Below are 72,089 nucleotides of genomic sequence, written 5' to 3'. Positions count from 1 at the left end.
AGATAGATGTACATATATTTATATGTAGCTATATCAAAGGGGAAATTAAAAAAGATCCCCAAAGAAGCAAAGAAGTATATATAAATATATATTATATATATATAATATATATACATGTATTTGTACATACTTATATACATGCTTATATATGTATATAAACACATTTAAATATATATTTATATGTACACATTTAAATATATATTTATATATACATATGTATACTTATATATTTATATTTATTTATACTTATATAGAGATTTTATATAAATATGCATATATTTACTTATATTTTGATATATACATATATATGTCTGTCTAAGTGTGTGTGTATGATTTATTTATTTATAGCCTTTTCTCACTTAAATCCAATTCACTTGCATATCATGGCATCAACTCCCTGAAGTCAGGGTCTTCTTTGAGAACAAAGGACAAACAACAACATATACATATACATATATGTTTATATATACATACAGACACAAACACAGACACACACCCCTTTGGGGATCTGCTTTAATTCCCTTCTTTTTTTTTCATTATTTGATCTCCTCTTTTACATTTTCTTTCACATATTTTGCTTTTATATGGCTTGTCCATATATTTGTAATTACTATGAAGGGAGAGAAGGATTTTCTCTGAGAAGGTTTGAGGATTGGGAAGACATAGACCAAAGTAAACTTTTGGCTGAGCAAATCCAAAAAGTATCTCAACACTGAGAAGTCGAATCAGTGGCAATCTGGATGCCTTGTCTTGAGACACTTCAGATTTATATGAACTGATGCAAAGTGAAGGGAAGACAGCCAGAGAAGTAATGTATACAAGGACAATAATAATATAAATGGAAAAATTACCACTAGAAACCCAGCAAAACTGAATGTCAATAATAATAATAATTTTTAAAACAACTCAACAACAATACTTGGACCCAAAGAAAAGATAGAAAAAGATGTCTCCACCCTTTACTTTGTGAAATTTAATGGAATAGATGGGAGTACTTGGCCTAGAGTCAGAAAAACCTGACCTCAAATTGCTAGCTGTGTGAGCCTGGACAAGTCACTTAATCCCTGCTTGCCCAGTTTCTTCAACTGTCAAAAGGGAACCTCACAGTTTGTTGTAAGGAACAAATGAGATAATGGAAAGTGCCTGGCATATAATAAGTGCTATATAAATATTAGTCATCCATCCTAAATGTTCATAGGGACTATTTATGTGCAACTTGTGACAGAGCACTCTGAGCTCATATTGGTCTGATCAGCCACAATCAGACACACTGTAACTTGAATCTTACACAATGATATCATTTTGGTCCTCTTCAACAACCAAGGCTGACAACTTACCAACTTACCATTAGTATTATTTTTATTTGGAGTCTATGACTATGCAACACTGTATACCATGAAAGACTTTCCCAAAGTGTTGATCAGTGTTACAGATTTTTTTCCTCTTCTTACCTTCAAAAATATCTTTGACTATAAACAATAACTTTCTATAAAATGGAGAAGAGGCGTAAGAGGAGATCTAAATAACAAAAATAATAGATATCAATAAAAAATCTATAAAGAAAATAAGGACAGAGTAAAACATTAAGGATAGATCAGAACAAATGATTCCATATCTTTGAAAGGTGAAAGAAATGTGGGGAAGAAAAAGCATTTAGGGTTCCTTCTCTCTTGACATTGGAAGACTTGAAACATTAACCTTCCTTGATATGTGTTTGTGGGGAAGAAATAAAATTAAAATCAAGATTCCTTTAACCCTGCTAAAAACTTAAAGATGCTCAACAATTTCTTTTTCGATAGAAGTATGGTAAGAGAAAGTAAAAATATCAGGTATTCTTCCCTTCTGATCAACTCTGAAACTCTCAGTTTAATACCATATGTCCCGGGGGCTCTTCCCTTCCCCTAGTAAGAGAGTGAGACAGGAACAATTTGGAGTTTCTCCCAGATTTTCTAGAATTAAAGGAAGGCAAACAGAGTATCACCTCCTCGTTTCCTAGCTGCTTTTCTGAACTTCATGATTTTCAGAAATTCATTGGTCCACAAACTGAAAGCAACTCTGAAACTCACTTTCAAGATCATTTCCCATCTTGGCTGTAAGACATCATTTTTGCCTCTCTCCCAGTTACTCTCTCCTCACTCCCCACCTTTCTGCTGCTTTTGTGTTGTGTTCCCCAATTAGACTGTAAGCTCCTTGAAGAAAGAGATTGTTTTGTCTCTCTTTGTATCCACAGTGCTTAACACAGAATCTGACACATAGAAAACATTTTTAAAATGTTTCTTGACTGATGCTCTGACTCCTAACGGTACTCAACTATACTTTACTTCATAAAACTCAGAAGTGGAATTTTATTATGAGATAGCTAAGAGGAGCTTCATTTGAATCCTGAAAGGAGGTAGACAATTCACAGAGAAAGGACCAAACCTAAATCTTCAAAATTACACTTACTTTGTCTCATTATGTATCTTCAGGGCCAGTATTTTCTGTGGGAACAAGATGATTAGTGACCTTCTCTAAATGAGCTTCAGTATCTTGGGAGAAGGCTTTTCTATTGACTGTATTCCCCAGCATGCAAAGCTAACCTGCTGTTTAATGAAAGTTTCAGAAATCAGACAAGAGTTGGGGGAAAAATAATGACTCCACAAAATTAAGAGTTTCCTTACCTTTCTATGAATCAGCTGGTATATAATTCTCTCTTATCTTTAGCCAGCTGGATAAAACAAGTTTGTAAATCTGAGAATCCAAACACTTCTTTAAAAATTTTAACTAAAATAATGACTATTTTAGCTAAAATAGTACCCTTTCTTCTTTCACCAACTTTCCCATCTGTAGGCTTTTGGGAAAATCATTTTCACATTACGTTTTCCTTTGTATTTAAAGAAAGAATGTTTCCCAGAACAAGTTTTAACAAACATAGAACATTGAGAGCAAGTTCTTAGATAGGAGAAAATTGTATGGTTACATTTCTTTTGAGAATTGAATCAATGTCCCTGTTTATCTATTCATGTTCGCAGTACCTAACACCATAGTTTCTGGGTAACAGAAGTGAATTAAGTAACACAAAGAACAGAAACCAAAGCTTCAGTTTGAAGAGAAAGCTAATGGTTGGCCATTGGGGCCATATTAGAATGAATCTCAATCTGAAGAGAAAACTTTGCAAAAGCTGGAGGATTCTTAGACCTTGGAAAAAAGCTGATTTTCTATATCCAGACCTACCCTCTGGGGGTTTGTTCACTGTCATTCTTTCATGCCCATAGTTTCTTAGGCATGCTATTGCTGGTTGAGTCATTGGTTTCAATATATCCCTGAATTGCCAACCCCCCCAGCACATTTCAAGTATCTAAATATAGGTCACCCTAGACAATTAGGAGAGAGCTCCTGTTTTCAAAAGATATTCAGCATGTGGAAAGCCCAGTTTACAAATGAGTTATCAGGTGATACGGCGTTTGGCCTCGGATGGCATGATTGACAGGGACCACTGTGTTCACAGATACATTATTTAAATGTGTTGAGATATGAGATGTTCTGGACTAATTACTTCGAAGGTTATATTAATCACAAGACACTTTAATACCCAATCAATACATGCATTTGTCAATGACCTTGTGAATCACCTCCACTTTAAGTCAACCATGTGGCAAAAGATGTGTCTAGATGTCTGAGAATAGGATAGTGATGTGCCAAATGGACCATTCCCTGTTCCCGAGTAGTGTCTCCTTTGATAAAACCTTAATCCAGCTTTTTAGACTTCAAATAAGAAACATAAAGTCAAAAGCAGGGATGGAACTAAGTCACAATCACTATTCAATCATATACAAATGCTCTACCTTTTACTCTGGGCTTTCTGGTAAAAATTAGGGAATACCATGCTGGCAAATGGATCACCTTAGAAATGGGAGTTCTGGCTTCCAGATCCTGATCCGAGGTTACTTAAGGAAAAAAGCCAAACATCAGTATCCTCAAACTTATCTCATTGCCTCTATAACCAGCCTGTTCCCAGCTCTCCATTAATCCCTGCTTTAATCATCATGCAGAACCAAGGACTGGATCCCTAAAATCCCCCATTCTCTATCATTTTCTCAAGGACTGACAATCAAATCAACATAATCTTTTCTACTGTGAAGGTAAGAGAATATATTGGCCTATGATTGCACTCAGAATCCCCATAGTCCTGATTTTTGTAGGCTTTCTGCTCCCTCATACTCATCCAAGTCATCCTCACCCTTCCAGGGTCCCCATCACTCTCTGCTACCTTTCTCATGTACCTTTGGAAATCCCTGTTCTGTTGTTAAGAAACTGCCCCTTCTATCAGATTTGTATCCTCCTTCAATAAAATAATTTATATTTCTTTTGAATTTACATAACTATGCCCTCGTTGTCTTTCCTCAGTGGAACCTAAACTAATACAAAGACTGTTGTATTTTGTCTTTGTATTTATTCCAAGTACCTAGCACAGACTTGGCTCAGGGTAAATAATCTCTTAAATGCTTACTGAACTGAATTGAATTGCACAAAACCACAGCTTGTCTCTTTCTTCAGTTTGAGATCAATTAGTGCAGAAGGATCAAACACTCCTGACTATCTATATACATTCCTGAGGAGGTCCAGGACCGGATTCAAATATATTTAGGAAATATTTAGCAAAATAAATAAAAACACAATAGAACACAAATGATGTTATTATATGGTTTTCTAAGATAATATGCAGCCAGCCAGACTCTTTAAATGGCCCCTATTTCAGTTTGAGTCTAATTCCACTGAATTAGTGTTCAGTTGGACAAGAGAGCCCTGTTGTACTGCAAGAATGCTGGATACAGAAACAGAGATACTGGTTTCAAATCTCCACTGTACTATTCACTATCTGTGTGCCCTCTGGCAAACTATTGAGCTGCTCTAGACCTCAGTTTCCTCATTTATAAAAGGGAGTTGGATTAAATTTCCTCTAGATCTAGGATCCTATGAAACGATTGCCTCAAACAAATTTTCCTGTTCCCAAGTAGGTAATGATTCCTAGACAATGAAATAAAAGACTTATCACAATGAATGGATAACAAATCAAAGCTTTATTTTGAAAAAATGCATAAGGTCAGGGAAAAAAAACAATAGCTATAAGAATACTTTTAAAAGCTTTGGGGAGCTTTGAGTGAATGACCTGGTGAGGTTTCCAGTTATTAGTTACTAGTTATTAAAATGGACAATTTTCAACAATTATGACCATGGATATTGACTTTAAGCACTAGAATCTCCACCCTAGCTTTCCACATTCAATAGACATTCTAAAAGGTTAAGCTCTCAGGATGCACCATACCCATTTCTAGTTTAACCAAGAAATGGAAGATAATAAAATTTGGAGATGAAATGATTTCTTCTAGTTAGTTAAGTGTTGGTAATGCAAACCTGATAATGGTTAGTTACAAAACCTTCCTTTATCTTTATTTTTCGAATCTAGATAATGGATTTTTCTATTTCCTTTTGGTTGTTACTGATGACACCTCCAGAGTCCATGCGTCTTACAAGGACCAATCCTAGTGAGATCAGAGATCTGTGGAGAACGAGAATGAGCTAACATAATTTGGCACATGAGCACTTAATAAATGTTTGTTTGTTTTTTTATTCATTCAGTTGAACCCAGTTTTCTGTCATTTTCCTTGCAGCGGGCTTGTGGCAAAGCCTTCGGCTCTCCTCCAACACATCAGTTCTAACTGGCGAAAACTCCCTCTCTCCTGCCATCGCTGGACAATTGCATCTCTCTCCAAGACAGGGGCTCTAGCGACCTCTCCCCCAACATGGTTCCTGTCTTCTAGCCCTTGCTCTCCTATCTGCAGCTCCTCAGCAGCCGAGAGGTGAGCCTGGGCGATTTCCCTTTGGTCTCTGGCCATTTTTCCTCGACTGCTTTTTTTTTTAATTTTATTTTATTTGTGGTCCCTGTCATTCTGCCGGGGCAAAGGGGTAAAGAGATCTGACACTAAGTGCGGGAAAATGCTGTATCTGGAATCTATCTTCCAGACGGCAAAAGAATAAAAATTCATGGCAGGACAGCGGCTGCTGACACACTCCCAAAGACATATTGCAGGTAGCATTATTTATTGTGGCAAGGAGTTCATAGAAGTGCTACCTCAAAGCACCCTGAGAGATCCTAAAAAGCCCATCTCCCATCAGGTGAGGCAGATTTATGATGGCTGCTGGTGGAGGGGGTCAGGCAGCTCAGCTCAGGAAGCAAACTCTTTGCCGAAAGCCTGGCTTCTCTCTAACATATTCAGTGTGGTTTGATTGGTTCAAAGGAGGACTTGAGCCTGTAATGTTGACCATAAAAATTGCAGTGACACGCTGCCTTAGATAAGAGGGCTAGGAGGGTGGGGGTGGGCCAGGAGAGCTAGGAGAGCAGCAGCTCTGGGGGCTGGAGCATGCGCTCATGTTTTAGGTGAATGTGAGGGGAAAGGAGTGGGGGATGGGGCCAGGAGAGATTCATGTTCTCACAGGGGACGGCTCCACCCAACAGACTGGACACAACAGAGATATACACCTACCCCGAGCAGTCACCCGTGATGATATAAAGTATAGAAACCCACCCACCCATATGAACAGAGAAAGCCACGTAAAAGTCCAAGACCTTTTCGACATGACCATTGTCTAAAATAGTTTCTTAACCTAGGGTCCATGATCTCTTTTTAATTTTTCTTAATATTTTGATCCAACATAATTGATTCCTTTCATAATATTCTGCATTTTATTTTGCGTATTTAAAAACAGGATCCGTAGGCTTTGCCAAGTTGATAAAGGGGGCCATGACACACACAAAGGTTAAGAATCCAAGATCTTGAGTGGGGGGCGAAGGGAAGGAGAGAGAGAAGGAGGTGCTTTCTCCATGACCCCTGCTGACTTGAGCAGGTGTCTAACAAGCACTTCATCAGCCCGATTTAAATGGTGTTATTCCCAGGGCTGCGGGGCTAACCAGCCTTATAAATGGGAATCCCAGCTCCAGACAGATCTCCTCCTTCTCAGCACACAAGCCAGGTTCCTTGTTTTGCTTCTCAAGTGGAGATTCCACTGAGGGCTATCCGTGGGTCCCGGGTCGACTTTAGCTAAGTCTAAATCATCAGGGACATAGGGATGAAAGGCTGAGTCAAGGATGCCCCAGAAACCATAAAAAAAAGCTGGTAACTAGAGAAGGTGACTAGAATTCTTTTTTCTGTGATCTATGGTATTGGTGAAGGCCTGTATTGGAGGATTTGAGCATTGACATTATGGCAGAAACGACTTGAGTTGCTTTTCTTTTTGAACCTAGATTTCTAAACCCAAATCAAGTTGTTCATGATATAACAATTATTATCTTGTACTGGTTGGTGGGTAGTGTCTGAAAAATGAATATGGTCATCTAGTTTCAATTTCTACTGATCAGCTCTCCACAGCATCCTATTTTTTTTTTTTTTGCTGCCAAAGGAAATCAGTGGATTTTTGAGACAAAGCTGAGAAGTATAACTTGCCCTCTCAGCTTTCTACATGTGAAATCAGTGAGATGGAGCACAGGAGACTCCCCACAGCCAGAGGGGAAGACAGAGGTAATTATCAGAATCATTTAGTCAAATAAATCATATCCTTGCCTAAATTACCCAGATCGGACCCAAATTATCTTATAAACTCATAGAAAGGGAAGATTTGGATTTGGCATATAGATAATTGCTTTAGATCTCCATGTTACTTTGTCCATAGAGACCAGACCCAGAGGTACAGCAAATATTTCAGCAATTTTTTTTGCCATTTTTGTGAAGCTAAAACAAGGAATCTTAACGTGGGGTCTATAGCTTCCAAAAGTATCCATGAAATTGGTGAATTTTTCTAAAATGATATTTATATTTCAATAGAATTGATTTCCTTTCTAATGGTGTATATTTTATTTTATTCATTTCCAAACATTATTGTGAGACAGGATCTCTGCCACCAAGAGGTCCCAGAGAATGATGCTTTTTTAGGCCTTTCATCCTCCCCTGTTTTAAACATCCGGCTTCAAATCCTCCATGATAGAATTCAAATGTTCAGAATATCTCTTTGTGTTTAAAATGCTGACCTCTAAGTAATGTAATGAGCATAGTATTGTATAATGGATGAAAGTTCTAACATCTTTCAGCACCCCTGGAGACATTTTCCCCAAAATGAGCCGCTTTGTTCATTGAAGTTTGCCAAATGTTTCCCACTCTTTACTGGCCCCACCCCTACCCCATGGAGGGATTCCATGTTTTGGTAGGATACTCTGCCCACCTCTTCCAGCCTAACGCTCATTAAAATACAAGCTGGCTAAAGTCTGATATTGATAATCACCTACTGGCCAAAGCTGTCGGGTCTCTTCCCTTCCCAGTTCCAGACCTACAAGCCTTTGCAGGATCCCTTCCAGAGGCCCAGGGCCCTTCACTATGCAGAATCCAGAAGGCTGTTTCCAACCTTCAGGCTGCCACTGCTCAAATGGTCATACTGCCCGCTGCCCTAAACAGTCACTCCTTAGCGCACCACTGTTGACCCCCTGAGGTTGAATGCTTGACCTCATTAATACAAAAGGGGAGGAAGCTAAGTGAATGTTTTCACAGTCTCCTTTTTCTCCGGGCCAACTGGAGGTTATCAAGGCCAGAGGCTGCTCTCTGGCTTCATAAACCTGTTAGGGTATTCGGAGTCATGATTCCCTTATTCAACTGTCTGTGCTTTTTCTTGGGACGACTAATCCCTCAGCGTGACTGGTAGAAGCCGCGGTATTGATTTCTGTGTCTCTCTAAACCTCAGTTGTGTTCAACGCTTGTTAGACATCTGAAGGAATATCCAGTGGGCTCTGGGGGCAATTTGAGAGTGGAACTCAATAGGCTGCACTTGAGAGAAGTTTCTGTGAGGTTACTGGGCAAGCTAACAGAAAGGATTAAAAGAGAGGGGGAGAGAGAAAGACAGACAAGACAGACAGATGGAGACACAGAGAAAGAGATAGACAGAGAAGGAAATAGGGAGGGAAAGAAGAGAAAGGAAGAAAGAAAGAAAGAGAAAGAAAGGGAGAGAGGGAAGGAGGGAGAGAGAGAGAAAGGGAGGGAGGAAAGGAGGGAGGAGATGAGAGGGAGAAAAAAAGAAACAAAAAAGAGAGGAAAAAAGAAAGAAAGAAGGAAGGAAGGAAGAAAGAAACAAAGAAATAGGAAAAAAGAAAGAAGGAAGGAGAGAAAGGAAGGAAAGAAGGAAGGAAGGAAGGAAAGAAGGAAAGAAGAAAAGAAGGAAGGAAAGGAGAGAAGAAGGAAGAAAGAAAAAAAGAAAGAAAGAACAAAAGAAAGAGAGCAAAGGAGGGAGGGAAGAGGAAAGAAGAAAGAAAGGAAAGAAGGAAGGAAGGAAGGAAGGAAGGAAGGAAGGAAGGAAGGAAGGAAGGAAGGAAGGAAGGAAGGAAGGAAGGAAGAAAATCAAAGAATCTTTTGTCTTAGAGAAACTCTTAAAGTGCTAGCATGGCACTTTCATCTCATTCTCCTATAGTTAATGAAAGAGCACCTTTCTTTATCTGCCTCCAGGGAATCGAAGGTCCCCTTACAGACTGCCAACGCGAACTGGGATGAGAAGGATGTGTCGGGAAGTGTATAGACATGTGCACGTGTAGGGGACATGTGGGAGATGGCATGAGTATATAGGCAGCAGCAATAAGTGTACCTAGAACAGTAACATTGCAAAGAGGCCATCCTCCATGGCCTGGTCTGATATCTACTCCTGTATAAATTGATATCAGGGATAGTCTCACTTGCAGGAGATTTGAAAGCACGTGGATGGAAATTATATCCTATCCTTCAGAGGCAAACATTTTTTAAAGATCATAATAAAAATATCTATTTCAATATATACCTCTCTCTCCTCTCTCTCTCTCTCTCTCTCTCTGTCTTGGTCTCTATCTCTGTCTCTCTGTCTCTCTCTCTCTCTCTGTTTCTCTGTGTGTTTTTCTCTCTGTGTGTGTGTGTGTGTGTGTGTTTGTGTGTGTGTGTGTTTGTGTGTGTGTGTTTCTCTGTCTCTCTCCCTCCTCTCTCTCTCTCTCTCTCTCTCTCTTTCTGTGTGTGTGTGTGTGTGTATGTGTGTGTGTGTGTGTTTCTCTCTGTCTCCCTCCTCTCTCTCTCTCTCTCTCTCTCTCTCTCTCTCTCTCTCTCTCTCTCTCTCTCTCTCTGTGTGTGTGTGTGTGTGTGTGTGTGTGTGTGTGTGTGTGTGTCTGAAAATGCAAAGTTTCTCTTCTATGGATTCAAATCACCAAATTCAGAAATGCATTCAGGGAAAGAGATCATAGTTTTAGGGCTTACAAGGATTTTAGGGGCCATCCTAAAGAAGTTAAGGGAATTGCTCAGGGTCAGACCTCAGTATCTAAGGCAGGATTTGAACCCATTCTTCCTGACTCCAAGTCTCAGAGATGCACCAATGGCTGCCATAGATCTGCAAGTGCCCATGCCTTTCTGCTTAGCTGGCTCTGTTCCAGTGGTGCTCCCATCTCCCCACTCTTACTCGCTCTTTTTTTTTTCCTGTTGGCTTCTTCAAGTAAGATGAGCAAAATGAGTGCTATCTATCACTTCTGTTGACATAATAAATCTCATCTTCACACAGATCCGTGATAAATATTTCTGGAATGAATAAATTTCAGGTCCTTTCCACTCTTCTGGTATGTTTGCATTTCTCAAGCCCCAGAATCCGAGAAATTGATCCAGTCCCCCAAAGTTCCATTGTGCGATGGCATTATAGCAAGTAATGATGAAAGAGAATCACAGGACACAGTAGATAGAAAGCTCATCTTGGAGTTAGGCAAAGGTTTCAAGAGCTGCCTCTGATCAACAAGACTGTGCAACCAGGGACAAGTCACTTACTGCCTCAGTGTCCCCAAGCAATTCATTAAGATTGTAGATTATAGACAGTCACAGATCTCCAATCTGGGCAGAGAATTTCCAATGAAATCATAGATCGGTTAGCAGCCAGCATCTATGAAGCTCTTTGGGGTATGGAGGGTAGAAAAAATTGATGGGAGGAGGGTAAGACATGGAAATAATTCTGAACAAATAAGATAAGTGTAGGATAAACTGGAAGCAGATTCAGAAATAAGGCACTGGAATTAAGGAGGATGGCGGAAGTCTTCTTGAAGAAGCTGGGATTTTAACTGAGACTTGAAGGTGGCCAAGAAAGCAGAGATCATGAGAAAGAGAGGGGATTCCAATAGGACATGGACTATCATATGTGAGGAACAGCAAGGGAGGCAGTGATCAGTCCCATTTCTATGGTGCAATGGGGTTGGGAGAGGGAAATGGGGGCAGGGAATTATAGGAGCAGACTTTCAAAGAAAAAAAATAAATAAAAGTTGGTACTAGATTCAAATCCTGCTTTAGACACTAGCTTAGCTATGCTACCCAAAATATGTCACAAAGCCTTTCAGAACCTCAGTTCCCTCATTTGTAAAATGGGATTACCAATGTTTCTTTTAATGTAATCTAGCTTAGAAGTTGCTGTAAGATAAGTATTTTGTAAACCTTAAAGTGTTTTAAGAATTTGAGCCTTAATCCACAGCAATGCAATCCAGGATTTTTGGTTTACTTTCTGCAAAGATTCATTGCTCCAAAAGTCCCAGGCCACAGCCCTGCCCCACTCCAGGGTGAGTTGGTGGGGCACGCTGGGAATGAGGCAGGCTGTTGATCGATGGAGCTCCAAGACAGTCCGTTTGATGTGAGAACAAGCCCATCCTGGAGCCACAGGACACCTGGAAATGCTGGCCATACCACTGCTGTCTCTTGGGCCCCGAGTCCATCAGACCCTGTTCAAAGGACCAGGCCTTGTTGTGGCTTGCTGACCACATTCCAGGCCTGACTCCCAGGATTGAAATGAGATGTCACAGACTTGAAGACTTTTGTTTTGTTTTTCTTTTAATTGCTTAATGGGACTTAAAAAAAAAAAGTCGAATGCTTTGCCCCCATGAAGCTGACCATAGGAAATTATGTAGGGAATTGAGTCCTGATTTCTTCCTTTGGAAATTTTTTTTTCCCTTTCCCACATAACTCTGGCCACGGAGACTTGGAAATCTGACCGAGAAGCAAATAATATCATCGCCCCTTTGCGCGCATGTGGATATTTATCTCTTCCTCATCCCTTTTCTACCCATAATACAAAGATTAGAAAAAGACATATTGTCTTCAAAGCAAACAAAAAGCATGGCCCCTCTTTCTCTGGACCAGCGTTCAGCCCACTTTCTGGGCAGTGATATTTTGTTGGTCTTCCTCTTCTGTCTATAACACGGCCTCTTGGTCTTCCTCATTATTATTACCTTTCCTGATACTCTCCTCTGCCCCCTCATCAAGATTTATGTCACCACATTCATTAGGTGACACAATACTGTCAACAGAATCAGCAGCAGCAGCCGCCGCCTCATTATCTCTGCGGTTAACCCCTGCTTCCCCAATGTTGGTCCCTGTCAGAGATTTTAAATTCAAATTAAATTTTAATGCGGCAGCTTTGATGTTGGCGCTAGAACTGCCTAGTCAGGAGACGAATGGGGAAGAAGATTCTATTGTTGCCTCCCTTTCCCTTCTCCATCGCCCCTAGAAAGCACTTTTTCTCTGCAAGGATTGAAGTGTGGAGTTTTGATGCAGTGATCTGTTTCCTTTCTTGGTTGGGAGAGTATTAAGAAACATATATTTCACATGTACAGATAATGCTAGATTGTCTAAGGAATACAGCTTTAGGACCCAGATGTTATATGTGACCCTGGGGGACAAGGGATTCTGGCCTGTAAAATAATAGTAATCATAATTTATACTTAGAGACAAAATTAGTCATTTTAAAGACTTTTTTTCTGCACAAGAGGAAATATGGACACCTTTTCTGGGTCTTAACCTGCATGCAATTCTTCCCAAGGCCACAGAGATGGTGATTGTGTATGGGACATAGAAAACCACATATCATTTGGATATTTGTCCATTGAGAAATTGAAATTAGACTACCCATCCTAGATTATAATTTCTCTGAAGAGAGAGACAACATCTTCAACAAAGTATATGATAAAATGGCGAAACTGTAACAAAACTGCTTTTCATGTGCGATTGCTAGAATCGCTCATGATTTTATAAACATATCTTCTTGTCTTCATTCCAGTCAGATGGTGTCCCATGTAGTGATGAGTATCTAGTAGGCACTTAATAAATACTAAAGTAAATGATAGACTGATTTAGATAAAGAGAGCCTTTCTTTGTCTCTACACAATCTTCAGAGAGCCGGGTCCACCCTTTTCAAACACTTTGGCATGAATTAGCCAACCAGCTCCCCAAAAACAGGATTGTTTGAATCAACCCCTTCAGCACCAAAAGTATGGCAACCTGCAAAAATTAATTTAGTAGGGAAAATAATTATTTCCCTTAAGACAAAAGGTGCAAAAACTAGTGAAATCTGTTTATCTGTTTCCTGCAGGCTTATGCCAAAGCAGGAAGGTTGGAAATGGAAAGATTTTGCTTACCTCCATGCTTATCTGATTGTTTTTACCTACAAGAACTGTGTAAATAGGATTAAATATACTTTTTTCAGTTTTCTCTAAATATTTATAACCCAGCCGATGTGTGGCTACACGGGGTCTCTACCCATTTGAAAGTGGGAAAATAAAAGGGCTTCTCACAATCCACGGCTGCTTTTGCCCCAAGAATCTGCATTGTTTCATTCCCCATGAAAATTCCCTATTTCTTATTAGTGTTCTCTCCATGTTCTCTCCAAACATCCAGCATCCCTTACCCTGCTACCCAGAGCAATGTTGCCAAGAGAGATATCCGTATTCCAGGGCTGGAAATAGATATTCTTGGGCAAGTATTCAAATTAATTCAACAGTTCTTTATTAAGCACCTAGTATGTGCCAGACACAAAGAACAGTATTAAAAAAAAGATCCTTTTTCAAGGAACTTCTATTCTTCTGGTGAAGAAGGGTTGTTGTTTTTGTTTGTTTGTTTGTTTGTTTGTGGGGTAAGATTTTGAGGGGGAGGTAAATTATTGACTTTATTCCTTTCATCCATTGTGTAACAGACTCAAAGGCATGTAGAACAAGGGAGCTTGGAGCAAACAGGACACCACTAATGATTCCAGTGGTTGGTAAATTTGTTATATTGTCTTGTACTATAAGGTTGACTTGAGTACACTAACTGAATGTAATTTTCTAATTGTGCTCATATATATTATATACACATTAGGGTTGTTCTGCCTGTACGAGGGTATATTTTCAGAGTGATACATAGAAATTCAGCTGTTTAGTGCTAATTTCCCTCAGAGTGGTATGGCAGGCCCATTAAGGGTCTATCAGCTTTCCTTCCTGGACTTTATTTCGATGATGTTCATAATTCAGTTGTACCGGTGCACTTACACATTATCATACAAGGTCCTGGCTGGTAGTGATTTTTTTTAAAATGAGAGAGTTTGGACATTTTTATGCTTTCTTTCAGTTATGTCTCTTAAAATGAAATTTTATGAGCATTTAGCTGGTAATATGTACCAATTGTCTGTGTTATTTCCCAAATAGAATGTGCAAAGGTCAAGAAACTGAGGTTTGGAAAAAATAATGGAGGAGAGTGTAATGAAAGGGCCAGGAATGTGGCCCTCTGATGATAATATATGGACTGTGGCTTAACCACCACAACTTACAAGACAATTCAAAGTGCTGGTTAGGGTGACTATTCACATACCAGTTAGACATGTAGTGGAAAAGGGTGAAAGGATGGTTTCAACCATACATCCAGTTTCCATGTTCGTGGAGACCAGACATCTACTGAAAACTAATCCAATCAGTACCTGACTAGGGCAGTGAAAAAGAGCAAAAATCAAACACAAAACCAAAAATTTTAGTATTTATCCATTTTGCATTTCTGACTTAACCTCCTTTGCTGAACTCAGTATCCCCTCTCTTTTCCTCTCTTACCTGGCAATTCACATCCATTCTAGGAACTAGAAATGGTATTGGCAAAAATTCCAAAATGGGATTTTCTAGTTTGGAAAGTCAATGTTTGGCAGTTCTGCAATACTGCTAAAGAGTCAGAGAGAATTTGGAGAACTATTAATAAGGATCTGGAAGTTGAGAATATTTGCTCAGAGAGAAATAGGTGATCAGTTCTTCAGGCTGATGGAAAAGGTCGATCAACTCTGCAGGTAATCTAAAAATCTTATCTGAGATAAGTTTGATCATTCTCTTCTGCCCATTTTCTTTCTCCGGCTAAAATAGACACAGATAGACAGACCTGGCTTTCATCTCCTCCCATTTTCCCTTTACCCATTCTTTGATAGTAATGCTGATGGATTGTGAAGGAGTGGATCAAAATTGGTTAGCAAAAAGAATGAAGAGAAGAATAAGAGTTTTCTGATATTCTGATGTGAGGAAACAAAATAAGCCTCGTAAAATATATAATCAGCACAAAAGGTCTAATACTCAAATATTTACAATTCTGACTTAGAATTTCAACTCCTGTCTCTTCTCCCCACTCCCAAATCAGATCTGGGTCTGTTTAGAAAAGCCGACAAGAATCCGATATAAGGCACACCAGAAAATGACTCAATGCCTTTTTCCATTGAAGCAATAATGGTATTAGATAGTATGGAAGATAAAGAATTGAACCTGAAGTCAGAAGATCTGAGTTCAAATCTTGCCTCAGAATTTAGGCAAGTCATTTAACCTTTGCCTCAGTTTCTCATTTGTAAAATGGGCATAAAAATCCCAGTCAGTATGAGGATCAAATGAGATGTTAAATCTTTTGCAAGCCTTTTAAAACTACTATACATTCGTGTTAGCTAAATTATAATGTTTTCTACAAATAGCCTTAATTTAGGTATTAGGCAAAACATGCTTGCAGTTTTTATGTTCATAAAATAACTCTTAATATTGTTTTCTATAGGGCATACAAATCACAGTTAATACCTTTTCCCTGCTCTGGTTGGAAAGGGTTCCTTCTAACTTTGCAAAAAATAGTGGGAATTTCTCCTGTGTTTTATAGAGGGAAGGAAGGGAAGGGAACAAACATTTTTAAGCACTTACTATGTGCTAGACATCTATAAAAATGAGTTCAAGAAGAAAATGGCAAACTACTTCAGTGTCTTTGGCAATAAAATCCCAAATGGGGTCATGAGCAGTTTGATAGGATTAAAATGACTTAATAACATTGTGTGCTAGGTACTATGGTAAGTAGTATTGTCTCTCATTTAATCCTCATAAAAACCTTGGGAGTCATGTACTGTTGTGATCCCCATTTTACAAATAAGGAAACTGAGGCATACAGAGATTAAGTAACTTGTCCAGGACCACATGGCTAGTGTCTGACATCAAATTTGAACTTGTCTTTTCCTGACTCCAGATCCAAGTGTACCACTTAACAGCCTCCAGTAGCTATCAGATAAGATTATCAGCTAAGTACCCTGTTGAACTGGGTTTAGACAGCATCCTGGGGTCTCCTTTGGCTTAATGACTAATAATAGGTACCGTGGTTACCCTGGGGGAAGTAAAGAGGGTTGGTAGCATCAAGCACTCTTCTGTTGATGCAGTTCACATGGAGCCATAGTTAAGAAACTCTACAAATTACTGTCACTGGGAAATTCTGTTCAGAATATTCAGAGTCCTCAGATCTACCTCAGAGTCTAAAATGTGTAACTCTGGTGGTGGCTTATGGGTCAGGCATATGGGAGAATAGAGAGCAGTTTGGTAAACACACAGTGTTTCAACATGACAAATATGTAAACATGGTTAAAAGAATTGCTCGTATTTAATCTACATCAGATTGCTTGCTGTCTTAACGAGGGAGAGGGAAGAAGAAAAATTTAGAACACAAAATTTTACAAAAACTATCTTTACATGTATTTAGAAAAATAAAATATCATTAAAAGACAAAAAACCAACAGTGGTTTTTATCATCATTTCAATGGTTTTTTGTTGGGTACAGAAAACAAAGAGTTAAAAACATCTGCTGCCCCTTTAAGGTTGGTCCACCTGTTTACCAGGTATTCACAACTCTTTGGGTGGCTGTAGATTAGAGAGAGATTGAAGGGGAAAAAGCACAGATGTTATCCACATTTGGTGCTTTGTAATCAACAAGCTGATGCTTTTCCCACCAACTCCATGTTGAGTTCACTAATGTAAAAATTAGTGTTTTGTCTCCAGAATACAGGATTTACGTGCTCTGTAGCACATATCTCTAGAGAGGACAAGAATATAATCTCACAAACAGCAAGAAGCCAATAAACCACCATTTGGGAGAAAATTCAACTCACAGAAAATTCTCTGTTAGCTTTCCTTCCCTCAGCAGAAGGTAATTACTCAAAAAAACTCAGCCTTGAGTCTTGGGCCCTTGCATATCCCCATCCATTAAGCCCTCTGCTGCTCCAAGATGACTGATCCTAGCCAGATAGTGACATCAGCCATCCACTGGAACAAAGGCGATTGAGACTCTAGATGGGTACCATGAGAAATGGGATGATATTTGGGGTTCAGGATGATGAAATCCTTTGGTTGTCATAAGAGGGAGAGGAGGAGTACTCAAGATCAATAAGCATTTGCTCACAGCATTGTAGGGTAACCTTGAAGGGGTGCTGTGAACCTCCAGAACCTGCTGAGTGGATGCTAGGTACTTCCTAAAAGATAATAATATGACAGATTTCTGTAAGAAAAATTCTGCTCAGGAAGTGAAAGGGCCTAATTTGTGGAAGTTGTTCGGTCTCTTTCAGGAAATTATAATGATTTCCACTCCCAACCATGTATATTTTGTATTTCTTATTTTTATCTCCTTCCTTTGCCTCCCCTTACCCCGTTTTATCCTGTATTTCTTTCTATCAAAATGATGTGTTCTTTGTGTTCCTTTGAATGCTTGCCAGGATTTATGATGTATGTTCTTGATGCCTTTTTCACTCTTGGCAATTAGTAGTTTTGAGTTCATCCTCAGTTGTCTTTTCAGCATGTTTACCAACTGGGAAGCCCCATGGATGGCACTCTGCAGGAAGAGCCGGTGATTCAGGCTGTGATCTCAGCTGTGGATCAGAGAGCTCACCCTCTGAGCTGCTTTAATTGTTCTCTCCTTGTTATCAAGATGTAGCTGAGGCAAATTGATGGGGTGAGGAGCTGAATTGTTCTCATCTTGAAATGGAGACCAAACCATTTGGTTTCCTAAAAATACTGGTTTGAACTGCCACTGATATTCCCGAGGAGGAGGAAGGGCAGGATGCTTCCTTTGTCAGCCATGTGATCCGGTCTTCTTGTGCACCATTAATAGCTGGAATTGGAACACATACGTGGAACAAGGTTAGAAGGGTTTTGGAGGGGCAACCAAAGTCGCACAGGGATTTTGTTCACCTTGATGGGTTATTCCACCAGACATAGTCATCTTCTTCTTCAGACTCTGACCTTCTTTCAAGGGCCACAGGGCCCTTGAAATATCCCATTTCAAATAGAAATAGGCCAGTGGTCTGGTGTAATCATTCCCTTATTATGGTGTAGTCAGGCCCTTATTAAACCTTTACCTTCACTTTCTTATTTTCTTTCTTTTTGAAGAAGAAGGGTTGATTCAGGACTTTGGGGACTTGGTGACATTAGTGTATCTGTTTTATGTAACATGGAGTCATTATTAACAACATCCTAGATCATAAAAAAGGTATAACAAGAGACAAGGAGAGATTTTTTTTTCTCCCTTGAAGATAATAGCAGTCATGCTGGAGAGGAGAAGGGTAAAGGTCATGGAGCTGCTCTCCAATTGGTTGCTCCTCCTCGGCACTGACATTTCTGCAGTTTCATCAGAAATTTTAAATAATCCATGTGAAAAGGGAAGGTTATTTACTGAAGATATATACACTCCGTGTGTCTGTAATTTGCTAAAAACAATCTGGGCTCTTGGTGCCTCCCTTTGTGTGACAATATTCCTGCTGCCGCTGCTGTGACTGTACACACACACACACACACAGAGCTGGGGAGATAGCTTGTCCATCTTATGTGAGAACTGAGTCAATCAGTAAAGAAATATAATAAAACTTATGACAATACAGAGTAAGGCAATAAATTTGCAATAAATAGCAGGAGTCGGGAGTAATGTGGTCACATCTAATTTAGCAAGATCTCATAGATTCAAAGAGATAAAGGGTCTTAAAATAAAAATTAGAGCCTTTTGGAGACAGATGAAAGGAATGTAATCTGAGAAATGCATCTTCAGCCAGTATGAAGAAATGGGGGCTTGGTACATTCTGTTTTGCCATTAAATCCTTGACTGATCACAAAAGATCAGGGCAGGGCAGAAAGGCTCAGACCCCTGTGTTTCTCTGAATAGCAATTTGGAAGAATGAAGTAGGAAATCTTGTATATTCCCAGAGCCCAGTTTTAGTTTTTAGGGAGGCTGGCTGAGGTTCCCCAGCTCCATGGCCCAGATACGCACTGGAATAGAATTCACGGCCACCTCTCTATCCCCTTGATTTATTTTATGACCCAAAGCAGGCAATGGCTGTGATTGGGTCTCCTCCCCAAACCTCATCCTCCATCCTCCCTGCTGTTCCCAATCTGCAGGGTGGCAGGGAGGAAGATGTTGGTAGGACATTGACCTATTGCCAAACAGCCTTCCTTTTCGTTGGCTCTTGTTTGCCAAGACAGAAAGTATAGCTCAAACAGTGAGGTTCAGACACAATATGAAGGGGGCTTTTAATAATCCATTTTTGTCTTCCCCATACAGTGGTTGAACCTTTCAGTCCTCTTTATAGACTATAGATACCTAGAGAGCAAACACAAAAGCACATAAAATCAACTCCAGGAATCATATTGGATGCATTTTTACATTGACAAATTTTAGACTAAGTCTCCATATTCTATTTTCTGAATGCCACCACAACTCAGGGAATATGGAGGACAAATTTCACAGGGGTACAATGAGCTCTAGTCTCAGGTATTAAAAAAACTAAAATGTTATTTATTTTTTCATGAGCTGAATTAATCTTGCAATGATTTCCAATCAGTTTTACCCCTAACATAGTCCTTATCTTTGAATTTAAAAACTAGGCTTTATTTATGAGGTTTTGTGGCAGAAAGTGATAGGATGGAGACAGAGACATGTCACATTTAATACAGGTGATCCTAGAGAAAGTGTTACTGAGAAGCAGTGCCAAGAATATTCACAAGGAATCTTATAATAGTTTCTTTTTGAGATATGTTTATATAATTGTTTTTGTGGGGGGATCTAGACCTGTGATTTCATCAGTGTGGTGGACTCCCAACATAGAAATTCAATTCTACCAATATAAATCAATAAACTCTTTGTCATTTAGTCTTAGAAGCTTGCCTTGGACATTGAGAAGTGGAGTAACTTGTCCATGATCACACAGATAAGATTTAAGCCCAGATCTCCTGGATTCTATGGCCAGTATGACCTTGCTTCTCAGGGTCTCAATGTCTCCATTTATAAAACTGAAAATATTGGCCTAAATGGCCAGTAAGGTTCCTTCCATTTCAAAATGAGGAATGTTATGATCTTCTAACCATTAGGACACACTGATATTTCTTTGTATCATTGAATGTACGAAATTCAGGGATTATGGAAAAGTTCTGTTGCTGAATGATATACACTCCAAAATGTATACTAAATACACATTTTACAAAAACAATTTGTATATTGAAATATGGCATGTATAAAGAAGGCTAGAAATCCAAAGGTTAGATGCTAGTTAGCTGAAGAGATTTCTTGAGAAGGTTTGTTTAGGATTTTTTAAAAAATAATAATGTAAAATATTTCTTAAAAAAACAAACATACACCCCCTCCCAAACAAAAACACCCACCTGCCAACTTTCTATCACATATTTCCCAAGAGCCTGACATATCCAATACATCCAAGAAAATATAAAGGGCTTCAAAAAGATATAAATACAAATAAAAACAAACCCCACCCGCCTCTGTATATATTTTCTTGATGGACATAGATAGGAGCAAAGTCAGGTGCCAATAATATGCATTTTCTGTTCTCTCATGCAAGGGCTTCCATAATGGTAGGTTCTGAAACAGCTTCATGAAAGCAAGAGAGACAGAGTTCAGACAGATTCTCCATTCTTCATGCCCTTTTCTTCTTACCTTGACAACCTTGCCTAAGGGTGCCTAATGCATTGTATATTGAGTGGTAAATATTCACCTCAAAATCTAGTGAATTTCTTACTTCAGATTTTTTATAATCCAATTTTTCAGTATTTAATGACATATTGGGGTTCTGCCTTCAGGGGCTAACAACAGTCATTTTGGGACTGCTGGCTCTTTCAATTACACAAACCCCAAAACTGTTCATCTTTTTAAGTGGCTACCCTTTTCTCATCTCTTCCTAGCCATTAACTCCTGGGGAATTATCATCCTAATCCTAATCCTGATTCTGGTTGGATGGGTAAATAGTGAGTTTTAAGCTACTATCCACTCTATGTACTTCTCCATGACATCTCTCCAGAGATGAAAGAAGCAAAGTTGGCTCCCGTTTATTGTCTCAGATGAATTTAATTGCACCATGAGAACTGAGGGTCCTGATGAGGTAATGATACTTTCTGATAGGCTCCAATACTCTAAGGGACTTCCTGGGTTTGGAGGAGTATTCTTATATAAAATACGGATCTCAATCCACCTATACCAACTCATGATTAGACAGATTCTCCCACAGATTTATCCAAAGTACCAACAGCTTTCCTTGGATCAAGAGTATGTGAAGAGAGATGGATATATCGAGAGAGAAAAAGAAAGAGAAAGGAGAGAGGGGAGAGAGAGAGACAGAGACAGAGACACAGAGACAGAGACAGAGAGAGAGCACTATATTTCAATGTAATTGGTTTTCCTTATAATTTGACATATTTTACTTTATGCATTTAAAAACATGATTCTGAAAAGGGGCTCATAGAAGTCACCAACTACCAAAAGGGTCAGTGTCACACTCACAAAAAAAAAAAAAAAAGATTTAGAATCCCTTCCTCAGCTCTTTCTACATTCAATAATAATAATTAACATTTATTAAATACTTAGTATGTGTCAGGCACTGTGATAAGTACTTTATCTCATCTGATCCTCATATTAGACCTAGGAGATAGATACAATTATCATCCCCATTTTATTAACTAAAAAACTGATTCAATCAGGAGTTAAGTTGCTTGCCCAGCGTTACTCAGCTAGTAAATGTACAAGGCTAGATTTGAATTCAGATCTTCTTGGTTGGCTTGATTCTATCTATTATGTCTACTCTAGGCTATGTCATCTGTCAGCCCTTTTCTCACTATATGATTGGCCCATTTCCTTTATGTAATGTTTTATAGCCTTGAGAAAAAAAGTGGATTTACATGCCTAAAACCTAACACATATACAGAGAATAAATATAAATGAGATAAATGAAAATCAGGCAGCACATCTTAAAGGAATGACCTTTTTCATTGTTGCCTTCTACTTCATTTGTGTTGGGTTGTTATGGGAGTGCACGGTTATGAGAGAACATTAGAGAGAGGTACTTGGGTGATTTGTCTCGGGTTTTCCAACTAGTTATTTGTCAGACCCAGCTGGGCCAAGCCCAGGTCAGCAGCTAATAATAATTTTTTTAAATGCCCTTAGGATCCATGTCTTGATTGTCAGTTTCTTCAAAAGTCGAGCTTTCTGCTTTTTCATTTCTTCAATCGTGTCTAGCCCAATGCTACCCACGTAGGAGATATTTAGTAAATGTTTGTTCAATTAATGAATGTTGGACAAACGAGTAGACTAGAAGTAGAAAGACTAGATCTTAACAGATGGTTCCCATGGCCACAGTGCAGAGCGCCAGCTGGACCTGGAGTCAAGAAGCCCTGAGTTCAAATATAGCATTAGATACTTAAGCAGCTGTGTGATTCTGGACAACTCATTTGCCCTTGTCTATCTTAGAGCTTCCACAACTGTAAAATCGGAATAAAAATAACATCTACTTCCCAGAATTGTTGTGAGGATCGATGAAATATTTGTAAAGTACAAACACTTGGTTGTTTATTTTTTATGTATTTATTTGTTTGTTTGTTTATTGTTATTGTTTTATTTCCATGGGCTTTCTGATTTCACTTGCCTCATATATAAAAGGAGGATAATTACCTGACTGAAATAAAAAAAGTTAACCAGATTATGTCTAGAATTCACTCCCAGGTCTAAATTCTATGATTCCATTTAATTTACATACCATTACTTAACTAGTTTGTTTATATGTGTTTCCCAATTAGAATGTAAACTCTTTGAAGGAGGGATCATGGCTTATAATTCCCTGTATTTTTCATATTATATAGCATAGTGTCCTGCACATATTAGGTACCAAAAACATTAATTATTTTAATTTTATCTATAACAAAATAGAGAGAAAATCACCTAATGGTTTTAATTCCTAGAATAGATTTACATGCTTTTTTGAAAGATTGTCAGTGGGATCTGGACCGAGGTCAGAGTCAGCCTTGGGCAAAACTGAAGTAGATGAAATAAGTATTTGATATCACCAGGTCCCTCATCATGTACCCTTTTGAGCTTCCTCTACCAACCTTTAAGTGTAAAATCTTATCTGATATTTCTTCATACTAAATTGTACTTGACTAATAAGAGCTTAATTTTTGAACCTTACCTAGGTATTGGCCATTTTACAAAGACTAAAATCTAAACTAAAAAGATAAACCCCAAAGGGAAGAGTTTTGATAGCTAAAGAAGGATTTGGGCACCTTTCCATCATCTCTAAACTAATTCAACAAACAATAAGTGATGACTAAAATCGCACTAGCTCTTTCATTCATGAATTAGGTCAGCGTCAACCGGCATAAGGTTCTAGTAGTACTCCTAAGTGATATAAGACAATTTTGTCATCCATAAAGTCTCCCATAGAAAATCTCTACACCATTAAGAGATATGGTAAGAGAAGGGAGAAATTAGAATAAAATGGGGGAGGGGATGGTCAATAGAGGAAAAGCCTGATTCACAATTATGTGATGATCAACTGTGATTTTCAACAATGAGGTGGATTCAAGGCAATTCCAATGGAAAGTGCCATCCACATTAAGAGAGAGAACTGTGAAAACTGTATACAGATCAAAGCACAGTATCTTCATATTTTTGGTGGTGATGGTGGAGATTGTTTTTATCTTTTTGTGTTTTTTTTTTCTTTTCCCCTTTCAATCTGATTTTTCTTGCACTGCATAACAAATATGGAAATTTGTTTAGAAGAATTGCTTATGTTTAACCTATATTGAATTGCTTGCCATCTTGGGAAGAAAGAGGGGAGGAGGGAGGGAAAAAAATTTGGAACACAAAGGTGAATATTGAAAACTATCTTTGCACGTATTTAGAAAAATAAAATACTATTTAAAGTCAGAGAGAGAGAGAAAGACAGACAGATAAGACACAGACACAGAGACAGAGAGACAGAGACCTGAATCCAATATTTATAGGCTGTGTGATCAAAAAACAAATCAGAATTAACTTCTCGGTCTCACCTTCTTCATCAATAAAATGGGATAATTTCTCCTTAAAACAGCTACTTTAGTTTGTCATATGAGTAAAGTACATTGTAAACTATAAAGGTCATATCATCACTAAATATTATTGCCACTTCTTTCAGCAGCTCAGCATAATGAAAAAAAAAATTTACACTTCCAGTCAGGGTTCAAGTGCTGAATCCAGAAATTATTAGCTATGTAAATATAATTTTTTTTCATTTTTAATATAAGGCTTAGAACATTTTCACCACCTATTTTAAAGTTTTGTTATAGGGAAAGTATTTTACAAACTATCAAGATCTGTACCGGTGTGAGATGATTCACATGTAGTCACAGTCATGGACATAGTCATCATTAACCTGGGATACTTTGAACCTGGGAATGTGAGAAAGGAGTCGCTGGAAGAATTGGACATCTGCAATTCTTCTCAAGAGTACAGATGACAGTAATACTTAATAAGCTCATACTGTTTCTAGCTAGATCAGTAAACCCAAGAGAAGCAAACTTTTGCCTAAAAATATTTGAGTCATGAGCATCCTAAGATCCTCTTAGACTTAAAACACTAAAATTACTTTAAAATAATAAGAAGACTCTGGATCTGGAGAACTTGTATTCAAATCCCCCATTAGACACAAGGGCATTTGCCTCAGTTTCCTCAAGAGTAAATGAACTAGATATCTTTGGAGATCCCTTTCATCTCTAAATCTATATTGGAATGCAAATGTCTGAAGTGAGTACAACCTGCTTAAGGAAGATCTCTTACAAATTCATAAAAATTGTATCAAAAATACAATTTCAAAAAATATTAAATGTAGATAATCTCTTAGACAAGGACCACTATATGGGTTGATATTCTCCATATCCTTTAAGAATTCAAATCTCAATGTCCTTGTACTATTTTTATAATTTCTGTGGGAATACAATAGACAGAAAAATCATTATTCCCATTTTACAGACTAAAAAACTTAAAGAGATAATATGACCAGTAGGAGAGCAGAAATGTTTCTCTTCAACTACTTTCTATCTGCAATTCATAACTATCTTATTTATATATATGTATGAATTTTATATATATACATATCTACGAATATATGTATGTGTCTGTGTGAACTATAGTTCTTAATAGAATCCTATGTGTGTATATATATATATTTATTTATTTATATACACACACATATATATTTATTTATATAGATATACAGAGAGATAGAAATATTTCATTAGTATTTGCATTGAATCCAAGAGTTGAAGGACCCTTTTTTTCTTTTTTGGGGGGAAGGGGAGGAGCAATTGGGGTTAAGTGACTTGCCCAAGGTCACATAGCTAGTAAGTATTAAGTGTTTGAGCTAAGATTTGAACTCTGGTCCTCCTGACTCCAGGGCCAGTACTCTATGTACTCTGCCACCTAACTGCCCCAGAGGAAGGAATCTCAATGGCCATTAAATCCAACTTAACCTGATCAAGAATTACTCCAAAGGGAATTCTGAAGAAATGCCCTGCTTTCATTGAAAATCCTTCAAAGGAGGAAGGATGTACTATTTTCTAAGACCCTCAATTCTAATCTTAGATAAATATAGTTGATACAAAATTAATTAGTTTTTAGGATCATAGACCCAGACTTCAGAAGCCACCTAGTTCAAATTCGCCATTTTAGAGATGAGGAGACTGAGGTCCAGAGAGATTAATTGTTCTGGAAAAAAATCAACCCAGTAAGAAATGGAAGAATGAAGATACAAACCTAGTTCTGACTCCAACGCAAGTGCTTTTCCCATCATACCATGTTTTTCACGAACCAGTTAAATCTGCCTTTCTTCAACTTCTATCTATTGCTCCTTGGCTTCTAGGGCCAAGTGGAACTAATCTAAATCCCTTTTCTACAAGAAATCCTTGAACACAATTACCACATCCCTTCCAAGTCTTCTCAGCTACACATCTTCCATCCAATGCTCCCATGTTGAATTCTCAATCTGCTCGTAATCTTCTTCTCCCTCTTTATGGATATGTTCCAGTGGTACATGCTTGTGCACACTTGTATATATGTGTATGTGTGTATTTCTTCATCCTAAAATATATCACCTAAAAATCACCACCCTATCCCAGGTAATATCCATTGAGAGAAGAAGACATCTAGATACCATCAGTGTCCTGGACACCATTCTTCTATTAAAACACGGATTTTTCAGACTGCCATACACACACACCATTGAATTAACCATGTTGCTCTCTACTCATAGAAACTTTAGTGTCTCTCACTTGCTTCTAGGATAAAATACAAACTCCTTGGCCCAGTATTTAAAACCTTCTGCAATCTGGCTTGAACCCACCTTTCTAGGTTTATTTTATATGACTCTTTCACTATGATATATTCGGTGCAATATTCCAGCCAACCTGGCCCACTAGCTATTCCCTGAACTTGGCATCCCATTTCCTGTTTTAGTGTCTTTGAATAAATTATTCTCTATTCCTGGAAGATAGGAACGCCAGCTCAGGAACCAATTAGAAAACTCTTGGTCTTTACCCAGTGCAAGTTTCTCCATGGCCAGAAGTCGGCTCCCCATGGATTCTCATGAGGTGAACAAAACCCAGGCAGGGAATACCTACTCATCCTCCAAGTAATGGGCCATATGGGCCAGCTGTTCCCCCCAACCCCAATATATATGGAGTGCTTATCAGGACCTAGAGAGGAGTTATCCATGCAGTCCAGAAGCCCAAATACTTCTTAGAAAGTTTAGTGCAAAAAATAAAAAATCAAGCCTAAGGGCAGTAGGTAGGTGGGAAGACCCTGTTCTATGTCTGGAGAAGCCTTAAACCTGGGGCAAAGAATTTCCTGCTGGACATAAATGCCTTTTAGCCAAGACTTTTCAGAAAGGATCAAATAGGCCACTTGGAAAGGCAGGAGAAGCCAAGAAACAGATTGTATCCTAAGGCAACTGTTGCCAGCTTTATGGTAGGATGCAAGGAGGACCCTTTTTTTCTTAAAGAGATACCTAAAAAAGCCTCTGGCTTTTAAACTGAAAGAGTTTTGGGGAAATTGCCCTGTAGCTAGAGACCTCATGTAAAGTCAAAGGCTGGAAACAGAGTCAGCCAGTGAATAAGCATCAGTTAAATGCCTGCTCTGTGCCAGGCATTGGGCGAAATTCTAGCCACACAAAGAAAATAAAAGACAATCCCTGTTTTCAAGGAGTTCACAATTTAATGGGGGTAACAACATGGAAACGGTATTTACAAATAAACTAAAGACAAGATAGGACAGCTAGTGGGCACCTGAGAGCCCAGAGTGTTGGTTCTAAAGTCAGGAGGAAGATTTATCTTCCCAAGTTCAAACCCGACCTCGGACACTTAAGCTCTGTGACCCTGGGCAAGTCACTTTACCCTGTTTATCTCAGTTTCCTCATCAATAAAATGATCTGGAAAAATCAACAACAACATAAGAAAACCTAAACAGGGTTGCTGAGAGTCAGGCATGAACAACAGAGAAGATATATTGAAGGTTATCAAAATAGGGAAAACAGTAAGATTAAGGAGGAAGAAAAACGCTCCTTACTGAAGATGATATTTTAGCTGGGACATGAAGGAAGTCAGGGAAGAAAAGAGGAAGAAATGAGGAAGGAGAGTAATAGTCCAGGAAACTCCATGATCTCATGCTCAATGGGGCCATGCCCAACCAAAAAATGGTGCAAATCCCAAGGAGCAGCCAACCATGGAGTAGCAGTAGGTGATGATGACATCAGTAGGATTCATCTGTGGCCTGGAGCTATGAGTTGTCCCTGCACTGTGAACCCCAATCACATTTCCTACATGTCTGTTATTCCACATATATCCTCCAGTCACATTTTTCCCAAATTATGTTCTCCCTCCATGTTTCTTCATTCACTCATGATTTGTATATTTGTAGGAGAACATGTCTCAAGTTTATAGAAAAATATTTTATTACTCTTTCCTCTGTTATACCATCTTATTAAATCTTTTTGCTTTAAACTGATTGGCTCCATTGGCTAACTAATAAAAGCAAGCACATTAGCGAACATGTCTGATCTATGGTTTTGTTGGGTTTTTTAAAATGACAGTAGATCTAGACAGTATCTTGTGCCTGGGACTCCATCTTGGAAGTTGGAGGTTACCATCCCAACATTAGTTTCTTCCTTACTGGCATCCACTCTCTCCTTTTAGTATCCTTAACTTTCTTTAAAATTGGACTCAAGTATCCCTTCCTACATGAAGCTTTCCCTCTTTCCCCAAGTTGTTAGAACTTTATCCCTCCTATCTGCCTTTGTATTCCCAGCCCTTAGCATAGCACCTTGCACACAAGAGTATTTTTTAAATGGTTGTTGCCATTATATAATGACCATTTTTGAAGGGAAGAACTATAGAAGTGATCCACAGCTAAGTCTTGCATCGATTTTACTGGTTCTCTGATGTGGATAACTAAGCTTTGTCTCTATTCTAATCCTTTGCTAATCCTTACCCTCTTGTGTAACTCATAAAACGTTTCCATAAGACCACAGGCCATGTTTTCTATGAGCTTTGGCTTTACCTGGTACCCAGCACTGGAGTCTCATCTTCTCTCCTGTTAAACTCTCCTGAGCTTATTCAGCTACCTAAAAACCTCCTCTTGTCTGAATCCAACTTGCCTTCTCCTTTCTTCAGTTGAACTTAGTCTCCCTTCCTTAGAATTCTGTTCTCTTGCTAATCCCAGGTCTCATAAAGTATAACTTCTTGTCTTTAGCTGTCTGCTTTCCTCATGAGCCCAAATACAAGGTTTGAGTTTACTCTTTCTCAAAAGCAGGTCTTTTACTTTCTATGGGAGATGACAAGAGTCAGTCCTAGTTCACGCAAAATCACCTCCCAGCCAGCATCATTAGCATAATTATACACAAAAGACTAAGCAGTTACATGAAAGATATCTAGGCACCTGCAATAAAACATTTGATCACAAATATAATAACTGGGCTCCAAAAAGATAGAAAAACATTCACACATAGTTTCTTCTTAATTGATTAAGCAACCTCTTGAGACAGGTTCACAGTAAACATCATTAAGATCATTTTACAAGTAGGGAAACAGAGGCACAGAACAATTTATTCACTTAACCCAGTTCCTGTAGTTTGTCACAGAGCAAGCAACAAAATTCTTATGTTGAAACTCTCCTTCTGGGGTGTGGGGAAATTGGGGCACTAATGCAGTGTTGGTAAAGTTGTGAATGGATCCAACCATTCTGAAGAGCAATTTGGAACAAAGTCTGGGGTTTATCAAACTATGCATATCCTTCGATCCAGCAAGAGCTCTCCTAGGTCTGAATCTTAAAGAGATCCCTCCAAAAGAGAAAAGAATTTAGATGTAAAAAAAAATAGCAGCTCTTTTTGTGGTGGCAAAAAATTGGAAACTAAGGGGATATGTATCAATTGAGGAAATGCCTGAATAAGTGGTGGTATATAATTATCATGGAATGCTATTGTGCTATAAGAAATGATAAGCAAAAATGCTTTCAGAAAAATCTGGAAAGATTTACATAAACTGATGCAAAGTAAAGTGAGCAAAATCAGAACTTTGTATATAGTATTAGCAATATTGCATAATATTCAACTGTGAATAAATAATTTCCAACAACTAGATATCTAATTGTCACAGTGTCTAGAGCATTCAGCTTAAATTCAGGAAGACTCATCTTCATGAGTTCAAATTCAGCCTCAGACACTTGTAAATTGTGTGAATTCTGGGCAAGTCATTTAAGCTTTTTTATTCAATTATCCATCTATAAAATGAGCTACAAAAGGAAATGGCAAACCATTCCAGTAACTTTGCCAGGAAAACCCCAAAATGGGCTCCCAAAGAATCAGACACAACTAAAATAACCACAATTAAAACTCTCAGTACTTTGATCCAAAGCAATTCTGAAGTATCTATGATAAAAACTGCTCTCTATCTCCAAAGAAAGAAGTGGTGAAATTTGAATACAGATCAAATCATTCTTTGAAATCTTTTTTTTCTGTTGTTATCTTTTTTCTTTTAAATCATATCTAATATGGAAGCATATTTTGCATGATTGAACACATATAACCTTGTTCAAATTGTTTGTCTTTGCAATAAAGAAGAGAGAGCGAGAGAGAAATTGGAACTTAAAATTGTAAAAGAAAAAAATGTTTAAAATTGGTTTTACATGTAATTGAGAAAAAAACTAAAATATTCAAATTAAATACCTCCCCTCCTGTATCTTGTTCATTAGACTATAAAGGGTCCCTCAAAGGAATTTGGGGACTTCTTAGTGAACTAGGCATATTAAAACTTTAATATTGGTTTCTGAAATTTTCTCCAATTCCATTATTAATTTTTTCTATCAGATCTAATTTTAGTGTATCTCTCTTCCATGTTTTTTCAAAGATATGGTTACAGTCTGTTCATTGCCAAATTTGCTTTTTACAAATTGAGTATTCTCCATAATCTCCAAAAAAATCAGTGCTAGTAATCTGGGGTTCTACAAGTCCTTAAACCCTAGAATTCATGCCATTTCAAAAGAAGGATTTATATAGTTTCCAAGCCCTTTCATCATGTCTATTTGATATCAGTAGATTATAGGGCACCTTACTTACTCTTTAATTGGCCACACCATTTCATTTGTTGTGATGATTGCTTCTTTGGCTCTCAGCTGCCAAACACTATTCTTAAAATGGGAAAGTTGAATTCTAATTCAAACTCCTTGAAACTCATTGTTTTGGACCAGATCTGCTTGAGCTACATTGATGCTTCCTGTATTTATATTATCCATATTTCTATAAAGAATTATGCCACTGGTGGGAAGAACTGAGGTCTCCTGCATGGACATAAACAGTTGTCTTTAATGGATGGCACGTTACCATCAATTGTATTTCAGATCTTGTAGTGGCAAAGAAAATAATTTGGTGCAGGTACCTTGGAGACGACAGTGGCAATTTCCATCGGGGTACCCATAAGAAGCTTTGTGTTAAGATTATTTTCTTGATTTAATAGTCATGAGATGCTGGAAAAGTGGGCTTTTCCTCATTGCTGACATTAGTGTAACATAGTATATCACTTGTGATACACTATGTATGTCATATACCACTGACCACAAATAGCAGAAAAATTCATCCCAACTTGCTTTATGGCAACTACTCTTCACTTACTCTTGTCTGTTTACAGTAACTATCATTGTTGGAGACTTAGACAACTTAGGAAAGGGAGGAACAAAAATGTCTTACTGGAACTTTGAGGCTATAATTTCCCATTCTACTTTAGAATTCATAGAACTAAGATAAATTCAACTCTAAAACAAACTGTTACCTTCAAGGATCCAATGATTAGCCACCTAATTTCTTTTGACTACTCAAGGGATGGATATACAGTGATTTCAAGGACTCTGTAGCTCCGATACGACAAAGGAATTATTTTTTTTTCTTTTCATTCAGGCTCTCTTAATATAAATATAGGGTTTTCCTTTTAGAATCTCAGAAAGAATTTTGTAAAATAATTATAGGCAGGCATTTATTTAGTACCCTAAATTGTGCAAAGCATATGACTTAGTAGATTAGACACAGTCAGAAAAATATAGGTTCAAATCACATTGCAGATAATCATTAACTGTGGGAACCTAATCAAGTCACTTAAACTTACTGATTGTCTGTAAAATGGAGATATAATTATATCACCCATCTCAGGGTTGTTGTAGGAATCGGATAGAATAATGAATCCAAAGCTGTTTTCAGACATTAAAATAGGTAAATAGATAATGCACTATTGTTATTGTTATTCCATCATTTCATCTTATATTTATAATAATCCTATAACATATATGCTATAGATATTATCCCCACTTTACAAAAAAGAAAACTAAGGCTCTTGGAGGTTAAATGACATAACTAGTAGTGTTAGAAACTCATTCTAATCCTGGCTTCAGGAATAGGACTGTAGACCAGACTGGAGAGTTAACATTCTGATAAAGTAACAAGATGGTTGCTAAGCAAGTGATTGCAGTCTTATTCTATAGTCCCTTACTGTCTAAAGAACATTTGCCATTTGCAATCATGGAGGTGTTTTCTACATAAACCCTAGATTCTCCTGGGCTATAGAAATGATCAGATGTTATAATTGCTAATTAACAAAGCCCTTTATCAGAGGTAGAATTCTCAGCAATATTCTCTTATTTTAATTGAATGAAAGATTCAAGATTATTACTTCTACAATTACTCAATTTGGGAAGCTTCCTCTAATAATTTTGACGTATTATTTACAGAGCTAATAAAGGGAAATAGTGCACACGAGAATGTTTCATTTTGAGCACAAATTAGAAATAATTTTTGCCATAAAAGACGTATTTCTGTAATATGGCAAGACTAATATTCGGGAGATCCACAAAATTCAGCTCCAGTTTTCTTTAGCTATTTTGGTAGCTTGGAAATAGGAAGAAATGAGCGGCAATGTAATAAGCATATCTAAAATGGAGACAGTGAGATGGTGTGGTAGATGGAGCACTGCTCTGGATTCGCTAAGACTTGAATTCAAATTCAGTCTCCAACACTTACTGTTTGACCTTGGGCAAGTCACTTTTTAAAAATTGCCTCAGTTTTCTCATCTGTAAAATCAGCTGAAGAAAAAAATGGCAAACCTGTTCAGTATCTTTACCAAGAAAACCTCAAATGGAGTCACTAAGAATTGCACACAACTAAAATGACTGAATAACAATATCCAGGATTGTAATGTGAATCAAATAAGATAATGATTGTAAAGCACTTAGCACAATATCTGGAATGTAGTAAGTTCTACATAAATATTGGTTACCATTATTTTATTTATCTATTTTTAATTTATAGAATAAAATAAGCTTTCTATGACATGGTATAAAAAAAGATTGCACATGAAATTGCAATTTGCTATCTTGTTAAATATATAATAAAGTTATCATCAACACTGGGACAATCAATTCATGTGGTGTGTCCATTTTCTGTTGGGAATAGAGCATCCCTATGCTAAATGAGCATCCCTATCACTATCACTAAAATGAGCATGACAAGTAGGGCAGAAATCCTAGCTCTCAAAAAGCTGATATCATATCACTGAATCTCTGTCCTTGTGGATGATTTGAAAATTTTGTGCAAGACTGTCATTACATAGACATAGGGTAACGTTAAATTCATTCTGAAAATTAAATATTTTCATTAGGTATTCAAGGACCTTTGTAGTACAGTGTTTTATTTATGTGTACATGTATATACATGTATATATAATGTTGATATATAAAAGTTATGTATAACTGTTGAAATTGCTTAGACTGCATTCTCTAAAACAAGCCAACAGATATGGAGTGTTGTTTTGTACTTCCTAGCCTTGAGACTCTTATAAAAATTATAGATCCTTAGGGTTCCTTATTGCATAATTATGTATTAAGACCAAATAGACGCATGTCTAATTTCTCCAGGGCCTTCCCTTTCAGAATTTTAATTCACTAAATAAACCTGACCTATTTAGAGAATGGTTGTCTATCCTGAACAGTGGGTAAAGATGGTGGAAAGTATCAATTTTAGGTGTTCTGTTATTTTTTTTTAAAGAATGATTGTTTGGCATGTAATTAACCAACCAATGAACACTGATTAAGCACCTACTATCTGTGATGCAATGTGTAAAGTTCTAGGGATACAAAGAAAGGCTAAAAATACTCCTTTCCTTCAAGAAGCTCACATTCTAATATGAGCATAAGATTGATTGTGTATGTGTTCATCAACATTGATATATCTGGGATTATCCATGCCTAGAGTGGGATATCCTGGGGGAAAGATGAAAAAAAAAAAAAAACCTTCACTATTGAAAAGGGAAAACTTAAAAAAAACTATATCAGAAACACAAGATCAGTTTACTTTTAAGAAAAAAATGTTTTCCTTCCATTTTATTGATTTTCAATAGCATACAACCTACACCATGTAAAGCAATAATACTGAAAGAGATACAGTCATTGAAAAACAATTACAGATCAAATACCCAGTTTTCTAAATCATATAGCAGAACCAACCTACCCGCTAGGACAAGAAATACAAATCATACAATCTGCTGGGATAGAAAACAGAAGTTAAGAAATAACTGTTGCTGTTACAGAATTAAATTCTGTAGCCTTCTTTTGTTTTTTTTTATTATTATAGCTTTTTATTTATAAGTTATATGCATGGGTAATTTTACAGCATTGACAATTGCCAAATCTTTTGTTCCAATTTTTCCCCTCTCCCTCCCATTCCCTCCCCGCGATGGCAGGTTGACCAATATGTGTCAGTTAAAGTATAAATTAAATACAATATAAGTATACATGTCCTAACAGTTATTTTGCTGTACAAAAAGAATCGGACTTTGAAATAGTGTACTATTAGCCTGTGAAGGAAATCAAAAATGCAGGCGGACAAAAATAGAGGGATTGGGAATTCTATGTAGTGGTTCATAGTCATCTCCCAGAGTTCTTTCACTGGGTGTAGTTGGTTCAATTCATTACTGCTCTATTGGAACTGATTTGGTTCATCTCATTAATGGAGATGGCCATGTCCATCAGAATTGATCATCATACAGTATTGTTGTTGAAGTATATAATGATCTCCTGGTCCTGCTCATTTCACTCAGCATCAGTTCATGTAAGTCTCTCCAGACCTTTCTGAAATCATCCTGTGTAGCCTTCATTTGAGAAATATGATCATACTGGACCTAAAGTCCAAACACTAACGTACCACCAGCACCCATTCTACCTTTGCTCTTCCTGACAAGATGGCTTCAGGGTACAGAGTTTGATGCAAAAAAAGAGGCCTTATTATATTACTTCTGGGTTGGAATTGAGATTTCATAAAGGAAATCTTGATGTCTTATTCAGTGAATTCACCACTGAGATGGATTCCATAGAGAAAGCAAACTACTCTTCTCAAATGAAAGAAATAAACGTTATCTACCCCACCCATCATGGTTTTGTCAATGCTGAAGACCTTCAACCATGACACTCCTGAACCTATGGAGTCTTCCTGATCTGCATCTGGACACTGAACGCAGATGGCTGTAGAGGACAAAATGAGGCTGGTGACTTTGCACAGTCCTCCTTCACTTACATCCAATTCATTTGCAAGTATCTCTGTCCTTGTGGATGATTAGAAAATTTAGATATTCACCTTACTGATGTCATTGGTCCTTTTCAAGAAAGAAAGACCAACAACAACAAATCTACCAAGTGATAACTTTTCAGACGTCTAAAAACCACCTTTCATAGACTTAAGAAGGGCCATCAGCTTCAATTCCGATACCGGGGATTTCTCATCTCCATTTAGCTGTGTCTTCTGCATTTTCAAGAGACTTCTACAAAAGCCTGTATTCACATTAAATGATGGTTTTTGCTCTCTTCCAATTGTGTCTAACTCTTTGGGATGCCATTTGGAATTTTCTTGGCAAAGATACTGGGATGGTTTGCTATTTCCTTCTCCAGCTTTTACAGATAGGGAAACTGAGGAAAACAAGATTCAGTGACTTGCAGTCAGTAAATGTCTAAGTTCAGATTTGAACTCAGTTTTCTTTGAATCCCTGCCCAGTGTTTTATTCATGGCATCATTTAACAATCAAAGCTAGGAAATGCACATTTCAACCTAAACCTTTGCCTTTTCCATAGTATTGTTGGATAAAGGTCCACCACCCTGTGTTCTAGCAAAGTATAGCATGGGAATCCTAAGAAAATCCCCAAATTCACCAAACTTGTCACAGTTTTGAAACTTTTGTTATCATCAGGATTACTAAGAGTTAATGGATCCCTATTACAAATATTACCAAATTACTAAATTGATCCCTATTGCAAATCAGGATTGATTTTATTAGACAATGAGAGCTATCTAAAATGATTGACAAAAAAAACCAGGATTCTGCTTATATATAGATACCTCGCAGAAGAGAGGCAGAAGAGGAGACAGAAAATAGAGAGCAGACATCAAAGTGAGTATACAATGAACCTAATTGAAAATCTGACCAAAGATAAAGATTCAAATTCATCTGCTTTGCAGAAATCATCCTTTATATAGGATTATGAGGTTTGCAAAGCATTTAATGTGTTAAATTATTTGATTGTCATAATATACCCATGAGGTAGATGCTATCATTATTCCCATTTTATAGATGAGAAAACTGAGACCCAGAGAGATCAAGTTACTTGCTAGAGTCACACAGCTATTAAGTATCTGAAACAGGATTTGTCTTCTGGACTTCCTGACTTGAGGCTCAGTTTTCTAATCACTGCATTACTCATCTACCTCCAACTAGAATCACAGAATCTTGAAGTTGAAAAGGATCCTAGCAGGCATTTAATAACCCAAGCTGCTCCCAAACAGGATCCTTACTACAACACCCTTAACAAATGATCATCTAGTCTCCACTTGAGCTGGAAGGTATGCAGAGGCCATGAAGGCCATATTCAAGAAGATCTAAATTTAAATCATGCAGATTCAGTGCATTTAATGCATTGTCAGATGCATTTTGCTGTGATTCTTACTAAGTTACTTTACTTCTCAGCCTCAGTTTTTTCAACTGTAAAATAGAAACTATGAATGGATATGGCCTCAGTCAAACTGAGACATGTTGAAGACCTTAGCTTAAAAAGACCAAGGTCTCCCCCTATATCCAAGACCATCTCCAGTCATCCTGATCTAGATCTGGCCCCTGGACTCAGATGGGAAAGTAAGTCAGGTGACCTTGCACAGCCCTCCCTCACTTAAATCCAACTCACTTGCATGTCATAGCATCACCTCCCTGATGTCCCGGAAGGAAGGACAAACAACAATATAAATGTTGGCTATTACTATTTACACTGAGAGGGTAAGTGACTTTCTCAAAATGACACAGGCAGTAAGCTATGTGGGCCCAGATTCCAAGCCAGATTCTCGGGATCCTAATCCATCCCTTTCTTCAATCAACCACCAGCTTCCCTTCAGTCTGATTTTTTTTTCAATTCATGGTGCTCACTATCAGTCATTACTAAAGTGTTGTTGAGTTGAATTCTAAAGGTCACAAGAAAAAAGGCAGAATGCCTTCCTGGGCGTAGGAACAGATTTCAGAGTTGATTTCATTAAGAGAATGGACCAACCAATGATAGTTCAGAAAATGGCCCTAGCTCTTCATCCCAGAGCAGTGCCTTGGCGTGGCTTCCAGCTGTTCTGCGCCCCTGGAGATGGTGCTCTCCCTGGGCCCCCTTTCTGAGACCTCCCTGACTGCAGTCACCCCCACAAGGAGCAGCTGCTTGGGTGTGCATCCAGCTGTCATCCGTCCCCATCTGCGTGCAGCCAGCTCATCTCCAGCGTCCATAGATGGGCAGCCCTCCAGGAGGCTGGTTATCCGTCCGCATGTCTCCACGCCCAGGGTCGGAGTCTGTGTCTCCATGGTTATCACGAACCCAGAGGAGAATGTGGATTTCAAAGTTCCCCCGGTCCTGCCTTTTAAAACAAATGAGTAATGAAAGGGCAGGTGTGTTCAGAGCCCTCTATGATTAGCTGTAATTCTTGGCAGGGCGCAACACGCTTATTCCTCTGAATTAGCGCAGGGCACCAGGAATTTACCACGGAGCTAATTGCGATCAGATGAAAACAAGCAGCCTCAGTATGTGGGCATGAGGCAAGACAAAACAGATGCCAGAGCTTTTCAAAGCAGTGCCCTCCGCCATGTGCAGCTCAGGGTGACTGAGGACTGGTTTGTCTAAATGTCAGTCTCCTGTGGGTAGCGTTCTGGGGGAGCCCTAGGGATCTTCCGTGATTCTAGCTGGGTATCTGGGCAACCACACATCCTTGCCTCCTTTGCTACCACACACGCTTACTATGTATTTTGGAGGACTGTTCTTTCAAAAGCTTAGATAAAGCAAAGCCTTAAAATAATGTGCCCGATTTTAAAGCATCTGAATTGCCTTAGCTCCATTTTCTGTACGTAAAAGGTCTACAGCCATAAAGGAGTGATTTTTGCCTAAATAAATGCAATAATAGTTTTTACTCTTTCTGTATATCTCTGAAATTCTAGCATTGAAAAAAAAACATCTATTTGATGCATTGTGGCTAAAATTTCCCATTTTTGATAATATTATTCAGGGATAGCTTTATCCTAATGGGTCATTTTATTCCAAAATCTCTGACCTCTTAAAAAATGCCATAATGTGAATTTATTTTCATCATAACATTGATGAGACTGACTTTCTTGTAACAATATTAAACATTTTAATTTTTATCTATATCTACACCCAGAGATTATAATAAAGGCATTTCTATAGACCTTAAAAAAAAAAAAACAAATAAAGATTCTTCTTGTTCTTAATCGTGTTTCCTTCAATAAAAATACATTCTGGAAAAGACAAATGAAATTTTTAAAAATGTAGTCCTAAATCAAATCTCGTTTTATTACATTGGTGGTTTTATTTAAGTCCCCATCGGGGGAGGAGGGGGAATGACTATGACTGTGTTCTTTTGTAATGCCATAGTTATATAAATAGATTGGGGTCCTGTGGCTGTGACCATGACCTTCTGACTGCCTTAGGGTTGGCACTCACCACTACCCCAGGCTAGATCCAGCCTATGAAAATGCTGTTCTGGGGCACTAACGGGCAGATAGAATGTTTAGACAGGAAGATTCTATGACAGTTGGTTAGAATTGAAGAGAAAAAAGGCAGCTTTTAGCAGGGAGGTGGCTCTGGTTCAGGGTTGCCAAATATTCTGTATCTACAGAAATGTCTCACATATATAAGAATATTCCACATTTCAGTTGTCTTTTTTCCAATTCCAAACTTTGAGATACAAAATGCTTACATAGATGAGCCTGGTTGGATACCATCTTTGACTACTGTTAACATACAATCCTTCCTTTTCAGTCCAAATGTGTTCCTTATACACCAGCCTAAACTATTATGTCCCGGTTAGGGACACTCCCTTACACATTTCTTGTCTAGATTAGATAGCCCACGGAAGACAGTTCAGAGATGATCAGGCACTATCTTGAGTGCTTACAAACCTATTCCAGCTTAGTCCTCACTTCCAGGTCTCTAGAGTTTAGGCAAAATATTGACTTCAATGAAAAATTCATTTAGAGTAACCAAAAAAGTAATTTTATCAACAGTGCTCAAGAGGTAAAAATATCACTTGTAAAAATTATTTGCATGATATAGATATTTATGGGCCTCTTTTTTCTTTGTCTCTTTCTTCTCTCTCATCTTATTCCCCAAATGCAATAGGCTGTTTGGCCAGACAGATCCCTCCACCCCCACCACCTGCCTTCTAATTATATATTCTCTTCCACTGGACTCTTACTTGGATGCCTCAATGAAGTGGATCCTAGATTCTGTAAGGATACTATTGTAAGTTCTGACAGGTCCTCTCAGCTGGAAAGATTTTGAGTAAGGACCTACTCTTCTGTCTAATGACCAGTCTAAGTTTGAAGAGTTTCAACCCCATAATGACCACTGGGTGATGAACTTGGAGGAGGGAGGACATAGTTAACTCATGGAATTTAGCTGTTTACTAAATCATGGAAGAGTTATCCACACCATTGATATCATGGTTCCTTGAACTAAAGGAGAATTTTGGAATGTCCAAATGCTTCTATGAGTTAGTCTATACCAGGTTTCCAGAAAAGGGAACATTGTCTCAGTCACCATAACTATATGGAAGTTATTAATTCTCAAAACTCTGGTTGTATGCACGTACATGAAGACTACAAAGATAAATGTGCTAATCAGCTTTGTGGACAATTCTGAATTGTCCATTCTGTTCTCTAAGTAGCAAAACAGCCAGAAAAAAACTTCTCTGCCCAGAATTGAAAGCTAGGTTCCACTTGGCTACAGTAGTTTGAAGTAGTCCTGTTTTTATATTCAGGAAGGCGGAGGAAGCTGAAGCCTTTTTTTTTTTTTTTCTGTGCACTGATCTAGGGTAAGAAGACCTCAGGACCCTTTTATACACTCCAGTCATGAGTTAAGCATAAACACATAGAATAATTCTTTTGGCATTGGGTCCCATACTCATGGATTCATAGATTTCTCTTGCTATGTCTGTTGATTTCCCATTCATCTCCACACCTGTGGAAGGAAGGGCCCAATCTGTCCATGCTGTATCACTAAACTAGTCCATTATTCTTGTATCAAACAGGATGAAACATACAGCATCCATCCCCATCAACCTATCCTCTGCTAGAGCTATCCCAAAAATATTTCTAGTCAATAATGAAGATCTCCTAGTTTTTTTTTTTTAGTTAAAAAGTCTTTTTAACTGCCTACACCAAAAAAAAAAAAAAAACCCATCGGTAAAAGAAAAAAAATTTAAAAAAAGAAAACAATAAAGGAACTTATTTCCTTTGAATTCCCATATCTAACATGTTAAGTTAACTATATGAATAGATACATCCCTCATGACAAGATAGGAAAGTGATTATTGTTGAATTCCATGTGTTGTTGCTGTTGTTGTTGTTGAGTCATTTTTCAGTTGTGTCCAACTCTTCATGACCCTACTTAGGGTTTTCTTGGCAAAAATACTAGAGTGATTTGGTAAATCCTCCTTCAGCTCATTTTACAGATGCAAAAACTGAGGCAAACAGGGGTAAGTGATTTGACAAGGATTACCCAATTAGTAAGTGTCTGAGGCCAGATTCACTCTCAGAAAGATGACTCTTGCTGGACCCAGGTCAAGCATTCTATGCAGTGTACCATCTACCTATCCTAGGAATTCCAGTTAAAGGACAAGATGGAAGGTGAGGGGCACGAGTATTGATTTTGGAAAGTATGGTGCTAGTGAAAGTCATTAAGTTTCTTCACCTGAAGCCTCCTATCTAGAAGTCAATGGCCTCTGGAAACCAATTCACCCTCCCTGTCTTTCAAAAAGAAAAAGCATTTTGAGACAGCAACAGCCTTTCATGAGCATCTACATAGGACTTGCCAAGCCAAGTTCATTGGAATAGATGAGGAAGTCTCTTAGCAGGAGAGAATGCTTCCAACTTGCTGAATACTACTCACACTTGGGAAAGAACTTGATTTACTTCTTTTCTATAGCAAGAACATACACGTAGGAAAGAGAATGCCATTAGAGAAGGAAAGTTTCTGCAGTACTGAATGCCAGGATTGGGGGCTTATACTTTATATAGTCAGTAATATGAAACCATAGGCCCTTCAGGAGAGGAGCTCATTAGGTAAGAGAAGTGTGGAGGATGTATTATGGAAATTATAGATGGAAGATGAGGAAAATAGCCTATCTCCTATCCCCCCCCAAAAAAGCAACAATTCAGTGAATAATGAAGATCTCCATACTATATTATATAACAATATAATGTAAAAGACTATAAGACTAAAAGTAAGAAAATTGGTGTGTGAGGGGAGGAGTCTAAACTAAGATGGTTGCCCTGGTAATAGAAAGGAATGGTTGAATGGGAGAAAAATGACAGAGATAGGAATTTTAAGTGCTTTACATATCTCATTTGACCTACAGCATCATACAAGGTGAGTGCTATATACCCTTATCCCAGATGAGAAAGTTGAGGCTGGAAGATTAAGTGATTTTCCCAGGGTGACCTAACTAGGATATATCCAAAGTAAGATTTGAAATGAGATCTTCCTTATTCCAAGTCTGGCACTTGGTTTGCTATGACTGTTTTGAGTTTTAAGCATTAACGGAATATCCAAATGGATATGAATAATCACTTGAATTTCTACAGATGGGAATATTTATATTTTATTAATTATATATAATTAACATATTATTTATATTAGTAGCTAATATTTGTATAGCACCTTTGTATAGCATGCTTTACAAATATTATCCCATTTGCTCCTCACAACAACCCTAGGAGGCAGTTGCTATTATCTCCATTTCACAAATGATAAAACAGAAACAAACAGCTTTTGAGTGATTTGCCCCAGGGTCACAAAGCTGGTAAAGTATCTGAGACCAGATTTGAAATCAAATTTTCTTAGCTCCAAGCCCAGCAATTTATTACTCTGCTACCTCGCTTTCCTGATGGAGAAAAAGATTTGGGGGTCACTTGAATGGAGATCAAAATAAAAGAAGTCAATAATATTGCCCATAAAAATCATGTAAAAAAGGGAAGAGAAGATTGTGTAGAAGAGTTCCATGGATAGATGCCTTCCATGAGGAGGAGCGCCAAGAAAAGAGGCAGTAGAAAGAGGGATCACAGAAGTATAAGAGTCATAGAAATAAATCATGAAAAATAAAGGAGAAGAAGCTACAAAGAATAAGATGGTTCCCAATGTAGAGAACCACACACAAGGGCCAGACAAAAGGCCACTGGGTTTAGTGATCAGGATAGCATCAGGATGAAGACGGTTCTTTGTAAATGGTAGAGGCAGAGACTAGACTTCAAAGCAATGAAGAGTGAGTTGTTGGTGAGAAAGTGAAAATTAGGAATATAGACTCCTTTTTCCAGGACTTTTTCAATGAAGGGAAGAGAAGAGTAATAGAAAAATAGGAAAAAGATAAGGGTCTTTTTTGTTGATTTAAAATAAAAACACAGTGGAGGTTAAGCATATTTGTAGTGTAGAATGAATGATTAAACATCCATGTTGTTCCACTTTCCAAGTCCTCAGTTTCCTCATCTATAAAAATGAAAATATTAGATTAGACTCTCTTCAAGGTCCCTTTTTTTTTTTTTTATCATTCTTTGACTTTTGAATGGATAGTCGCCAACCATGATATTTATTAAACAGCAACAATTAAGCATATCTCCATCTTACCTTCAATGATTTCATGACTAAGCAATATAGGTAATAGTTTTCCTATGCATTCTGTTTTTTAAAGCACCTCCCAAAGGTCAGGCTCAACACTGGGTCATTAATATCATTAGTCTACATTAACATAGAGCATTATACATGCAGTCTCTTAGAATTATTACTGATTCCTCTCGGTTAAGCTTTGGAAAGTAGATTGGTGACAGATGTTATTATGTCTGCTTTACAGATGGAGAAGTTAAAGCATACAAAAGTCAAGTGCTTAAATTGACTCAAGGAATCCATGACCAAATCAGGATTAGAATTAATCTCACTCCTAGCCCAATGTCCATGAAATTGTTACTTCATGTGGTCTTTGAAACAAACAATGTAAAATCATAAAACTTTCCAAAGCCAAGGGGTGGATCGATTGTTTGGAGGGTGTTACATTTTCTTTAAGAATTTTTTTTTCTCTCTTCTTTATCAATCCCCAAAATGTACATACCCAGTTTTATCACAATTTACCACTCACTAAATCCATCTTTGTGACCACTAGGTGGTGCTAGGAAATGTTCCACTGTCTCTAAAGGTTAAAAGTGAGATGGACTGTCCTCCTATGGTTCTAGCTGGTCTCAAGGTTTTGATGTCTCCTACACAAACAACAGAAGAGCACACAAGCCCAAGCTTCTGCCAGTGAGTCAGAAGCATCGTGTTTCTATGAAGAGTAAGACCATATTATAATTTATCATCACAGAAATAAAAAGTAGCCATGTACTTAATTCTGATGGCCCGTCCACATTGAATTCTATCCTGCTCCCTTTTCACTTTCATTTTTCAAAGAAATTAAGATCCATATCAAAATACAAAATTTAAAAATATTAGGAGATAATAGTAGACAGTAAGCTCCTTGAGGGCAGGAACTAATCTTGGCTTTGTCTGTATATCTACAACTCAAGGATAGTACCTTGTACTAAAAACACCAATAAATGTTGGTGGAATGGAATAGGATGGAACCCAATGAAATGGAATAGAATATTTTAGATAGTCCTCTCGAGTGAAACAATGACTTTATAAAACAAGATAACTATGACCTTAAGTGATTGTTACCAAGATATTCAATTTAATTCAAATATCTATTGAATGTTTACAAGATAGGATAAATTCCAGTGATAGAGACCAAAAAAGAAACCTGTCTTCAAGGAGCTTCAACTCTCCATAAAATCATAATTTGAGCTAAAACTGAAGAATGTCACAGGAAGCAGGATTTAAACTTCCCTTAAATTGGGCATAATTTCTAAAAGGAGTTGAATCTTTTTTTATTTGTTTTAGAAAAAGTTGGGCCATCCTATTATTGCCTTGTCCTTAACACCTCAGATTTCTTGCAAATATTTGTCTTTTATTTTCTCTTAGATTTTTGTTTTGGAGATGCTGAGATGCTATACTTGTCCCTATTGAAGAAGACCTTGAGTTCCATCTTTGCTTGTGATGCTTTTCAGCACGGTAAGTACATTTTTTTTCTTATTTGTCTTATTTGTTTCCTTCTCTAATAACTGCTCCAATCCCATCCACCATGATCTCTAATTTTATCAAGGAATGTAAAAATGATCAAAATCTAAACTCAATCTTAATGAAACAGGATAGACAGTATTAATAATAAAGAAGAGATGCAAAAGAAAAAAGGCAGAATAATGAGTACAATGTGCAGCAGAGTGGAATTTTTATACTAACTTGGTGCCAATAATCAGTTGCATGACCTTGAACAATGGTCTGATCTCTTTAGACCTGTTTCTTGAGATACAAAAAATGTGGGTTGAGCCAGATGACTTCAATCTCTAAAAAAGAAAAAAAAATCTGCAATTCTAATATCTGTATACCAAGGATATATAGATGATTATGGCTTCCAAGAGCAAGCAGCAAGCATTGCCATTTGGTTCTTAGTTTCTCTTTCAAGTCTGTTGTATTTATAAAGTACTGAACAAAGTCAGCATCTGTTGATTGTCTTGTCTTTGTAGTCTTTGACCTATAAAACAAAATCAACCTTTTGACAACTAAGCTACCTGTACCTATCTCTATTAAATATGATTCTGGTCTTGAGAGTAACATAAGACTAAAAGTCTTTCAGACAAGATCACTGAAAGACAGACTTTCCTTCTAGTTCTATCTGGAGGACATAAAGGTCTCAGAGACTGAGCATGTTCTGAGGGTCTTGGCTAGTTGTTACTATCTGACAATAGGCTTCTATGTTGAAAAGTGGCTGGGACCCTGTTATTAAATTCTCCACTTTGGGAAAAAAAACAGATTTTGCTCCCTAGGACATTTTTTGGGGGACACAACCTGAGTTTGGAAAAGACACTTCAGAAATATCTTAATTTTTCTGTACCTAACCAAGATGGCCTCCTGAGGGGAGGAAAGTGTCAATCAGAGTCATAATCATAGGAAAAGCAACCAGGATGCTTCAGGAGCTGTGAATCAGCAGGCAATGTACCACCCTATGACATTCCTTGGCCATTTCAGTGTTGTGCCTAGGCCCTCAAGGAGACATAGGGATCATTGAAGGGAGTTCTTAATTGAAGATTCTTAATTGAAGATTAAACTCTTGACTTTGAAATACAAGAAGGATACCTTAGTACTCCTGTGGAGACTCCCTGACAGGATTATTCTAATTGCCCAGTAAGGATTACTGTTGTTCTTCCCCTCTTGTTTCTCTAGATATTATTTTCTGGCTTCAAATAAAGGGAATTGGAGCCTTAAGAATATATATTCACTAGTGTGTGTTGTAGGTTAGATATAAAATTCTCCTACAAAATAATGGAACAGTCATCACATGTGATCAGCCAGGTATAATACTAACAAGTGCCCTTTAAAGAGTCAACCAGTCTCCCATAAAGAGCATCCCCCAACAACACCCACTGCTGGTCTAGGTTGGATATTGAGTTTATTTGATTTTGTGTTGATTTATTTGTCTGCTAGGTTTCCAGAACAGTGTGCCTCAGCTTTAATGTTTCAAGGACTCATTCCAATATTTCTAGGTTCACAGTCTTGTTATTATTTAGCATTTAAGAAGTAGAGAGTAATATGCTTGACACTTTACAGCGACTGAAAAAAAGGTGTAATCCTGACCATCGAGCATAAGGTCAGAATTTCTGTGGTACTGGCTGAGATGACCTAGAAATGACGGCCTTCACACAGACCCGAATAACTGTTGGGAGTTCCTCAGTGTCAGCACCTAGATAAAAGAACCAGGACCACCAGAGATTGTATCTTCCAGGGAAAGAGTCAGAAAGCCTGGCTTTTGGTGGGTCTTTGACCTGTGACTCACAGCATAAAGTAGGGACTGTAGGAATAGAAAGAAGGGGTCAGATGGGAGCAATGTCACTGAGATAGAAATGGCCACATTGGTGACAGCTTGGCCATGTGAGTTAAGGGAGCATTGGGAGTCAAACCTAATGCCAAAGCTGTAATCCTAGGAGACGGGAAGTATGGGGGTGACAGAAATAGAAATGTATTTCCTTACTTTATATCCATGCCTCATGCAAAACAAGGTTTTAAAATAAACAATGACACACCTCGTACACCAAATTAACCAAAAAAGCCTCATGGGGTAAGCTAGGTCCTCCATGGAATGAGCCTGAGAGGGCTGGCACAGATGGTAAGCAATGAAAAATCAGTGGAAAAGAAAAGTGATAGAGGCTTGGAAAAGAGAGAGAGAAGGGGCAGTGGATAGAGCACCAGCTCTGATGTCAGGAGGACCTGCATTCAAATCTGGCCTCAGGCACTTAACACTTCCTGGCTGTGTGACTCTGGGCAAGTCTCTTAACTCCAATTGCCTCAGTGGAAAAAAAGGAGATAGAAATTTTCAAAATTTAAAAATGGAGATGAAAATATAAGGAGGTTGGGGGAAAAAGAATAAAGCAGTTAATGATAAAAAGTATAGTCTAAGATTAATTCTTATCTATATCTCTCTCTACTGGCTTCTCCTCAGAGCTATGCGGTAACAGGGGAGGGAAAAAAAAAGTCTGGATTTGGAATTTAAAAATCTAAGTTTACTACTTAAGACTTTTTGGTCATATGGAATAAGTGACAAGCTTCACAGGCTTTAATTTCCTTACCTGTAACATGAGGAGGTTGCATTAGGTGATCTCTGAGGTCTGTTCTACTTCCAAATCCTCTCATGTCCATGATCCACAGGTTCATTCTTTTGATGGATGCTTCAGTGGTTCGATGATGATCTCAACAATATAGTTTGTCCCATTTTATTGAAGTTGTTTGAACACTTTGAGCTTTTACAAAAGAAGCAGACTCATCAGAGATGCTAAAAGCAATAGGTACTTAGTATAAGTGACTTTTAACTCACATAAGGAAAAGCTTAAGACTTAAAGAAACATGAAATTTCAAATATAATCCTCTTTTTGTGATTCTAATTTGCACATAGAAATGTTCTCTTTTTTGTATTGGTTAAATTCAAAATAAAAATAGAATAAAATTGTTGTTTTAAAGGAAAACCAACAAAAACATTTCCAAAACAAAGTAACAATAGAACAAAATGAGAATGAAGACAAGCTGTGGTCCTTGTTAAAAGATAACGGTTCCATGATTCTGTGATTCTGATTTTATTTTGAGTCATTTTAATTTTTTTAGATGACTTTTAAAAATGCAGAGGTGAGAACAAGGGAAAGATACAAATAAGGCAGCCACAGGCCTCTCCACAGTCAGGTCATTGAGATATCGTTGTAGGACAGTTCCATATACTAGGATTGCCCATGTGCAAGGACCACCAACACTCCCCACCTGGCTTTAAAAAAGGCAAAGGTTCTCACTCAGGTTCACCAAACTACTTGTGAATGCTTCAGGAAGAGACTATAAATAGAAAGACTTTTTCTGGGCAGTGTAGACCATGGAAGGTCCCAGGCATGGAATACCCCAGACAAAGATAAGGTTGGAAGTCAAGGAAAAGGCATGTCTGGAGTAAAGATAGCCCAATACAAATGATTCTTTGAGATCTCAGACATCCCAAGGCAAAACAGAGGCTTTATGGATTGCCACACAGGAAATCTCTCCAGCAATACCAAAAGCAAACTATCTTACCTTCTCAACATGTGTAAATCTCATCCATGTCTTCGCATAAATCTTCCACAGGGAATCCCCCAACATGCTGGGGGCCTTCTTCAAGATAACCTGAGCAGTTACCAGGCGACTTTTCCATCTGGAATCCCTCATTCTCATTATATGGCCAGCCCCATTCCTTTTCCAGTCATACATACCACTGGTAATACCCTTGGTGATACTTCTCCTTGGTAGCTCTTCACTGGGAATATAATATGCCCGAGTCTTGCCTACTACACACATCTCCCATCCCTGTCTGTTACTTTAATTGCAAAGTCAGTTGCAACTTTAATTCTTCAGAGACTATGACATTTTATCACTCACACTCTACAACTTTGTAAAAAAAAATGATGTTAAAATATTAACCTTTGTTTCAAGGAGAATCTTGGGGTCATTTAAAGTGCTAAGCATTTTCGTACGTGCGATCCAACCTATTTTATTCTTCTTATTCAATTACAGACCCTATTCGTTGTTAATTCAAAGCGTTCATTCAAGATGTATGTTTTAGTGGAACAGCTATGAGAATTGTCCATCCAACTGCAGATTACTATTTGGAAAATAGATCTTCTCCATCCAATTCATTTTTCCTGCGTGGGATAGTTAGGGCAAACTCTTTTGAATGATAATAGCTCTCATCTAGTAAGTTTTCTAATGTTCTAAGGTTTGAGGCAATCAATATAAGGATAGTCTCCAGTTGTAGGGAATCTTTGTTTTAGAATCTCTTCTTTATCTCAGAGGTGTAAAACACACAACTGCATCGTTGCCTACAGCACTCCCAAGAGCCAAACCAGATGGAAATGTAATTGGGAAATATTTAACAAAATACATTAAATACAGATCATGTTAATATATGGTTTTTCCAAGTCACCATATGATTTGTTGTTGTTTAGTTGTTTTCGGTTGTGTGTGACTGAAAAATCTTCCTCACCCTTTGCTGGGGTTTTCTTGGCAGAAATACTGCAGTGATTGGTCATTTGCTTCTCCAGATCCTTTTACAGAGAAGGAAACTGAGGCAAACAGGATTAAATGGCTTCCTTGAGATTACCCAACTAGTAGGTGGCTGAGGCCATATTTGAGCTCAGATCTCCTGATTCCGAGCCCTGAGTTCACCCAACTGCCCTATGCCTGGTTTAGTTGCCACCATTTCCATTTTGGTCCCGTTCTACATTCTCCATGATGGTGGCAAACATCTTTGATAAGCAACAAAACACCCTGCATCCAGGATCAGCCCTTGAAAAACTGAAAATTATCCTCCCCATTTAGCTAACGATACATTTATTTAAAAGAAGAAGCCTGAGAGATGCTGACTGGTTCAATTTTAAAGTGCTTCTCGTTCCGTGGTACCATCAGTTAATTTCCTCATGTACTGTCTGTGGATTAGATTCTGAGTGTTTTCACCTGGGAAATGGTCATCCACTATGGAAGTTTTGTGAATGTAGAACTACTTTCTGGGTCTATCCTGAAAGGGGCAAGGAAGCCTGTGGACATCTAATTACAACAACCAGCAAACTAGCTACTCATTTATTTCCTCAGACTAAAGAACTGGACAAGTGGATAAAAATGATGTCTCCCCCAGGAGAGAGAACCAGTAATTTTTAATACTTTTTATGAAAGTCAAAGAACTCCTTTTAAAAAATCCTACAGTGTTCCACAATATTTTAAAACTAGACATCTATATTATTACAAGTAATCTGATGTAATTGATGATTCCTTTGTTTCATCATTAACCTCAATTGGTTCTCCTATCTCATACACTAACTAGTACATGATAATTTCATTCCATTGAATTCTCTTACACATTAATTATTTTCTAATAGCACCTTGAACTTCTGTCTCCATAGAGAAACATCAACTGCTGCTCTTTCTAGAATGCAATGACAACCTTGGATTTTCTATAAAGAACAAAAAAAAAAAAATTCTCATCTTAGTACTAGTAATGTCCCAGAGGCTTTTGAAGCCAGATGTCCATATTATTTCTAGTAACACTGAAAATTTTCTGAGCCATTATATCCTATAATTTAATGTAGTAGCCACTACTACCCTTCTCCCGTAAGCGAAGTAGAAAGAGTTGAATGAGGGATATTGACAAAGAAATCCCTAGTCCCCCAAACATGAGATAACAAACATGACCCAGATCCTTAAACATTAAATGAAACTGAAAGAGCTGACACAGACAAGAAAAGACAAGAAATGGGAAAACGAAGGTGTAAGGGTGAGGAAAAAAGTAAAGAAATCTTAAATCCAAAAAGTGAGAAATAGATGAAGAGGAAAAAAAGTGACCAGAATGGAAGGATCAAATTAGAAAGAGAATATATAACAATTTATTTCAATTAGGCCCTATATCACGTACAATATAACAGATCATCTAACATTTATTGACTACTTTGTACAAGACTCTAGGTACTTTATATCAGGATATACAGCATTTTGCTAAAATGAATTAATAATGAAACATTACATTTCTGTTGATGCAATATTGATATATTATATGAAGGAATTTATACTGATAAACAGAAATATTGTACACTTGTAACATCATATGCCTAAATATGTGGAAGACTAGAAAATTAGAAATCTTTATGTTAATATGTTTTTAAGTGTTCTACTTCATGAATAGATCATATGAAAATATATACACTCATTTGTCCTGTATGTAGACATAATACTGTCTACTTTCTTTTTAAAAGAAATAAAACAAGAAAAAGAAAGAAGGAAGGAAGAAAAGAAGAAAGGAAGGAGGGAGGGAAGGAAGGAAGGGAGGGTTGTCTTTCTCAATCTAGTATTTGCATTTTATAACGACAACTTTATATTTATATTAAGTTATCTCTTTTATGCTATGTGTTCTTATGATGACTCTTCCCTTCTCTTAAGAATGGACCTAAACAATTTGATGAATATTAAAAAGAAGAATCATATCTAAATAGAATTGTTATTTGACAATCAGAAAAAAAGGGACTCTCAGTTTATTTAAGAGCCTCTGATCTCTTCAAACCAGTTTCACTTATTCAATGAGGGAGGGAAGAAGGGAGGAAGGAAGGGAGGGAGGAAGGAAGGAAGGGAGGGAGAGAGGGAGGGAGGGAAGAAGAAATGAAGGAAGGGAGGGAGGAAGAAAGGAAAGAAGGAAGAAGGAGGAAAGGAAGGAGGAAAAAAGGGAGGGAAGAAGAAAAAAACTACTGGTTTCTTAAAGTCCAGCATTCTTCATAAACAATAAAATAGCTTTCTTTTGTATGGGTCATACAAAGTAGAAACTGGGCGGATGTAATTGCCACGCTAGAGTTGTTTATTTTGAAATATTATAGGAAATGAGAGAAGTTTCACCAATGAAGGCAAAGGTCCTGATTTGGGGGGAAAAATTGAAATGCTGGAAGATTGTAATCTTGTAGACCATAGACTAATGAGCTTCATTGTATTCTTAGCATGTTATAGAAGAGACAGTGAACATTTAGAAACAGAAGCTATGATTAGAGAGATCCAACATAGCTTCATCAAACCAGGTTATGTCTGGTTTATGACTCAAGCCAAGTCGGATCAACAAGCATTTATTAAACAATTGCATATGTTATTTCTTGCTAAGCACTGGGGATAAAGGATACTCTTCACTCTCAAAGAGTTCACAATCTAATGCAGGAGTCAACATGTAAACAGCTATGGACAAACCATACATATGTAGCATAAATATGTATACATATCTACATACATAATAAATTGGAAATAGTTCTGCTATGATGATTGTTTAGAAAATTCAAATTTATTCAGACATGATGGGTAGATTAGGGTGCAATTTGAGCATAACAAGAATTTCAAATTTGCCGATGCGTGATTTCCTCCTTAAGAAAGAGCGAAAAAGCAGAAAACCATACAACTTTACTATAATTCACCATTTGCAATCCTTCCCTTTTGCACTTCCACAAGCAAACCTCAGGTCTTCATCAAGGCAAAGGGCCGCATTTGTGGTGTGTGTTCTGGTTCAATAGCAGCTATGGCCTGCCCAACTGTGGAGATATTTTACTAGCTGGGGGAGTGGGGTTGTAGCAGACTGTGCAGCCTCCTGAAGCCATGGTCAAGGCCACTATTTATTGTAATGTTTGTATATTTTTTTAACCATTTAACATGTACAAAACTATGCTACTTTTTTTTAATTAGGTTCCTTTCTATTTTTACATGCCAGTGACCAAGTTTTTGATCATTGTGCCCCTCACACTATTTTCCCCATAAATCCTGTGGTTTTTACTGTGTGTAGCATAGTGAATAGCTCTGACTATTCACAGAGAGAAGTATTCAGCATTATGGTGGATAGAGAAAGATTTTTTTATGGAAAATGATCTAGGTAGGGTTCCGTGCTTAGCAGTCCTACATTGTTTAACATTTCAACACTCCCAGATGAAGGATCCTATAGGTTGAGGGTCTTGCAGTTGAGGGTCCAGCAACACATTTGAGATGAGAAAGAAAATCAATGAAACAATAGCAGCTGGAGTGAAGAGGTAAGAAATGAAAGTAAAGAAATTTGTTGATTTATGCTCTTATGTAATTCATCATGTTGGGTTTTTTTTTTTTTTGGTTTTGTTTTTTTACTAAAAAATGGAGAGTCCCGCGTCACTCAGCATAACCTGTACCCTCAGAGTCCTTTGTACAACTTGAACACATTTAATATATATTGCCCCATATTTCAACTATTCCAACTAATTCCTTCTCTTTCCCAATATAAAATGAATTTTTTGAAGGAAGAGATCATGCATTATTATAAAATCATCTAGAGACCCTTGAGTCTAACCTCATTTTACACATAAAGAAACTGAGACCCATAAAGATTAACTGATTTGCTCAGGGTGACATCATCAATAATTTAATGAGCATTTATTAAGTGTTTAATATAATGCCAGGCACTGGGATAAGCACTAGAAATATGAAGAAAGGCAAATACGCCCTGTCTGCCCTCAGGAAGTTCACAATTTATTTGGCTGTAGTTGTGGTGGGGGTTCAAACCTTGGTCTTGCTGACCCCAGGTCCAGTGTTCCATCCCATTCTACCATATTGTTGCTCTGTCTTCTGCAGCCCTTGGTAGGTATGTTGTCTCAAACAGAATAGACGTATAATATATGTTGTCAAATGAATTGGTTTGGGGCAAGAAAATCACAGGGACTCACTAGAGCAGAAGGCAGAACAGTGGACAGAACACGGGCCTGGAGTTGGGATGATTCATCCTCATGAATTCAAATCTGGCCTCAGACAACTCACTAGGTGTGTGACTCTGGGAAAATCACTTCACGCAGTGTGCTTCAGGTTCCTCATCTGTAAAATAAACTGGAGGAGGAAATGACAAACAGCTCCAGTACCTTTGTCAAGAAACTCCCAATTGGGATCACAAAGAGTCGGGCAAAACTGGAATGTCTCAAAGCAAAAGCCAGAGTGGACACGAAAGGAGGGAAGAAAGGAATACCAGTCTCTAAAGATTCAGATAACCTGAGTTAAGCCCCAAACACCCAAAGCAAAACCAAACTTTAAAAATCATCCTTAAGAGATAACAAGAAAGATCTGAGTTCTTAAGAAAGTTTCTTTTGTTTGAATGTTTCTAAGGAAAAAGAGAGGGATAGGGATTATTTTTTTCATGGCCAGGTTTGTGATTTTAGAAACAAAACCACATAGAGGAAATATCAACATTCCTTGTACATTCACCAAAAATATGTTAGCAAGTACAAGGCCATCTTTAACTAGCAATAAAACAACGGAAATAGATCATTTAAGTAAAGAATATGGCATTATGAAAGCTGACGTGGCTATCAACACTGCATGGCTTGTCTGGGCAGAACAACCTACCGAGATGCAAAAGCTTCAAGTGAATGAAAATGTACTTAATTCACAGTCTAATGAAAATGTGATGGGCACTGAGCCAGAGAATATACTCAAACTGGACCTTTCTCAGTGTCCTGAATTTAACTACCTGGATTTTTAAAAAATATATCATTTTGTTCAAATTTTAGGAATAAACACTATGCCTTTTTGAAAATATGAGGATTTAGGCATAAAGAATGAGTACAACAATTTTGTTTTCATGATGGTACCAAAAAAAATGGATTCTGATTTCTGTGTGCTTAGCAATTAGTAAACTACCAATGGAAACAGATGTAATACTGGGCATCCCAAAAAAATCTTAGCGCCATTTTAAGCTTTAATAGCTTAAGATTTAATAACCTTTAATAATAAGCTTTAATAATTTAAAAGTTCACTAGAATTTTGGGGCCATCCTGTTCATATCCTATCCTGTCCTATGTTATCACATAACACCTTATCATACCTGGCACAATATAATAGTAATAAGCTGTGATTGATAGAATAAGACATAATATATTGTATATAATAAACCTATACAAATATGTGTTGGATATATTGTAAACACATGCATACTTACATTTCAGATTAACAAATGGCCAAATGTTCCTAAGAATCAGAGAATGTGTCTGGAGCAGTCATTCCCAGAATATTTCAAAGCTGTATAAGGAAAGCTTTTATAGGTGACATCATTGGCTTCCAAGAGAATGAGGAATTAGTCTAAGGACTCAGTTCTCTAAGAGGCAAAGAATGAGAAGCAAGTTTAAACAGTGAGAAAGTGTCCCTCAATCTGTTACTTATTTTTTTAAAAAGTAATGCATTACTCAAAGAACATTTAGTTCCCATAAGAGTAAAAGCACATTTAAGAAACAAGGTTTTTTTTTTTTTTTATGAAAACAGATATTAGTGGGAAACTGTAGACTAGGAAATCTGCTTATTAACTAGGATTTAGGATTTCAAAATGGAACTGGGGTGGGGCACATCAATTATCTAGTACAACCCTTTCATTTAAAAGGAGAAATTGAGATTAAAGAGTAATGTGACTTGCCCAATATCACAATATGAATAAATTTAGAATAGTTTCAGTTCAGATTGATACTAAGAATATGGGTCCAAATGCTCCTTATAGAAGAGAATTAATGTCAGAATCTTTGCACAAATGACTAATATCTTCACCATGCTTAAAGCCAAATACTAAAAAACTTCATTCCATGCTACTGGAGATGTCCTGAAATACATAACATTTCTTTGAAAAATTTTGGATGATGAAAGAGTTCAATGAGTACATAGACTGGAGGGATAGGAGGGTGGGTTTTTGGTTTCATCTTTTGGCAGGAATCTGGAAATCCCTAGCTTGACTCCTACACTCAATGATAAGAAGAGTCCCCCCTGGGAAAGGCTGAATCTTGCCCCTTCAGAATTCTAGGTTACCCCTGAGGGAAAGGGGAGTATATTTATAACATTAACAGCTCAAGTCCCCATTCTGATGGTTGCCCCCAAGAGCAGTTGTCAATTACAATTAGGATCTCCTCTATATCATTGTGTCAAGAGTCACATGTACAGTACATGTGACCTAAAAGGAACTAAGAAATTTTCATTTTGTACCTTAAAAATGATTACTTATAAAAACAGATAGTTTCTGGTAAGAATAGAAGAAGCATTTTTAAATGTAAAGGCAAACTGAGAGATTTGAGCCAAAGGTGAAAACAAGTCAAAATAATCTCTATCAGAAGTGCATTAGACAGAAAATCTACATTAGGAGGGGAGAGAAGCTAATATCTTAAAACAGAAAGAAATGAAGAATTACTGCTCCCATAGTACAAGTTTAAATTCTGGTACCTTCTTCAAATTTGGCAAAGATTTTGTCTCCTCTTCACTGACCCTGCTATCACCTTGGTTTAAGCTCCCCTAGTGCTTCTCAACCAGACAAAGAAAGGAGGGAAAACTCACTTTCTTTCCAAATAGGGAATCAGTAGTAAAAGACATAGCCTCAAATGGAGAGCTCAACACCAAGAGGCAAACGACTTCATAGATAACAACAAGGTTGGTGGGATGAACTATGAGACTGGATCCTGATTGGGGAAGGATATTTATTCAAAAGGAAGAGGACAGGTAAAGGAAGTGGGAGGAATATTATATGTTAAGAAGAAATGACTCCCGTGTGTCATTTTTAGTGAGGAAATCTGGGAACCAGCAGGAGGAGAGCAGAGCAAAGAGAATTTGGGAAAAAGATCAATGGAGGCAAAAAAGAAGTTATATCTCTCTCTTTTTTTAATAATTTTTTATTGATAGAACGCATGCCAGGGTAATTTTTTACAGCATTATCCCTTGCATTCATTTCTGTTCCGATTTTCCCCTCCCTCCCTCCACCCCTTCCCCCAAATGGCAAGAGTCCTTTACATGTTGAATGGGTTACAGTATATCCTAGATACAATATATGTGTGCAGAACCAAACAGTTTTCTTGTTGCACAGGGAGAATTGAATTCAGAAGGTAGAAATAACCCAGGAAGAAAAACAAAAATGCAAGCAGTTTATATTCATTTCCAGTGTTCTTTCTCTGGGTGTAGCTGCTTCTGTCCATCTTTGAAGTTATATATCTCTTTAAAATACTACAGACCACAGAGAGAGAGAGCAGAATAGATGTGGAATATGGCTAACATCACAATGGTAGGGATGGGCAGTTCGATGATCAAGATATATTTTAGAACTATCTCTTTCCCTTTCTCTCTGTCTCTCATACACACACACACACACACACATACTCCTCCCACCACCAACAACCACCACAACCAGAGCAACTAATAATTTCTTGATTACCTTAATCATTTTTTATCCCTCAAGAGATAGAGAAACCAGAAAGGGCAAGATCTATTCCAGATATGATTCTCCATGAAAAAGAGCAACTGATTACTGAAGTGGAAATGATGGGGATTTGGGGAAAGCTAACCATCTCATCTAAAGATTATGGTAGAGTAGAAGAAAGCCAGGAATATGACATGAGTCATAGGGTTTGTGAGAAGAGATTTCAAAATTTCAGAAAAATGAAACAATCCTACAGATTAAAATTATAGGGAAAAATAAGCCTGAAATGAAGAGGAAAATTCAAAGAACAGACTTTCTGGCTGTTCCCCAAATGTGGCGAGTTATGTCCTTTAAACAGACTATCCCATGACTAGAGAACATTCCCTTCTCCCCTTCACCCTAAGATTCATTAGCTTCCTCTGACATCCAGGTCCCAATTCCTAAGAGTAACTCCCTTTGTTAAGTGCCCCTGGCTGTTAGGGTATTCTAGTACACCTGATATTATGGTCCTTTATGTTTATTTCTTTGTTTACATGACATATCCCAAAAAGAATTTAATTTCATGAGAACAGTATCTGGCTTTGTTTCTCCATTCCCAGAACACAACACAATGCCTTGAACATGATAGGTGCTTAACTAACATTTGGTGAATTTAAATTTTGAATGAACAAAGAAAAATAATTTTGATGAGGAAAAGAGGAGCAGTTATTAATGAGACCATACAGATATACACAGAAGTGTATATAGGAAGTCTCTAGATAGATAGATAGATAGATAGATTATTATTTTATGCTAAGTATAATTTGGATAATAAAATATATAATGTGTTATATAATCTATAACATCATATAGCTTTTATACTGCTAAATACTGATTAGTGTAAATAATGAATTCCCTGAAGTGATCTTATATATTCAAATTCACACTAATTGCAAATTACGTGAAATATGGTCATCTGTTCCAATCCAGTGGATATAAATTTGAATAGTGTGATTACTTCAGGGGAAATTGTTTTTCGCATTAATTGGAACCTGGCAGTATTCAATATATAATATTAAATTAAAATAATACATGAAATATAATTTAGAATTAATTCTGTCAGTTGCTAAGTTTCTGTATATAGAAATATGTGATGTGTATATTGTATTATATATGTACATATAAATTATGTGTTTGTGTATGCATACAAATGATGGATGGAAGCAAGGGAAGGTAATGGGGGATGAATTATTTTTTAAATGATGTGGCCTTCTTAGGCCATGAGGAGTGCTTATGTTCAGAATGAACTGAGGTTCACTTAGAAATCTAAGGACAGCAAAAAGACTTTCTTTTCTTTTGGTTTTGCTTTATTGTGGGGAAATGAAGATTAAAAAAAATACAGGTCCATTGTTTCAGGAGAATGGGATGATTGGAATCTAAAGTAAAAAAAAAAATATTCAGAGCTGCCCACATTTTTTCTCTTTCAAGGATGATGATCTTTGGAATGAAATGGACAAAATTTAGATGGCAAATAATGAATTGATAACCAAAATAATGAAGACATACTAGTAGAGATCTGAGTTGTCATAAGGAATCAAATTATTGGGCTCAGGTAGAATTACATCCTCAGATTCCAAAAAAAAATAGAATTGTTCACTCATTGACATTGATCTTCAAAAGATCATAGCAGATGGATCTTGGAGGATGGAAGAAGTACTACAGGACTGGATAGGAACAGGAGTCCCAATGCCTTAAGAGAAGAAGTAGATAGAACAGATTGGAATCTCCAAATCAATAGACCTTTGAGCTTTAATTTAACTTATGAAAAAAAAAATTCTAGACTGCATTACAAAAGAGCTTGCCTGACTTCACTAATCAAAAGTCATTCTGGAATAAGTTCATTTATTTTCTTTATTTCTAAATTATATGCAACTTACCTTAATATTATCAAAACATTTGACAAAGTCTCTCAGGCTGTTCTTGTGGTAACAAAATGAAATCATGCATGGGGATAATAGTATAGTTGGGAAGATTCAAAACTGACCGTTTAGACAGAATCAAAGAGTGTTGTGCTAGACCAAAAGCATTAATGGTCTGATTAGAATTAGAACTTAGGAGAGGACTTGTGTGGGGTCCATAGGACGTGGGCTCAATTCTGTGCTATCTAGAACCTTTGATTAATGACTTGAATGGAAGCATCAATGGCAGGCAGAGCCGATTTTCAGATGACATAACAATCAGGTGTGATAACTAACATGCTGACTGGCTAGAATATTAGCCCAAATTTATAAAAATGAAATATAAGAGGAGGTAATAAGTCTCTTACTTAGGCTCAAAAACTCAAAATCAAAAGTATGAAATAGCCAAGCAGCATGTTTTCAGGAAAAAAATAGAAAGACAGAAGGAAGAAAGGAAGGAGGGAAAAAAGGAAAGAAGGAAGGAAGGAGGGAGGGAAGAAAGAAGGAAGGAAGGAAGAGAGGGAAGGAAAATTTGGCATTTTACCTTGACATGAGGACAGTGTGATATAGCAACAAGTCAAAAAAATACATGTAATCTAAGACTGAATTGGATAAAGTACTCAAGAATAAATGACTGGTATTATTATGACATATATTATATCTAATTTGTTATGCTATTATCTAATTGCTATTATATTCTATGTATATTTTATATTTAGATTGAATTCCGTTATTGAGTATCCTCTAGAGCCACAGGGTATCTTTAAATAACTTACTCCTTTTTTTCCTTTTCTAAATTGTTTATTAAGAATTTTCTTCAATAAATATTTGTTAAGAGAGAGTTCTCCTTGGGAAAGACCACCTTTTCTATCCTGTCTCCTCCATGCACATGCGTGCACACACACACACACACACACACACACACACACACCCACTCTGTAATCAAGTGAAAGATTATTATTGCCAGGGGCTCTTCCAAAATTCTAATTAGAGCATCGGGAGCAATTTAGGTTTTTTTCTGCATTTGGTACTCACCATGCCCTTAGAAAATTCCTAACTACCATGAATAAGAACTTCTTTCTGCCAAGAGAAAAACCCTTCCCTCCACTGTCTCTTCATACTCTTTTGTTCCCATTCACCCCAGCCCTAGTCTTCCCAGTTTCCCTAATTCCAGGTCCTGTCTTTCTACACTGGTTTCTGAAATCCTTCTCCATTTTTATCAATCTCTCCTCATTCAGGATCTCCTTCTTTCACATTCGTTCATTTCCTGGTGCCTACTAAAATATGACTTTCCCTCCAAGAAACATCTCTTTGGGACAAAGACTTCTCTCTCAGTCCTGATGCCCAGGGATAGGAGGAAGAATTGGCAGACCCTTTCCTCTTCACCAAACTCTTTTAAATCCTCCCTAGACAATTAGTACTCAGCCTTACTTCTTTAGGAGTCACTCCATCTTCTTCAAATCCTAGTTTCTGTCACCTCTGGAACACAGACGTCTCTGCCCCAACCCCTTAGCTCCTTCAATTATCTTGCCTCTTCAACCTCTTCAGCTTCCATGAGCTATATCTCATCTAACTCAACCATGCTAGAGAGTGACAGTAAATTTAACCCTGACTCACCCAAATTTGTCCCTGAGGGGCAAAATTTCCTCTTGTGGTATTTGGATTTCAGTTCTGTTTGGCTCCTGTAAGAGATTATCTCTAGTGTGGTCAAGTTCATTGCATTGCTCAAAAGCTGTCACTCCTTTAAGGAAATGTGTAAGAATTAAGAAAATAATATTTGTAGCAGTAAAAGAGATTCCCAATAGGATAAAATGAGCACCGTGGTCAATGACTGCAATTTTAGCCCCAAAGATGATAATTCTCCCCCAATGTTTTTGGTACAAGGCTGTATGTATGACCTAAGAAAGGCATTTGGTCATATAACATAATGTTAGTGTTTTCTTCTGTTTTTTTTTAAATAAAAAGCAAATAGACTTTCTCTATAGTCTATTCAACAAATGCTCCCTGAGTACCTATTAAGTACTCAGCTCTGTGCTGTTATAAGGAGTGAAAAAAATATCATATGAGATGGTTCCTGCCAACAGACAACTTACAGCTTTCTTGGGAAGCACAGATTTCTTGATCTGGATTTGAATTCTACTGCATAGCTACAGTGAGATTATTTAATATCTCTCTGAGTTTTAGCCTTCATCAGTGAAAGAGGGAAGGCAAGACTATTGTGCATACATCATAAGATTGTTTTGTGGCTCAAAATAATTTTGCAAGGAGAGTGCTTTGGATCTGTTAAAGCCCTCCATAAGTAGCAACTATCCTCATTATGTGCCCATTTTCTAAATAGTAGTGAAAATGAAAAATAGAAAAAGCCATAGATATCAGGAGAGTAAGAGGAGAAAGTTGGTATGGTTTTCTAAGAATAAGATATTTTTTTCCAACAGCAGCTTTGGACTATTAATTGAATATTTGTTCTCACAAACACCAGCATGCTACAAAGGAAGTTAGTCTGTGCTCACAGTATTTAATTAAACCCAAAGTTTCTACCACATCAATGCATCCCCTTGGGCTCTCACCAGTGTAGGGTTTTTGTTTTTTTGGCTTTTGTCTTTTGCTTGATAGAAGTCACAAAAAATGGGAAATGTACTTTAAGAAATGTTTTTTTCACTGTGGGGGATGCTTGCACAGATAATGCTGTTTTTCCCCAGCTTGATTTTTTTCTCTTTGGCCTGAAATTTCATGCCTCAGGTCTTGCAGTTGATAAAATATTAAAAACACTTGGAATAAGAACAATAATGTTACCCTTTATCCATGCTGCTCCCATTACCATTTGGAAGAAGAAGAGGATACTTTGGATGTAGAGTTCTAAAAGGGATATTATGATAGAGGTTAAATGTAACAGAAAATTATGTGATTTTTTTCTATCCCTGAACATTTATTTAAGTAAATTTTCTTGCTAAAGCAGAGTGCATTGCCCATGTATTTTAGATTCTACATAAGAGCATTCTTTCAAACTGTGGTCAAAGCCTAGTTTAATGACCGGTAAAGATTCCTGGTGTCCCTTTTCATACCTTTTGCTCCTTCCCCCAGTTTTCTATGCCCTCAAGTCAATAAGCAATTATTAAGCACCTACTATGTGCCCAAAACTCCTCAGAGCTGGAACACAAAGAAAAGGCTAAAAAGGTTATAAAGAGCCCATACTCTAATGAGAGACACAACTTGCAAACAATCATGCACGATCAAGTTATACACAGGATAAAGTGGAGATCATCTTAGCAGGAAGCCACTGAGAATGGGAGGGGGAAAGGCTTCCTGCAGAAGATGAGGTTTTAGCTGGGACTAGGAGGAAGCCAGGGAGGGCAGGAATCAGAGAAGAGGAGAAAGGGTGCTTCATGGAAATACGGGCATGCATTTCCAGGCAGTGAAAGCGCCCAGACTTAGGAGACAGAGGGTCATGTGTGAGGGAACAGCAAGGAGGTCAGTGTCATTGCATCACTGACCATGTGGATAGGAGTAAATGGGATAGGTTAACTTTCTGACTCAAAACTGAGAGGGGCTCTGAAGCAAGGATAAGCAAATGAACAGGAAGGATTTTTAAGTGATAAGAAGAAAATAATGTCCCCAAATGATGAGGCACATACTATCACATCTTTGCAATCACTGAATTTCTGGTTAGAAAGAAAGCAGGGGTCAACCAGACAAACCAGTAGCAAAGCAAGAATCCCTCTGCAAAATCCCAAACATGTTAGTTCATCTCACCTGCTATAGAAGACCTTCAGTAAAATGGAACCCATTACCTTCTAAGGTAGTTCATTACACTCCTACAGAGCTCTAATTGCTAGGAACATTTCTACCCCTTATTTCTCATTCTCCAGTCTGCTGTCAAGAAGAAAAAGTCTAGCAAATTTGGCAATGAAGTTAAACTGACATTACCTGTTGACAGAACCATGTTGGCTCTCTGTGATCACCACTTCCTTTTCTATAGTACCCTAAACATTACCTTTATGAATCATTCCAAAATTTTTCCAGGAACCCAAGTCAAGTTCACAGATCTATAGTTTGCAGACCCCATACTTTCCTCCTTCCTGAGAATCAGGACATTTGCCCTACTCCAATTCTGGGCTGCTTCTAAGATTACTGACGATAATTCAGTAATCAAGTCTACAAATTCCTTCAGTATCCACAGTTATAATTCTTCTGGGTTTGTAAGCTGAATTCACCAAGGGCAACTAGCTGCCATCTTATTATCACTATATTTATCTTGGCTTTTGACTCCCCAATAGCAATTTTCAAGCAAAATGAGTTGAACAGCTCAGCTTTTTCCCCGTTATGGGTGATCATTCCTAGCATCTGCCCATAGCCCCTTCCCCTTTAAAGAATGGAGCTTTTTTGAAAGTCATGCAATCCTGAGTTTTCCTGGCCAATATCAGCTCTTTCTAACCAATACTATTCCTAATCATCATTTTCCTTTTCGATATAAGGTCATCATTTGAGTTCCTTGTGCATCCAATAGACCAGAGGTGTCAACCACATAGCCCATGGATCACATGCTGCCTGCAACACTTCTGACTGTCCTGACCCAGATTAAAATGTAGCTGTAAAAATACAATAAAACATACATCAGAATATGTACATTTCAGTGGGCCCCATTTCCATCCGAATTTGACTGCACTGCTTTGGACCACTGTCTCTTTTATTCTTCATCAGAATCATTTCCCTTTCTGGGTTCAGAATTTCATTTTTGAGAGCTTTCCATCATTTCTGAATTGAGATATAGATAAATTATATGCAAAACCACTGGTGACATTCCTTCCTATATCCTTAGGAAAATCTTAGTGAAAAATATTGACTATTTCAGGAGACTAACTGATCTACACAGAAAGACTAGTCTTGACAAGAATGAATATAAATTGGCAATCAAATGCATAGGTTAAATAGCAAAAACAGCTTAATTTGTGAAGTGAAGAGATTTGCTTTGAATGATTCTTTCTTCCTGATCAAAATTCAGTCTCTCTCCTCCCCATACTTGAATTTTGATCATTCAAAAAAAAAGTAAACTATATCTATTGAATCTTTTTTTTTCTCTCAGTGAAAAACATAACTGTATTTGAGTTTTCCATTGAAAGCCCTATCATTGAGGAGGACAACTTTATTTTTCTGGATCTTTTGGGGGGAGGGTTTCCAATGGTTTAAACAAAAAAGTAAGAAAACAATAATTTTTCTGGTCAAAATTCTGGCACTCCAATAGCAGGCAGAGTCTCAGCTGGTAGGCAGTGTGCCTTGGCTCCAGTCAGGGAGCACACGGAGATGGAAATTGAGTCTTTTACTTGGTGCATTTTCTCGTGTGGTAGAGATCAAAATAAAAACAGTTCCTTCCTTCAGGGGAATGCCCTGAATGCTTAGCCAACAAATAGAATGCGTGTTACTTCAAAAGTTCAGGAAAACTGGCCAGAGGATCTAAGGCAGCTCTTCCTACTTCCACGGGGTCAAAACTTGGATAATTAGAGACCAAATGACCAGGAACAATTGGAAGGCACTCATCTGGCTAGTGGGTACCACCCCTTCTTCTATTTTTGTTCTAGAAAGATAATGCCGCCTCACAATTTTGATTAGCACGGGTCCCCTAGTCACTGGCTGTTCTGAAAACTATGGAGAACAGATATTTCTAAGCAATTTGGCTTTAGCTCTAGTCAAATGTTCTGTAGGCTGTAGAATTTTCTATTCCCCTGGCCCCAGAGCAGTAAACCCCCTCCATTTGGCCTTCATGAGGTTTAAAGAGGGTCATTTGTTTTCATTACAACTCCTTGAAGCCCTTCCTTCCCTACTCATTAATGAATTTCCAGTCTTTCATCAAAAAACAAAAACAAAAAACAAACACAAAAAGGGTTCTGACAGAGGACATGGTTAAGTGGCTGGCATACACGGCTGCCCCAGCTTTAGAGAGAGAAGACGGCCATTTACTGATTGCTAGGGGTTGACATGACTTGGTTAGTATGCTAATTCAGCCTCCTGCATTTAACATTCAGATCAGGTTTGCCCAGGCTCTCCAGAGCTCTAGAGCGGAGGGATGGGTGTCTGCCTTACAGCACTGAGAATTCTCTGCATGGATGACACAAATACCCCAAGCCTCTGCCTGATTCTCCCTCTCCCTTCCTTCATGGCCGCCCAACAAGGGGCATACACAAACAGAAACACATATTCACATGCAAGCACCCAAGTCCCCACAGATACCATGCAAGCTGCTAAAGAAATGGAAGGAGGAAAAGTCACACGGGGTTGGCTAATTCCTTCTCTTCTGTATTCCCCAAGGCTCACTTCTGCAGACAATATATTCCTTCTGCTTAGGACATTCAAAGTATAATGGGCCAAAAGTCCAAACAAAGAAGTGATATGAAGGACAGAATCACAGGCAAACAAAAGGCATCTTCTCTGTTGACCTCTCACCCAAGGGATCGGGACAAAGTCCCAAGCCCTTCAGCCTCAGCCTCGTCCCCACCATCCCCACCACCGCCACCAACCACCAGCAGCAGCACTCCCTCCACACCACCACCATTATCAGTGATGGCATCGTGTTAATTATAACAATAAATAATTTACATTTAATATGACATTGCACTGTGACAAAAGACTTTTGCATAATTTGGTGGCTTTCACCCAAGTAAAAAAAAAAAAAAAGAAAAAAGAACCAAAATAGCCGTTCGGACCAATTATAGCAATTATCTGTACACCCGGAAAGAAGGAAAATCCAGCTCATTTGATCCCATTTGGGTTGGCGCTTTTTCTTATGTGTTGGGAACACCTGTGTTGGAAGTCCTATCCTTAGCGGGAATGTGGCTCTCCCCAAGTCCCAGCTGGTAGCAGAATCCAGAGCCAATCCCCACATCTAGGTCCATGGTAGAGACGATCCCTTGGCACATTTACCAGCTCCCCAACCAATGGCAAACTCCATTTCCCGAACCTCCCTTTTCAGTATGGTTCTGCAATGTCGCAGCAGCTCCCAAGAGACAAACAGGATCAGCCGCTCCTGCTCTCCAAAGACAGATTGGGAGGGGAGGTGCTGTTTTTAATAGAAGGAAGCAGTTCTGAACAAGCATGATGCTCCCATTAAAAGGAAAGAGCGTGTCTTTTTCAGCTCAAGGAACGGCAGAGCTGGGCAAGTTTGTACTCCATCCTCGCCTCTGCTGGGCACACCGGTAGCCCCTTGGCTGTGTCTTCTTGTGCCAGGGATGTATTCCATGCGCAGCCCAGGAGCACTGGGCAGTTCCATCCAAGACTCCGACAGGAATGACCGGCGATTCCTCCGAGCTGCAGACTTGCTTTTCCTTGATTTTTTTTTTTTTTTTGGCTCTGGTCCAAGATGTTTTTCTGTCATCATTTCACTGTCTATTCCCGTAATCCCTTTTTTAAACATCGCCAACAATTAAGCGTTTTCCCCCACCCCCCACCCCAAACATATCCATGCACACACACACTTCACGGAGTCCCATCATCGTCTTCTTTTGCCTTGAAGTCTAAGAAATTACAGCTTCTCATTAGCTGGAGAGCACGTTTTGAAAGGCTTTCTGTTTACTCACTTTGTAAGTGATGCTGGCCCTTTTAATTATTCTCCCTCTGCATGCCATAGGAGAGCAGCAAGCTGTTCAAGCCAGTCCAGGCGACTGCATATCCTCAGCCAGGCAGTTGGAAGGAATCGTGTTTTTACCTCACTGCTGATGCTTTCCTTTCCTGTCAGCAAGCCAAGGAATCCCCCCCAAAGCTCTTACGTAGCAGATACCAAAACTGTGAGTCACTTTTCACTCCCAAAGCAGTAAGTCCACCGTTGTGTGTGTGCATGGAACAGCACGCCCAAGACTGGGCTTTTCTCCAAGCTGCCAACATGTCCTGGAACCCCTTTCCCAGCCATGACTTTGTCTTTCTTGCTATTGCTCCCTCTTTCTCTTCTCTCTCTTGTCGCTTCCTTCTCTTTATGGTTCTGGCTCCTTCTCATCCTTTCTTCTTCCATCTCTGCCTTGCCGACAGCAGCACACCCAGCAAGAGATAGGTCCCGCTCTCCTTCTGTTATTTTTTTTTTTTACTGCAGCAGCCTTTGGCTGCTTCCTCTGCCAAGCTGGATCGCCAAAGACACACGACTCACTCACAATGAATAATCAATACAGATATTGATCTGTGGAAAATGTTTGTAAATTCCTGAAAGGGAATCAAGAATGGGGGGCAGGGAGGCTCGTGGGGGACGACAGCATGATTCTAGCAGCGGCTAGAGGCAGAACCCATTTGGATCCCAAGTCGTGCTGGCTCCGAGGTGACGGGTACCGGAATGTGTGCAGAGAAGTGGGGAGGGGGGGTGCACGTGGGGGGCTGCTCTCTATTTTCCCTCTCTACAGCTGCTCTCCCTAAAGAATCAGGAGCCAAATGGTCGAGAGTCCCCATCAGTGCCATGTCTTGGCTGCAGGCCAACGCTGTTTTGTTTTCATTATCACACACTACTTTGCAATTTGCATAAATACTGGGTTATTTTTTATCCTGTCGTCCAAAAGATTTTTTTAAAATCATCACTGTGTGCAAAGGGAGTTTGCAGCATACTCATCATGGCTGAAGGTTTAGCGCTGAGGGAGTTCTTTAGAGTGTGAGACTCAAGGACTCCAGAAGGAAAAAATGGGCAAAGAAGAAAAAGTCACAGAAAAGAATACACGGTCAAGGAAAAAACAGGACCATGACTGCAGGGGGCCTCCACTTGGTGGAACCAGACATTACAGATGCCGTTTCCTCTGTAGAGAAGCCCTGGGTGCCATCTGTGATGACCCACCCAGATCCAGCCTGTACAAGCCCACTATGGTCTCTTTTAGCTAGAGAGAACTGTTTATTCTGGGTGGGATAGTGATGCTCTCCCATGAGAGCCTTACTCATCTACCACTCACCCCAATGGTTGTCTCTGCCATCTTGGGCCAGGTGTTAATTTTTTTAGAATTGCACAATTACAACTCTGCTCAACGTAATCTCAACATTTGTCTAGAATCAGAATTCTTCCGTTGACCCTCTTAGCTGAGGTATTTACATTACAAATGTCTTTACTGGGGAAGTGGCGTGACAAAGTCAAGAAGTGAAAGGGACCACTGCCATCTCCTTCATGTACATGGATTTCTAATCCAAAGAGATGCTATACCCAAAACATGGCACAGTGAACCATAGAAAACCCATAGCTGCCATCGGTTCACAGGTTTACGATTGTCCTTCCAGTTTCTTCCTTTATGAACTCCCTACCCTTTCATACTCTCCCTCTCCCCCCCCCCCACCGTGTGTTATTTGGTAGAAAAATCTCCTTCAGATGATTCTATCCTTTCTCTCATTACTCTCTTTCCTCAATATGTGCCATACTGCTGGCCCTGTGAGAGAAGTATGAGTAACCTTTGAGATAGCAATCTAGAATGAGACCTCCTTGTGAGGATTCAATTGCAATGTCTCCTTTCCTAAAAGGAGCTGTCCGCTTTATCAGCCAATACCAGCAGGAGGGATGCTGATTTTTCATTCTCTTTCTGGCTTCTGATTAGCTCCAGCAATCCAATTAGCAGAGGCATTTATATCACAAGGGGCTGAGGTGCCCCTACTCATCACAGTAGCTCAAACCCACTCATAAATTCTGCCGATACTACATCTTCCTGTGACATGGATTAATTACACCACCAAGCCTTCAAGACTAGGGCTACCAGTGAAGGTGTATATGAATATTAGAATTAAAGAAGAGACAAAAAGGAATGAGTTTTGTACCCCATGAAGGATGAGTTCAGTGAACCTCTGTCATCTTCCATGAAAGCAGCTACACGGGCTCCTGGGAGTGTCGATCCCGTCAGTGGAGTGAGTTAGAATTGAGCATTTTAAAGGTAATAGGTTTTAGGGGCAGCTACCACATGGCCTACTCATGAAGTGCCTAACAGAACTCTGGAGAGTCTCCTTTCTCTAACAGGCAAATGCTTTTACCAGCTAAAGACATCATTACCTCAATATTATTTAAATAGTTTCATAGATAAAGATTACCCATCTCCATCAGTATTCCATTCCATTTGGATCCAGGATTGGAATTGTTGTACTCTTGTCTATCTACCCACTCACCCTGAATCTGTCCACACATACATCAATCTCCAATCCAATCTTCTTATTTATTTTTCAAGTTATATTCATTTATGAATCAACTATTTATTCTACTTCCCATGCATCTATTCATCCATATGCATCTATCTATCCATTTTCCTAAACATCTATTGTTCTATGAATATCTCCCTATTATCTGTCACCCACTTATCTATCCATTTGTGTACATATTAATTCATCCATCTATATTACCTATCTATCTCTTCATTAATTCATCCGTGTATCCTTCCAATCATCTATGCTTTATTTATCAGTTACCAATCTCTATCCCATTTTCTTTTTTGACTTCCATTAACTATGTTCATATTCATTGCCCCCCAAATCTATATTGTCCAAAGATCCTTAAATAATAACCAATTGGAAAAATAAAACCTGATATTTGTATTCTGTTAAATTGTAATGCCAGGTTTAAATACCTTAAAAGCATTGCATCATAACAATAAAAGCCTGTATAAATGGACACATATTTAACTGAGTTTTTTTTTTTTAATTTAGCTAAAATTCAACCAACATGACTCCCTGGAGTTATGGATTCCTAAAGGATTTTAATTGTCCAGGGAATGATTTTACATTTCCAAAAACTATAATAATTTTCAAATGGAGAAAATTTTACATTTTTGCATACAAATCACATTTATATTTTCTTATGATTAATACCTACTATAGTCAACAAATCATTTAAGAAACATATTTAATAGTTCCTGCCATCATTAAGCTTACATATTAAGCAGGGGAGATTATATGTACACCTATTCGATCTTATGATAAAATGCAAAGTCCTTGAGGGCAAGCCTATTTCATTTTTGTCTCTATCGACAGCACCTATCATAGTATCTACTTAATAAATGGTTATAAATTGATTCCATCTATATATTTGAAATTGGAACAGGGTTATTTGAGAAAAGCCCTAGTATCTGGGGGAGGGGGAGTATTAAGAGGAGGTTCAGGAAAGGTTTCAGAAGCAAGGCAGAAATTGAACTGATCCTTGGCTTCTGACAGATGGAAATGAGGAGAGAATGTATTCCAGGTACACAAGTCAACCATTAAAAAAGCATAGAAGTAGGAAGTGGTGAGGAAAGGCAAAAAGGCCTATTTGTCTGGTCCTTGCTATGTGTGGAAAGAAGCAGTGAGTAATATTGCTGCAAAAGTAGCTTAATTTGCAATTTTTAAAAATATAAACTCCCTCAAGGAAGAGCTTTTTGTCTCTGTTTCCACCGGAGTAGCCCATTGGCAAAGAGTAGAAGCTTAGGGTCGTGGGCTCACAACTTTCATCCCAGAAAAGATTTTAGAGACCATGAAATCCACCCCCCTTCATTTTTATAGAAAGGGGTTAAATGATTTGCCCAGAGTCTGAAACAGAATTTGAATCCAGATCTTCCTGTCCTCAAGTTCAACCTTCTTTCCATTATGTCAAACTTACTATATTGAATAAAACTAGGAAACTCTGAATCATCTCAATCAAGGTTTTTCAAATTCTGTTCCTTTTTAAAACATAAAAATGAAGACAGTACTCTTGTTTGGATGTGCTGAATAGATGGATCTGAGAACTATTTGTGAAACCAATTAAAATTTGGAAGCAAAAGTAATCTTCACCTTCTCCATCCTAGCCCTTACAAAGTTTTTTTTATTTCAAATACTTGGTTCCAAAGAAAATGAATAACACAACCAGACCTGGGTTTGGAAGAGAAACTGATGATGTCTACTATTTCTTTTTTTTATTAAAGAAGTTGATAAATGAGCAAAAATTTTGCATTGGACAGTAACTACATTGTTTCATCAGTGAAAAGGCTGGGGTGCTTAGCTGGATTTTCTGCGCAACTCGAGAGACTTGGTCATTAACCAATTATATCAGCTCAAAATGCCGATCAAGAATCCAATGCTACTGATTATAACAGTGCGTACATATTGCTTTTCTCTCTAGTGTGCTTTTATTTTGCTGGTAATGTTATTAGAACGGCATCGGATTTGGAGGGTTTTAATTCAACATCTGTCCCCCACTGTCTGACTGATTAGGTAAAACCTCTATGTGCCATGATGAGCCATTCACTATAGTTCTGCTGCTGTGTGTGGAGAACCAGAGCCAGAGGACTAAATTCACAAGGAAGAAAACCAAAGGACACTAAATGGCCCAGTAGATAGAGTGCTGCCCCTGGAAGCAGGAATTTTCAGACACTTACTACCTATCTATATGCTCCTAGGCAAGTCACTTTACCTTTGTCTGCCTCAGTCCTTTTCTATGTGAAATCAGGAGATAGCAAGGGCACTTACCTTGCAGGGTTTTTGTGATGCTCCAATGAGATAATATTTGTAGAGCACTTAGCACAGTGCATGGCATTACAAACCCAGATCTTCCTAAATCCATAGTGGGATGCCCAATGCACTATCCCCTGCGCTCATCTTCCTAACCCAGAACAATCAGGGGTGGGTGGCTGGGTGGGTGACTTGGTAGAGTTTCACATTAGAATTATTCCTACTCCAAAGCCCTTTTCTGAAAATCCTAAAAACAGATTTTGTAGAGAATTTAGAGGTTTGCCAGCTCTTTAACAATCACTCCTCTGAAGCAGGTATAATAGGTGATATCTTTCCATTTTACCAATGAGTAAACTGAGGCTCAGAGTGCTTAGGTCCATAGTCATATAATTAGTAAGTTTTTGAATCCGATCTTCCTGACCCTAAGATCAGTCATCACTCCAGAACTCCCAGATGAGAACCAAGGGGATAAAAGAACAATGAATCTTTACATTTGCAATGGACTGAAGAGAATACCTGGGTTGAACTCAATAGCCAATACCTGTCAGAGTCAAAAGGCAGAAATGGTTTTGGAGAATGGGTGGCTGGGATACCCAGGGCCCAACTGGAAACCTCACTCCTCTCATATGTGAGGCTCCAAGGGAAACACTACCTAGCTTCCTTGAGAGGCTGGCACTTCGAAGATAGCATCAGACGTTCTGCATCTTTGGCTTCTACCCAGGATTTTGGCTTGTATGAAATTTGTGGAAAGGAGGGAACATCCTGAGGCTGCTGTTGACTTGTTGAACCATCAAACATTGTTAACATAGCACCATGGCTTAGTAAATACTTGTTTCCTTCCTTCTTTCCTTTTATATTACCTCTCTTTTCCCAGTCACCCCAACTATGATTTTTTTTTGT

The sequence above is a fragment of the Antechinus flavipes genome, chromosome 2 (assembly GCF_016432865.1).
Source record: "Antechinus flavipes isolate AdamAnt ecotype Samford, QLD, Australia chromosome 2, AdamAnt_v2, whole genome shotgun sequence".
Lineage (NCBI taxonomy): Eukaryota > Metazoa > Chordata > Mammalia > Dasyuromorphia > Dasyuridae > Antechinus > Antechinus flavipes.
This window is presented reverse-complemented; position numbering follows the sequence as displayed.